We start from the raw sequence: 72,089 nt of genomic DNA on the forward strand, positions 1-72,089 counted from the left end.
TTACGAGATTTGGGCTACATTTCTGACCTTGCCTAATAATCCCTGAAGAACTTAAGTAACTATTTTAATCAATCTATGCCTCAGTTTTCTTACTGTAGAATGAAAGTGTGAGGCTACATCATTTGGAACATTTCACTTTTTTTTCTTTCCTTTTTTTTTTTTTGGTGAGGTAGGAGGATTCAAATGTTCTTTGTGCTATTTTGAGTCTTTTGAGGAACATTCTTAATATTCTCCTAGCAATGAGGATGTAACTTGCATGTCTTCTGGAATTGATGAGTACATGTAGCTCTCCCGAAAGAATAGCCATTTGTGAAATGGCTATTCTTCATTTACTCTGGAGATTCACCAGTCTTCTGAAAACCTTCAAGGTTAATCTAGGTTATTTTATGAGATGCTTTAGACGAACTCATACTGTATTTTGATCACTATCTCTTCAGGCATTCTTGTCAAGCCACATTCAAAATGTCATACTTCTTATCCGCATTGCTAAATTGAAAGTATGTAACTGCTTATATACTACAGTACAGTATATATTGCATATTTACTACTATTTAAAAGTAGCATTTGAACTCTTATTAATGGCTGTACCTGTAGCGCACACACAGATTGGATTACCCATTTCATTTAAGATTAGAGAACTTTTAAGGAAAAGACATAAAGTCTTTTCTCTGGAGACGAATCAGACACAATTATCAAATCTAAAATAATTCTTCAAGCATATTTGGAAGTTTTAGCACATTCCTGGAATGCTCTTACAGTGAAGGATGATAATGAGAAACCCATCCTATGCTTTTGACTGTTTAGTCAATACTTGCTTTTCTGAGATCTAGTTAAACAATTGTCAGTATATAGGGAGCATCTGAGAAAGTGGTGGCCACTTTGGATTTGGTTAATACTTGAAGAATCTCCAGCTGTAGCAGTATTAAAGCAAATGCATCCAGACAGGCTAAACAAAACCCCAGACTGTTAGCGTATGGAAACTTAATATATAAAAGACTCTGCTCTGATACTTTACAGGCAGAATCTTATGTTTTTGTTAATCAGAAGTAGGACAGGTATATAAGCAACTGATTATACTGGCTCAACAGAGAAAAATCAGAGGCAGAATGATGTGTGGTTTCTCTTTTCATGTGAGAAAGATAATATTCTTTGGCCAAACTTTTAGATGGGATAGCAGAATTTACTTTAGATCTCTATGTCTTCATTGTTAAGACTGTTTTCAGACTGACAGACTGAAGATCAGCTTTTCACCAAAGGAATGAATGGAGTATCTACTAAATTTTTCATTTTATTTTCTGTATCAGCATCTTAAAATGTTTTCACGATCACAGTTATCTGATACTAAAAGCAATGGTACTTCAAGTGAAATGGTATCATTTGCGGTAGTGTGCTCCGCTTCTTTCAAACAATCTTTTGGTGTTTCCTATGAGCAGTAATACCCTAGAACATTTAGAACAGTTCGGATTCCTGAGCATCTGCATGAGTATCTAGGATTTCTAGAATACGTATCTATTATTTCTAGTGTAGCCCAAGTTTTCAAGGAAATCTGTACAAGTATTGTCATGATAAACGTACTATGGAATGATAGTTTTTTGTTTTAAGCTATTTAGTACCTCTAAAATTGCAGCATGTGAAGATGGTAGCCATGAAAACATAATGCTTTTTTTTAAGATTTAAAACTCCCAGCAAATTAACAACACAAAAGCCTTATTATGTTGCTGCCTCATCCCCTAAATCCCCTCTTTTGGCATGTCTTTAATCTTCCATGTCTGTCTCCCACTTCACAGCTTGGCAGAAGCAAGTGTAGGTGCGCACGCATTTGTACCTGACTACAAAAGGAGACGTAGTGATACCGGATGACAAATGGATCAGGCCTGCTAGGTGAACCAATGCTGTATGATTTGACTCCTACCTGAAGAAAAGGAGATTGGGATGGGGAGGAAAAAGAATCAGGAGGAAAGAGTCAGAATCCATGCTGACCCTTTGAAGGCATGGGCTTGCATAAAACTTTGAAATTATTATTAATTTTGCAAGACGTTCTTGTGCACTCAAAGCAATTTAAGTATCATAGAACCTGCTAAAAAAAGTAAACCAGGACTAAATAAATACAGATAAATACAGGCTTTTTCAAAGCGTTGCCAAAAAGCTGCTTCGCAGGATGGAGAAGCTCCATTGCACAACTGTGAGAGACCATAGTAGGTGAAATCAGAAAGGATAAGCAGGTAAAATAATGAGGTGTTTATGGTATGTAATGAGGTAATGGTGCTGGAAGGGTCGGTTTCGGCCTGGACATCACACAAGATGGAGAACTGCTGCGTTACCTCATCCCCCGGACACCCAGCAGCCTGTGTCTTGCCCTGTTTCCCTGACAAGGGTTATCACCACACGGCATGAGCCTGACAAAGGCCTTTCCAAACTTATTTCGGCTTAAACCGCCGAGATTTCGTACGGTTACCCTCTGGAATCACTTTAGCTCTTGGCCCATGGCGGGCGCGGTGCCTGCTGGGAAGTGTAGTCCGTGACCTCAGCGGGCGGCAGCCCGCGGAGGTCACGGACTACACTTCCCAGCAGGCACCGCGCCCGCCAAGGCGGGGCGAGGGCGGGCCTTCCGCGGCGAGGCCGACCAATGGGCGAGGGCGATGCTGGGAGGTGAGCGCCTGGGCGGGCGGGCCGCCTCAGGGCCCCTGGCAGTGCGGGAATTTCAGACGGGGCGGAAGGAGCGGCGGCCGGGCCTGGGCACGGAGGAGGTATTTGACAGCCGGCGTCTGCTTTTGGAGTGTAATTTTTATTATTTTTTTATTTAGGAGGAGATTTCTGGGGAGCTGTTTCACCTCCCCTTCGGCCTGCCTGGCGGCCCCGGACGGGTTTTCCCGCTTCCCTCGCTAAGGAGGTTGGTGGTACCGCCGGGGCCCTGTTCCTCCCTCTCGTCTGCTACCAGGGTGGGTAGGGAAGGCCGAAGGCATCTCCTTGTGCCGTCAGGGAGGCAGAGAATGGGGGCAGGTGGGTAAAAGCACAGTTTCACCCTTGGGGTCCGCTGCACCTCCCCCCCCCCCCCCCCGCCCCTTCCTCTAAAGCTGCCTTTGGTGGCAGCGGCCTAAGTTGCTTTCCTTCCTGGTTTTTGTGTTTTGTTTTGTTTTTTTTAGCGGTAAGGCGAGGTGGAATAAAAGCTATACTCGGTGCCACTTAAAGGTTTGTCACCTTCAGGAACATCCTGGTGTGGCTAACAAACAAAGTAGTACCTTGGTTGGGAGGCATTCCTGGGTTTTGCTTTAAGCTAAACATAGTATTTTATTTTTTTTTTTAACACAAGCCTACAAATCACAAATAAAAATCTCCAATTTTAGGATTGGGACAGAACTGGGATAAGCTGGTTTCTGTCTTGTCAGCGGTCATGTCTTTTCTTCACTTCCTATTTCTCGCCATTTACCTTCCTTGTTTAAGACTTGGGTGATTGTAGGCAGGGTGAACCAGCCTGGTTTCTTTGGTTTTCAATTTGTGCTTAAGGGAATCCATAGGCCCTTTTTATCATTAGCAAAAATATAAAAGCTATTGTGAAGCTTCCCGTAGCTACTACTGCGTCAAAAGTCTTCTGCCTTCCTCTGTAGGAATAAGCTCCCCACTTAATTCTTGGGGATAATCCTCAAATGAGGTAGGACTCCTAATGAATTTCACAGCTGATGATTTTTATACAGTATGCCAAACTATCATAAAGCTGTTAAATGTCTCACTTACATGCATAGGTACACTTGCTGTTGGCTTGGTGGTGAGGCGATTTGGAGTGACAGATGATTTGGTACCTTATAAAGATCACTGTGTTCTTTATTGCAATAACTGTCTGAGTGATGCTCAGGATTTTCAGGAGAACCTTAAATACTCTTCAGAAGATAAAAATGTATTCTTGAGAAGGCAGTTTAAAATTAGTTAGCAACGCAATAATTCCTCTTGTAAATGACTGTTTCTTATCTCTGAAGAAGCTGCATTCTATAAAAGACTGCCACGCAGCAGTGTGCTTGTTAAAAAAAAAAAATCAAAAAAAAGAAAAAAACCCAAAAACATTCTTTGTCCAGTATGGTACTATTGTGATTAAATGCTTCTCATTAATTGTTATCTACAAATGTACATTTAATCATTTTGTCTAAAATTACTTTTTCTTATTTTTGGGGGAAAGAACCCTGGTGCCTCTTCTTCCATAAGTACTATTAATTGTTAGATATCTTAATCACCAGGAAATGAGATTATAGTGCTACTCAAAAATGTAACACAATGATAGACCAGTCACAGAATGTCCAGCTTCTGCAAGATAGTCTTTGTTCACCATTTACATCACTTGGTATTACAAGTCAATGATACTTCAGGTACTTTTTTTTTTTTTTTTTGGTGGTCCCTCCTGTGAAACAGTTCTACAATATTTATAAGTCTTAAAGTGTCACATTCTTTCTCTCCCACTCCTTGAGCAAAAACTTGCTTTTGTTTTTTTGCTTGTCTTTTATTTCCTTCTTTGCAGACAGACTTAGATGTCTTGCTATGACTGATGAACTGTATTAACGATGCATAGATTTCAGGTCTTGCTGGGACTACCTATTCATGAAGAGAAGCACAGGTCACCAGCATGCCTTCTCTGTGTTGAGAATGAAAATAGGTCCTACTGAGATAAAGAACAATAAAAATGACAATTTCCATTGAATAAAAGAGGAGGATCAGGAAGAAACCAGCCTGACTTGCCACATAGCAGAAATACTTCCTTCAAAATAAATTTGATTTGTATTAATTTTGGAGTTTTATTGCGATTGGATGCCAGCACAAGTTGAGAAGTGGCTATTCATATTTATTCTAAGAGTTCAAGTATCGCTAGAGTAGCAACCATTGCAGACAACGTTTGTAAAGATAACACCACTAATAGCACTACTGATGCAAAATTGTCTGTATATCTCAAGTACAGTGTATTCAGTTTCTTACAAGATGTTTTATTTGGGAGAAGCAGGAGAAATAGCCTTTGTAGTACTAAGAGGCTTTTGGAGCGAGTTTAGACAAATAGACTTCTGTTATTCATACCTGTTAGTAGCAAAATCTTTGTTTTGAGCATATTGTAGCCACACAAAATGCTGCTGTTTACAATCATGCACCTTGAAAATTGTTCTTGTCGGGTACCCCAGCTAAGTAGGGTCAGGTCTGTTTGATACTTGAATGATAGTATAGTACTTGACATCTGTGGCACTCTGTTTCCAAGGACTTCAGCGTGGTTGCAGGCACTAATGAATTAAGCTTCACAATACCTGTGGGATACAAAATATTTCCATTTACTGATGGAGACAGGTAATTGAGATGTAGGCAAGTTAAAGGTGATTTCTTTTTTTTGTTTTCTGTGTGTGTGTGAATTTTAAAAGAATTTGCACTAAAATGTCATTATCTTTTTTCATTATTTTTGTCTTTTTTTTTTTCCCCAGTTCTATATTTTCATGTAGAAATTTTTTGCTGTCTCCAGGTGTTTTTAGTTTCAATCAATAGAAGATCCTTGAATGGTTTTGTCCAAATAAATGTGAAAGCATGTGCAGCCATTGCTTAAATATTTCCATGGATAACAGCTTTTTTGTAAAAAAGAGAGTGCTTAGTATTGTGCATGCTGCCCATTGAAAGCGATCAGTGTTTGGCACCTATGGCCTACTGATAGTTTGACCAACTTGTAAGTAGGCACAGTGCCATCTTAACAGATGGATATGAATATAGACAGCCAAGAAACCATGTATGTGTATCTAGTGTATTTGTTAAGGGCAGGGTTCCCAGCTGGGGACGTTCAGACTTATGTCCATTTTGAATTTTTGCTTTGATGGGTAAAGGGAAGTTGTCATTAATTTCTTTTTTTTTTTTTTTAACTGAATACCTTCAGGCATACAATTATTGACCATGTTAAACAAAAAAAAAAGTGTGGGGGAAGAGGGAAACACCATCTCCTTCTTTAATACTCTCGAGGACCTATTTTAAGTAAACTTAATTCCCTTTTAAGCAAGGCTACTATTAAGACGCTCCCTGTGAATGTCAAAGATGTGAAGCATATCAATAGTTTTATTTCACTGCCTTGCTAGCTTTATCGAAAAAGGGGCTACAAATTTTTCTTTTACTGGACAGCATTCAGGCACCTAAGTGCATGTGTCGCAAGTCTTGCTGACATTATTTATACTAGCTCAGAGGTCAAGGGATGCGGTCCTTCAAGCCCTGTTTATGTCTCTCGTATTGTTCTTAGCTTGAAGACAGTATGCTCACTTTGTATATGTTTTTGTACCTTTTAGATGACAGTGAGCGTGGTTTTTGTCCTGCATCTGAGTCATTAGGCAACACTGATGATTTTTGCGCTTTTTTTTTCCCCCTCCTTATCTGAGTCAGCCTTGGGGCTCAAGGCTTCTGCTTTATTTTCTCATTACCACTTCTGATGGTTTCAGTTTGTCCTTTGTGTCAGGCCTTTTCCTGATCTGGGTGTCCTGAGGAGCTGCTTAAAGGTCTGCTGTGATCTTTTTGGCCTGCTCTTGTAAGTGATATCAACATGTAGCCAGCCATTGCCGCTACTCTGTGTTCCTTCTGGTGCTTTGCCACCAGAAGGTGTTATGTTCTCATTGGTGTGGTCTTAGCCGAGATTGCTGGAATTGGATTTGGTGCTTGGAAGTCCCATTTTTCTCCTGGAGAAAATATGGAGGAAGAACCTTCCTCTAAGACAGTACTTGAACATAATTTAAAAAAAAAAAAAAAAAAAAGATGAAGAGTTGTAAAGAGAGGAGTTTCTTGAAGACAGGGTATGGAAAAAGCTGTGGGTAAAGTTAGTCTTAAAATTTAAGTGTAAAATGCCCAAACTATATCTTGAATACAGGGGAGAATGTTACTGTATAGAAGTAAGTGGGAATGTGGGAAAGAAATGCAGAATTAAAACATCCTGTTTTGTGATAATGAGTAAGTTTGTGCAATGTAGGTATTGATAAAAAACCAGTCTCTTCCTGTGATGTGGGTATTTCTTAATACTTTTTTGTTGAAGTTATTTGTTTAACTGCAGTAGGTATTCAGCCATGGTTCTATGACACAAAGTTACTTCTCAAATTCGTAAGGATGCTGAAAAAGCAGAACTTTTCTTTGGCATGGAATCATACACGTTCTCTTCTGCGTTTATTCCTATATTGAATGACTGTGGTGCCTGCAGACTGCTTGCTGACAGAGTTCAATACGCTCTGACCAGGTTCTTTTAGGTCTTCAATGCATGGAGGGCATAATATGTAATGTCAAATTTACATATTTGAAGATAGTCGATGTTATACAGGATTTCTGATTTAGGAGTGATTATAAAATATACTGAAAACAATACAAATGTAAATTACACTTTGCAACATACAGCAATTGCAATATGCAGTTCAGTCACAATACCGATGTGATTCCCATTACTTGTCTCTATAACATGCTTACTGTCATGATGCTGGTGTCCCCAGCCACCGGAAAGGAATACCTGGGTTGAAACCAGTTCAAGCCCATTGCTCTCTTCAAAATTCTTTTGATAGTTGTTTAGTTTTTATACTCTTATGTTGAGCTAAGCCTCATATTCACTCCCCCCACGCTGGCCTGACTAACTCGGGGAGACGTTTACACCGCTGTTTGATCCACTTAACAATTTTGATCTCCACTCAACTGTTGTTTAGCTGTTTACCTAAAACAAAGGCCACCCACCAGTTCCTTTTGTGTTTAGTGAGCTCCTTGGGCACATCCCATCCCCGTGGAGTATTCCAGCCATTGTCACATTCCACACCTAGGGATTTGGTCAATTGCAGCTGGGTATTTGCGGACAGAGTAACATTTTTGGGAAACTTGATAGTTATTCTTGCATTTAGTAATGGGAGAAATGTAGAGAAAAGAGTGGGCTGTTCTCTTCCGATGTTAGTTGGGTGACAGACGTTATTTGGGGAAGAAGATTTCCTGAAGGTATTACCCAGTCTGAAAAGAGATTTGTAGAGGTGGGAGCACTTTTGGAACAGCTGTCATAGTTACGTAATTTTCTACTTGGGAAATTAAAAAAAAGTCCTAGAGGAACATTAGAACTGAAAGAGGAAAACTGATGTTAAGTAACTGTATTTGGCTTAGGGTTATTGTATTGAGTATCTAGACTAATAGGAAAAAGATACTTTGCTATCCAGAAACTTCCTGAACTGTGTATTAATATTCCTTCCGCTTCCCCAAGTAAAATAAAAGTAATAAAACCCCACCAGTCAGAACGGTATCTTTTAGAAAATAACCGTGTCTCTGTTTGTATGCTTGTATCTTCATAGGATAAGAGGGAAAGATCAGTTCTTTGTAAAACGTATCACAAAGGCCTTTTGTTTAAAGAGATCTAGCGCACTCTTTGCCGAACTCAGTTCTTCCTGAATCAAAATCTGTCTCTGCTAAAAACTTAAAACATTTATTTGCTCAAAATGAGACCTGTTCTGCAGCAAGATGTGCGGGTTTGGTTCCAGTGGGCCGTTATGTTACTTCTGGAAATACTGCTTATCTGAGTCTTGAGGCTGTGAGAAGGCAACGGTAATACTTTACATTTATGATCTCAAAATAGGTAGTTATGTACTAGTTTGTTGATGGTCTACTAAAAGCTGCCCTGTGAACAATATGCAGGCTTTCATTTTTGTTGCTTGCAGTTATACAGGAGGAAAAAATAATTAACTGGCTTAATGGCTTAATTTTTTTTTTGTATTTTCATCAGGAAAACTGATGAGCTTTATTTCATTAGTTTACTTTTTTTAAGTTTAGATCTATGATTGGTTGTGATTGATTGAGTAAGACAGATTCTGGGTTTTTTCTAGCCTGTATTATACAAGGTCTTCTAATAGGTTTCTTTTGTGAAGATTTTTGCTGTCAAATTTTTTTGTGATGCCTGGAAAAATCAGTTGTTTTTCACTTAGAATTCATGCAAAGAAACTACTGTATTTCTTTTAGAGTACCTTTGTAGTAACAAATTAAAACTTAAACAATGCATACTTTTTCATGCTTCTAACAGATTTCTACATAAAATAAGACCGGTCAGCACGTAACCTATGCTTTTTATTATTTTTTCCTTCCCTTCCTTCCTCTCCCTCCAGGGAAAATGCCATATAATAAGAAGACTGCTGGGAAAAGAGCCCCTGCAAAAAGGAAACTTGCTGAAGTGTTTGCTGTGGGGGAGGTTCTAGCAGATACATCAAGAAAAGAATGGAAATTAGGTGTCCCTATAGGGCAAGGAGGCTTTGGACGCCTATACCTTGGTAAGTTAATTATCTTTGATAATGCTTCAAAATGTTTATCCTTCGTGTAAGATGTTTATCCTTATTCAAGGCAATTAAAAATTGACCCTAAGTTAGAAATGCAGAGTGTCTTCAAGTAGTCTTTTTTACTAGAACCTTAGCTTGGTTCGTGATGTTGGAAAAAAAGACAAGAGTGGACAAATGCTCATTGTAAGAACTGTGGTTGTTTGAGATTCCACTGGTAGTTCATTCATTTTCTTAAACCAAAATCTTTATTACTTTTCAGCAGTGAAAGGATAATGTAGTATTTATTTAAATTTTATTTTTGGTCTGGCTGAAAGAAGGGATTTTTTGAATGAGTGTCCTTATATCACATATTCTGAACTGAAACTGTTTAAGCATATTCTATGGAGGCTACTGATCAGCTGGTATTTTGGCTGGTTTTCACTTCGGTGCTGCTTTTGACTTTTTCATTGCCTTGTGAACTCCTGACATGTCATATACCTTTTTTTTTTTTTTATGTAACCAATGCTCAAAACAAATTGAAATCTTGGACTTTGCAGTTTAAAGCATCAGCACAGATCTTGTTTCTCAATGCTGTTTATTGACTTTGAGAAAAATTTTAGTGGATAGTGTTCCATACTTAGTATTTCTGTTATTTGAACAGATGAATGGATTAGAGAGATCTTGAGGATACCTCAGGGAATTAAAAACATTGATTGCCCCTAGTCATGTTCCAAACAATTTTGAAGGTATGAAAGTTAATGTGATCATGATAACAAGGTTTTCTTTTGCTATGCATTTATGGTCTTCCTCCTCTTGGTGAAAAAGTTGCACTGAATTCATACTGAGTTGAAAAAAAAATATTAATAAGCTGTCCTGCTTTCAAAATGAACAGACTGCAGCATAAGTGGATTAAGAAGAAAAACAGGACCAGTGGGTGGCTTCTTGCCAAAGAAGCTCTCTAGTACTTACTCAGCCTTGCTCAATGAGCTACTAAATTTACTGAGGCTGGAGTTCCAGCTCACTCAAATTGTGTAGTCCTTCATGTTAAGAATTCCTGCTTTGTTCAAGCCAAAGCTTGCTCCGCATTTGTTTCCCCATCATTTGCACAAAGCTGTGCCTCTGACTGTTCCTGTACTTCGTGCTTGCCTAACTTGATGCCCTTCATACCTGTATCTCCTTCTGTCACAAATAACAGCATAGTAGTAACAGAAAGCCACTTTTGGATATGTGACATGGCAAAATAGTAGAGAGAATGTGTTTTTCATCTTTATGTCCGCAACTGTGTATGTTCATCACAGTCCTAGAAAATGAAAGAAATGCTATTGACTAGGAAAAAGTTATTGAACTATAAAAAAGAACTCCTTTATTTAGTAAACTGCCTTTATTCCTGAAGTAGAAGCGACAATGCAAGACCATATCCATGTAGAGCAGTCTTGCCATATAGAGTAGTTCTCTTACCAAAGTCTAAGGTACTGAGATATGTCAGTATTTAATAGCTTTGTTGTTTGTTTGTCCATGCTGTATAGTAAATAAGTTTGTTTTGTGACAGTTTCCTCTCCTACTACTAACAAGCGCTTCCTTTTTAACAGCTGATGTTAATTCTTCAAAGTCGGTTGGCAGTGATGCACCTTATGTTGCAAAAGTGGTAAGAGAGTGCTTGAATCTTTACTTCACAACTTTAAAACGTTTGTTCTAGAATAGCATGTGTCATTTAAAACATCATCTGACTGAAAATAATGCAATCGCATAGTGCCGTTTAAAATAAAAGTAAGTGTGGTGATACAGAGGAACACTGCTGAGAATTGGGACGCCTATGTATGAGGGTGGAACACCAGCGAAGTTGATAAAGGTTCATGAAATAGATCAGATTCTGTTTCATTTGCTGCTTCCTGTAAACAGCCCAAATATCACAAAATTAATGAAATCTGGCTAGCTTTTGGAGAATTTCTGTGATTCAGCAGTGAATCTGCGTGAACTGTTGCTCACCACTGGATGTTGGTAAGCTGACAGATGGCTTGGGAGTACAAACAGCAAAACTTTGATTCCTGACGTCCCCACAGAAATAGTCCTTTAAATGTTGTATCATAAAACACATACGTATTCTAATTTCTACTAAATTAAAATGGCATTGATACATAATATTTTTAATCTAATGATTAGGGAGAAGAAAAAGCATTGATAGCTCATTTTTAGCCCATTGTAGCAAATCAGCAAATTCTTTTTATTAGTTGAAATTTTCTTATGTTTTTAATCATAAAATAAAAAATATTTATTTAACGTTATTTGGCTGTAATGTCCTCTTCCTAAGGTATAAAGTATTTTTTCTTAAATTTTGCTGGATTATCTTATATAGACCTTACTATTGTATATGATTCCCTGATTAAAGTCTTAGTAAAAAACGTGGGAATATGGGAATATCCATAGTAGATCCAAACCATTCATTCATTATCATGGTGGTACTTCTGGTCCTGTGACGAAAGCAAATACCAGAAAACTGTACAAGAAGTTCACATTGTAAAAAAAAAAAAAAAAAAAAAAAAAAAGTTCAGTTCAGAACTGCAATGTTTTAATCTTTTATTTTATTAAACTATATGGCGATACTGAAATGCTTTACCACAATAGATGGCCACTTATGTAAATGTGTTAATGCTTTTAACATTTGTTCATGAAAGTAGAATATCAGGTTAATTTAGAATAAAATACATTTTAGTTAGTGTGTGCCTTTGATCTTGGTATTTATATCTGCTGACTATAGGGAAATTCTAGAGTACTGGTTTTGATACTGTTTGGACACCCCAAGATACTGTTGATGACCCTCTTTCTGAAACGTGTCTGCTTGCTGAAAAGAGCATCACTTACGATAGAAATGCCAAACGACCACACTTTGAACATCACCATGCTGCTGCTGCCTTGGGTGTTTGTGGGCAGGAATTCCACACAGACCGGGAGTCCCAGCCTGCAGCTATTGCATGGTGGCGATCTGCTTTTGTATGACCAACCAGTACCATCAAGGGCAGCGGGTGTCCATCATGCAGGAGCTGTGGCCTGTTAGAGGTAGATAACAGACATTCAAGTTATCAGTGGTGGCTTGCCTTTGAGAGGCAATGGCTCCTAATTACTGGCTCCTGATGAGTTTGCACTGATCAGGAAGCAGAGCTCCATTTAACTTTTCATGGAAGAATCCAGTTTGACTTGCTTGGAAAATCATCAGACAGACATTATTTTATGCTGTGTGTAATTGCATCCTCCCTCTTCCCCTGAGTTTGAAACCTGTCCATCTGCTTCTCTTCCACTTTGGGCTCTGAATATAAGAAGAGTTGCCATAACTTCTGGGTTGCTTTTATGCTAGATTCACTTTGTTGCAGCAATTTGTAAATACCTCCATTGCTAATCTCCCAGATGACTACTCACTTTTAATTTGTCTTTTATAATTTTGTCTTTATGGCAATAAAAAGTAGCCCCAGTCTTTGTGCTGCCCTCACAAATGACCCATAACGTATTATGCCTCTACAGTCTAGTATAACACAACTACAGATAAGGGCCTGTTTTCTAAAGCCTGGGTGAATTCTAGTTGATCCATCAGCTGAAGCAAAGTGGTTAACAGCTTTGAACAATTATTAGTGTTTAACAAAATACGTGCTTCTATAGTAATGTTCTTGAAATTAAGCTATTAAAGCGGGATGGAAATTGGCTTAGTCTTTGACATATCCTCATAGTATTGATGTCTGAGCAGTACGAAATGAATCACAGTTTTTAGTAAAAAAGGAAATGCTTTTTAACATGTGGACCTTTCAGATGTCATTGTTCAGGAGTGGATGCAGAGTTTAATAACGCTTCATTAAATTGCTGACTGAAAAAGATCAGAATTCTTAAAATAACTACTTGAAGAAATTTGTTGGGTTTCGACACGTACTCCATAATCTCTTTCATTACGATATCTTTTCTAATTAGACTTTAATTTCAGTTTTGCAAATCATGTGTTTAGAATGACCCTGGGCGTAAAGTTGTAGAAATTTATGTTTGAAGTCTTTCTGGTTTTAGCATATTATAAGATGATGAGTATGGCAAATATTGGACATCATTATATGAGCCTTTTTAACATAGCGTATGCATTTATTTATCTGTATGTAGAATTAATGGTATTATGGGGAAACAGCTTCATAGTCAACACGAAGATCTGTTTTGTGGTTAAATCATTTATCCATCCCCTCAAGTATGAAATGATACCAGATTTTCAGCATTTGCTCCGACTTGAGAAAGATTTATCTTTTTTTCAGCACCGAGACATAATTTTTTGTGGAATAATTTATTTAAAGATAAATATTTTAAGACTTTTTAACACCTACAGTTTTTTGCTGTATTTCAGTAAGACGATAACATTTTTCAAACCTGTGTAAATTGAATCAAAATAATATGTATAATTTATATTCTAATTAAGTTAGAGTATTAATGGATTATGCTACACAGAAACAAGTGAATAGGTTAAGTAACATTTGTTCGAGATAACTGCAGTATAAGAATTCAGCTATTCAACCCTTCTCCTCTGTATATATAATCTAATTTGTTGTCCATATTGGATAAATAAGCTAACTGAATGTAAATATGCATGTACCAAAATTTATGTGTTTTGATCTCGTTGGGTTTTTTTTTCTGGTTCGTGGCTTGAGTCTGAACGTTGGTCCCACAAGGAGGGGCCAGAAAACCGATGTCTTGAATCCCTTGTTTGTCAGGGCAACGCTGCTGGAAAAAGGGTGGTGGAGATAGGCAGTAGCTTTGTAATCAAGTGTCCAGGCCCAGGAGCAGTGCCTAAGCTGGTGTCTGCTCTCCTTCTCACCCATCTTCACGCTCTGTCTCTGAGCCAATACATCAGATGCACATTAAAGCTCACGTTCATCAGTGTGTTCAACCTCTTTACGGTGCTTCATTAGTGTTGGACAGGAGTAAATCTCTATTAGCTGAGTGGTACAGTCTGGCCTTTAGCCGCTTTCTGGGTCATTACATCTGCATTTAAAAGTTACAATTAAAAGTATGCTAATATCACACGATTGTATTCTTTCTGGGTTTCTTGCCAGTAATCACATACTTTTTTTTTTTGATAGCTTTTTTAAAGCGTAGGATATTCCAAAATGGGTATTTTCACTGAGATAAAATGAATTTGGACATATATGAGTAACTAGACTAAAGTAAATTGCTTAAGCTTATCTCAAAATCAATCACTTAGAAATTGCAAGAGTTTAAATCACTTTTTTTTCTGTGCTAAGTTCTGGAAATGCAGAGTTAAGGTACTTGCCCATTTGCAATTCTTGCGGTATTTCAAAGCTTTGGTGTTTTCAAACAGACTTCTCTCTTGCACTTTACTTGGAATTCGTGGTTACCGTAGATTTGTCCCTAGAAAACGGAACTGAAATACCTTCTGTTAGCTTAAATACAACATAGACTCTGAGGTCAAAATAGGTGTAGTAGTCCTTATAATTTAGTTTAAGAGAAATTGTGAAATCCTCTGCAATTTTTATCTTGTAAATTTCACCTTGGTTACCTTGATTTTTACCTTAAGTTTAGCAAGAATTTAACTTTTGTTAAGATTTTTCCATCAAATCATTGCAGGTGTTATTTTAGGCTCGCTAATGGCTATTGCAATTGATGCAATCCAGCTATAATCTGGAAAATCTGAGATAATGTTGTACAATGTTCTCTGCTAAACTTTTGCTGCCAATTATTGGTAATATTTCTATACATTTCAGTTAATTTGTAATTCTTAATATTTTGTTATGGGAAAGAATTCTTTGATACCCTTAATGTTAAGAAATTTATAATAAAAATAACTTTTTAGAGCCAACCTTTGTTTGTGTTTATCAGCACTGCGTAGAGCATTTGAAGGAGAATATGTTTTTATAGGGTGAATGTTACGTTTTGTGAGCTTTTAATAATTATTAGGCACTAACACAGCAGTTTTTAACTAATTTTAAATTGTCTTAAAGGAACCCAGCCAGAATGGACCTCTTTTTACTGAGTTAAAGTTCTACATGCGAGCTGCTAAGCCAGATGAAAGTAAGCAGTCTATTAAAATGTTTTTAATGAACTACAAGCATTTAGGAAAAGAGAGCCTAGAGGTCGAACTTTAAGAGAATCTTTTAAGGTCATTTTCAAAATTATTTTTAAATGATTGAGATCTGATTCAGACATATAGTAAAATCAGGGGTGTTTGGTAAGATGTTCTTTGTAGTTGTTTTGACGGTATTGTCTAAATTGAAACTTTAGTTGCATCTCTGTCCCTACAACAGATACATCATTAACTTTCCAGTATACTTTGCATACAAGTTTCCGTGAAATAAGCAGCTCACATGTATGCAGAAACTGTAAGCGATGAGAGTACTCCCTTTTTATGTAATTCTGTACTGATGCAAATTCATTAACTTATCTTGATTTATATTTTCAGTTCAGAATTGGACTAAGTCCCATAAACTGAAATACTTAGGTGTACCAAGATATTGGGGTTCTGGCTTGCATGAAAAAAATGGAAACAGGTGAATATTCTTCTGTTGGCATATACTGGGATTTATTTCATCCATAACCACTGTCCCCTTTAACCTAATTTATAAGATGTATTTTCCACCTATCTTCATGTTCATTTCTGCTAGAGAGTTTCATGTTTGTAACAGGGTGTGTTTAAGGAATAGACGAATAGGTACATTTATCTGTACTCAGTTTGTTACTTGTATTTGTGCCTATTATATTCTTTGTGAATTAGTTTTCATTTGTTTTGAGCATTGCTGTAATGCAGTGATGCTATACATATGTGGTTTAGCAGCTATTCATATTTAAATTAAAATAAAGTTGACTTCTAATGTGTAAGTCCTTGAATAATATGACTACTTTTGAAGTTTTTCTTCTGGTGTGATGTGTGCTTAAAGAGTATTTTCACTCACACATATAAAGGACTTAGTGCTCTCTCTAAATTTATTTTATTTTCCCTAGGAATATTTTTTTTTTTTACTTAATCTATGAGCTAGAATAATTGCTAGTTAAATTTGTCTTCAGTCTAGGGATAGTTTTTAGTATTGTTCCATGTCGTGAAGGGGTTTTGTTGCTTGCTCTTGAATGTTATGTCTGTTTGTGTAAGAGTTCTTGTTTCCTAGTGTCTTTCTCTAAGCAGCTGTGCTGCAAAGGAGTTTTAGTAGTTCTCTGCTGCAAAACAGTTCTACTAGCTTATAGTAGGTCAGTGTACTTGTTATACTTGCATAACTAGCCAGGAATAAACAACAGTTCTTTTGATGGACAAACTTTTGACTAGCTGATGTAAAAAAGTTAGGAATTGATGTACAACATTAAAAAAAAAAAGAAAGTCAGGTATTTCCCACATATTTATTTTCTGTGTATCTGCAGTTTATCTTTTAAGAGATGTTTTCAATCAGCAATTTGTACAATTAACATATAGATAAAATACTTTGCTAAGTACAATTCAATAAGTTTGCTGTTTTGTTTTTGTTTGTTGGGTTTTTTTTCCCTTGAATTTAGATATCGATTTATGATAATGGACCGATTTGGCAAAGATCTTCAGAAAACATTTGAAGAGAATGCAAAGCGATTTCCCCATAAAACTGTGCTACAATTAGGCCTGAGAATAGTAAGTTTAAAAAATACATTTTTTAATCTGCTTTCCCCGTGTAAGTCTTTTGGTTAAATCACACTTTTGTGCTGAGTACAGGTCCTCTGCTGGGTGGAGCTGGGTACTGCATTTATATGACTGTATTTTGTTTTGTTAGCTTGATATTCTGGAATATGTCCACGAGCATGAATATGTGCACGGAGACATCAAGGCATCAAACCTTCTTATGAGTTACAAGAACCCTAATCAGGTATTTCTGATGCATTTTATTCCTTGTTTTAAACCTTCTATTTGACAACACAAGTGCTTTGAACCTGTGAAATCTAGCAGAAGCTCATTTTTAAGAATCTATATGGTAACATCATTTCTGCTTGACATTTGTATCTAGTTAATAATCGACAATTTTTTTATGCATTTTGCTGGACAGTTATCAAATTGACTATTTGGCCTAAATAATATTCTAGAGAAATTTTCAAGATTACAAAAAAAATGATTCACAAATAGGTATTTGCAGGTGGAAGCTTAAAATTATATAGTACGCTGGTAAATTATGTTTGCCTGTCTGCATTGTTACCTTATTCCTTTGTTCAGGAAACCCATCAGATAAATGTTCTGTTACTTGGAAAAATTGGTCTTTAAAATGTTGATTGTTCCACTTGATTTACGGAAGTCTTTCATTTTTCTGCATTTTTACTTCTCTTTACTATTCAAACAATGCATTACAGAGTTTCAGAATTATGTATGTCATCTTGCCCAAATGTTTTAGCTCATGAAATAAGTAAAATAGTCTCAGTTCTCTTAAAGTAACTGTGGTGTTAGTGAGAAGTCATAGTATGTAGTAATGTTCAAATGTGACAGCTGACTTTACAGAGGGTAGGACAGGAAATGTAGCTATAAGTCTATGAACATTATGTCTCTTTTCTTTTAATTTTTTTTCATTTAATCTTATTGGCAATACTGACTGTTTTACTGTACTTGCCCTCTGCATCAGCAAGATATTACTTCCAGATCAGACTGCTATATGGAAAACAACCAAACCTATCTGACACGTTGTTTTCAAATCATATGTAGTAATCTCAATAAAGCACTGAAAAAGGACCATTTAAAGTAAAAAAAACTTCACCATTCTTAATACTTTTTAAGTAGTTATGAGGATGGTTGGGAGTTACATTTATTATTTGCATATTTTTTGTATTTATTTACTCTTTGTGGAAATTACTAGGTGTACTTGGTGGATTATGGACTTGCCTACCGATACTGTCCTGAAGGAGCTCACAAAGAATATAAAGAAGATCCTAAAAGGTGTCATGATGGAACTATTGAATATACCAGTATTGATGCACACAAGGGTGTGGGTAAGGATGTAAAGCTGTTCTCAGCAATAGGCATTTGTGCATCCTTTTTATAAATAAAGAAGACTTTATTTGATGCATTGAGTTTGTAAACAACCAGGTTTCTGAATCTATAAAAATATTTCTTCTTCTTCTCTATGGACTATGCTGGCATTTTTTTTTTCCTCCATTTACTAACTTTGATATTAATTTGCTCTATTTTTAATGTAAATTTCCTAAATAGAGATCCTTAATTTGTAAAAACTGTTAAGATGCTTAGTGTATTGCTTTTTATTCACTGAGTAGAAATGGAATAGTGCTTATGAGATCTTGATAGAAAAACAGGCCCTGTTTTCAGGAGATAGTTTCTGTTATCAATGTGAGCATTATTCCAATGTGCACAATATTCTTTATCTTGTTTATAGCTTAATATTTAGAGGAGTTTTTAAAAAAATTTCATTTAATTATGAAATACTATTTCGCAACTATGCCTGTAGTCCTTGAACATCAAAAGACAAGAAGTGAGAAAAGGTTGAACGTGAAGAGGACAGGTCTATGTCTTATTAATCATAGAGAATTTATATTGAACACCAATTTTATTTTCTTCATTCTTAAATTTGGTTTTATTAGCATAAAAGTGTGTCCTACAAAAATATTAGTTGTTGAAAATTATTATTTTCTTCAGGATGAACTGCTGCACCTGTGCGTAAAACTGAATGTGAACAAAGATGTCTCGATTTGCCCACTTATAATGTAGTCTGTGGTCAATGTACGTGTAGGTTGTTGGGTTTTTTGGGGTGGGGATTTTTTTTGGCAGGGCTTAGGGATCTGATCTGTTATTGTCCTCAGTTCAGTTTTCAGGCCACACAAAATATTTCAGCATAGCAGAATATTTTTTTCAGGAGGTGGGGTTTCAGCACTATTGCCTTTTTATAGAAGAAGGGAAGCAAAAACTGTTTTGAACAGAAAGTCAATCGCTTCACTAACTTGCTCTATTTTTTTCCACAATCTGAGTACTTAAAGAGCTTCCCAAATTGGGATAACTGCAGCATGTCACATCCTTGAGTAGAAGAGAGAGATTGATAAAGGACTTGAAAATGAAGTTATCCTTCCAGATGTAGGAACAATATTTTTTCTCTTCCTTGCTTTTACACTAAAGTAAATAACAGATACACTAGTGTTACACTGTTAGCATTAGCTTTCTATTGTCTTAACATATTTACAAATTTTAACTGTTGTTAAATTGTGTGTGTTTTATTAGCTGCTCTTACGGATTTTTTTTTTATGTGTGCATATGTATTTAGCACCATCAAGACGTAGTGATTTGGAGATCTTGGGTTACTGTATGATTCATTGGCTAAGTGGCCATCTGCCATGGGAGGATAATTTGAAAGATCCAAATTTTGTCAGAGACTCAAAAATCAGGTGAGAAACTACTTGTTTTCTTTCTCTTTTGAAATTAAAAATAGGAATGAAAATGTCTTGGTGTAAAAATGCTTTGTACTTTTAGTATCTTCCCTTTTCGTGAGTAGGCTATTGTTTTGTATACCCCTCAGTTTCCCTTTCTCGTGTCTCATATATCCTTGGCTTGTAACTAAACTTTACCTGTACTTTACTACTGTCGTCTTTTGCATATGTGAGATGCTTATTTATCACCCACAGTATTGTAACTTTAGAATACTGCCATGGTTAAGCCAAATGGTAATGCACCAGTATGCATTACCACTAGTCCTGCTTTACAGAAAGAGAAGCATGGAGTATAAGTAGCCTTTATAACACCATGCTCTGAAGTTGGTGGCAGAGATGAGAGCAAAAGGTGGATCTTAAATGTCTTTGAGCATCATTCCAGCTAGAGGACTACTAATGTGGGATTTTTTTAATATTTTTTTTTTTTGTGTGTCCCTCTCCCTGTTACGTTCCTTTGTCTTTCCCCCCACCCGCTCAGCCCTCTCTTGTCAGATATTTAATATGAAGAAAGCTGTAACAGCACAGCAGTTTCTGTCTCATTACCAAGTATTTGTTATCTGGCTTCCTTATCTCTACTTTTAACACTTGGGCCTCCATCAGTGCTGGTGAAGGCCTCCTCCTTTCCCTCAGTTGTTATTTTGGCAGGGAATCTGCTCTGAGTAGTATCAGCTAAGATAAAGAGTCCTTTAGGAGGAAACGGTAAAAACGCATTGGTATGTGAGGGTTTAAAATGGACCAGTTCTTTTCCTCTAATCTTCTACGTACTTGGTTTTATAAGAATCAAAAATTATTGAACAAAAACTTACCATGTTTCAGATAGCCTGTCTGGCATTCATCAGGTTCTCAAATGTACTGCACCCCTAAAAAGGGCTGTACTAAGTCATATGAAAGGTTTATCTAGTAGTGTTTGCTGTCTCTGATAGTGGCCCAAGCTAGGTACGTAGGAAGTCTATCAGAACAGGGCAAGATTCAGACTTTGAAAGAAACAATAGTTTTGAATAATTTTATTTTTCAGATGTAGAGATAATATTTCAGTTTTGATGGACAAATGCTTTCCTGGGAAAAATAAACCAGGTAAGAGGAGCTAAATTAAAGTACTTTTGTTTGTACCATGTGGTAAGCATTCTCTAATACTTTGTTTTAATGTCATTTTTCTTTAAAATAATAAAATCCATCAATCTGTTGCTTCTTTAAGTCTTCCTTATTTACTTACATTTGTACCTATTTATCTTCTTACTTTTATCAGCAACAAAGTGGCATGAATTAGATTGCTGATTAAGAGAAGCTTAGACACTGTTTTGGCTGCAGTTATATGGACTGCAGACACTGGTGCTTCTGACTAAAGATAGTATTAAGTATTTGTAAACGTGAGATGTGTAAATTGGTTTGCACAACCGAACTTTAAATAATCAAAATACCAAGTAATGCAAACTTGAAGTAAAGATTATTTCTATTTGGCTTTGGTGATTTGCTGAGTGGATTATTTTTTTTTAAACCTGACTCTATTAGAAAACACTTTGTTGTGATCTTAAGCTTAAATATTTAGTTATTTCCAGCTACTCCTGGTGATTAGAAGAGAGTTTTCCCTGTCAAGTGTGACTTGTTTGTTTTTTTTCAGTGGTCAAATGTTTCATGTATTTTTTTTTTAATGTTATGTTTCTGTCTTGAACAGATGAAGTTGTGAGGTAACACTGAGTTTCTTTTTCAACATTTTAAAATATAGACATAAGAAATACCATGTAAACAAGCATTCATTGGTGAAGACTCGCCTATTATGTTTTTTACAACTGATTGTTTTCTTCATTGCAATGAACGTGTAAAAAAACAGTGATGCTGTCATCACTGGGTAGTGAACCTTGGTGTAATTTTTTTTCTAAACCATGTTGTAGTAAAGTCGTAATTATGAGTATATAAATAACCATTTCAAAAAACTTCATTAGTAGTGCATGCATAATTTCTGACTTTTTTGTGGTAAAAGTGAATGATTAAAATGTTTTCAAATAGAAATTAATTGGAGGTACCATTTATTTAGATGAAATAACCAAATACATGGAAAAGGTGAAGCTACTGAGCTATGAAGAGAAACCTGTTTATCAGCATTTCCGAGACATACTTCTGCAAGGTCTTAAGGCCATTGGGCAGAAAGATGATGGAGTACTTGACTTTGGCTTGTCAGCGAATGGAGACTTGCAAACAAATCCCATGCAAAAGGTTTTTAATCTAAAAATTTATGTCAGCTTTTAATGCATTTTGTTGAGCTAAATAAGAGTTAAAGTGGTATTGGAAGTAGGTGATATAACTGCATCCAGTAGGATATAAGCAAATAGTGAAATGTTTAAGTTTTATGCATTATTTCTCTAATTTAACTTCACTAATTGTTATTAAAACTTAATACAGAATGATGTTTATAGGTGTACTTTCATAATAGATAATACTTTGGATAACAGAATGTGTATATGTAGTTATAATGACATTTGAACAGATGGACGTTCAGTTAACTTATTTTCCTTAAATTGGTAAAAATCCAGATGGATCAAAATACACGTAAGGTAAAATAAGTCTAGTTTTTGTTTCATATTGGTTTCCTTTCCATGATTAGTTCAAAGCTTAGTTTTAAGTATACATCTTTATGCCAAGTATTTGATTCTGAAATTCACATATTGAATTCACTGTGATCTAATATGTTATTTATGACTCTTAACTATAGTGGTAGGCTAGGGGTATTTTATTCTTTGTATTTAAGAAGCCTTAAACTCTAGGTTTAGAATCCCATTTGAATACAGCGTAAGAACTTTTTAAGCCTTAGGGAAAGCGTATGTTAAAATGGTTTATAATAACAATAAAAAATGGTCAAATAATGGAACAATAAATATTATTCTATGCTTCAAACTGCATTTATTACTCGTTTACTTGCATTTGTTAATAACAGGTGGGCAGTGTATTGTTCCTTTAGCATGAACCAGGGAACTGGGTAATAGTACAAGAATTCTGCCTGCTTACTGACATGATCCAGCAGTGTGTTAAAGATGGGCAAAAATCACAAAAGAATAAAAGCTGTAGGGTTTTAAAGTCTTCTGAGGATGTATGTCCACCTTTTCTTACTTCATTTTGCGTAGTAAATACTACCTTGGCTAAAATCGTCCAGCCACGGTCTCTGTACTAATATTTTCTGCTGAACTGAGTGTAAAGATCTGTCCAAAAGAAGAGTTCATTAGCATAAATTCTTCTGTTCCCCCTGTGGATCGACATGGCTTGAGACCTGTGTTTTGGGGAAAAAAAATAAATCTGTTTTTAATGGTTGGCTGGTTTCTTTGCTGAGTAAGTTGGCCTGCTGCAGAGCCAACATCTGTGACCTTTAATGTCCTTGGCCAGCAGAGATGGCTGGTGCGCATTTCCAACGGAATATAACTTCAAAAATCTTATTTCGTTAGCCAATATCAGTCAAGACCATTCCCAAAGAGAACGGTTAATACTTTTCCAAAGGTTCTTACTTACTAGTGTCAATTAGGAGTTATTTTTTACATAGGGGTTTTGGTTGGTTTGGGGGTTTTCTTGGTTTTTTTGTTTTTGGGGTTTTTTTTTTTCCAGTTTGAGGAGCCATATGCATGGTCAGCTTGCTCAGTTGTCACAAATTTGTTCAACCCCTTACATAAAACACTGAGTGTTACTGGCCTGTTTGAGTAAGTGTTTTCAGCTGTCCGCTTCATATTGCAGTGGACTTCAGGCTAGCTACTTCGTGCCAGCTACTGCTAGAGTGTCCAGGCAGAAAAAGATTGATTGCTTGGAATCAAGTTGACATAATCTGCTTGCTTTTGACCACGTACCAGGACAGATGACTCTTCCATGTTGGATTTTCTAGGCTTTGTAACATCTGTGGTGTACTCTAGGGTAGAGGAATAGATTGTGTCAGTCCTCCTTCCAAGGGAATATTTTGCACTTTTCTTTAAGTGCAAGAATGAATAAAAGAGGTTATTCAGCAGGACATCTCCCCTTCCCAGAATATATGTTTGGGAATTCGTGCTACTGGGTTTTTCGTCCAGAGGGTATCAGACGTTAATGAGAGACTGAGAGAATAGTGCTAGTTAGGAATAGCAGGGCACTTCAATACACAGAGGAAGAAAGGAAGAACATAGAATGCTAATTAAAATTATATGTACTTTCAGCTGTGACAGGAAGCTCAACTTGATGACTGAGTGTTTTAATCTCCAAATTCCAAACTCCGTTAGAAATTGTTTTCCATAAAGATATTTCCCATTGATCAGTAGCATCTTGCCTCTGAAAGCCAGTGTCTTCTACCATGTGATGGAATTCTTTTGGCATGCTTAATATTTAATTTGGAAAAGAAAAATTCAGTCTGGCATCCACCCTTGAGAAGATGATGACCTCTAATATGAAGTATTTATGGCATTTTGGCTGTACTGATCTTCTAATCACAGCAGGTCTTAAGACACCTACTCTTCAATTCCTTTGGGGCAATCTACCGTAATACTTTCTTAAAATGGTATTATTTGGTGTTCTGAAGTTATGCTATTTCATAGCTTGGAGACAATATTTCTAGCTTCTGTGTAAATTAATTCTTAGAATGTAGGATTCTCTAGTGCTTTCAGCTTGTATAGCTAATTGAGCCATGATGTGCGCTATATGTTGCATATAAGCATGGTCGTTCTGGAATCTCAGTCACTCTCCAGTATTGGTATCTAGCTAAAACTCACAGATGTCTGCTATATTAAAAGTTAACATTTTATTTTCCATATTATGACTCAAGTTTCCCCAGATGTATAAGTAAATGAAACACAGTCCACAGTTCAGCTGGAGGTTTTGGTTTGTTTTGGTTTTTTTCTGTATAGTAAATGCATGTTGGTTTCTGTGTGTGGTATTTTGTAATAGTTCCAGCAAAACAAGAAGCTAACAGTACCATGTGTTGAAGGAAATATCTGGAGCTCTTGACTAAATTATTTAGGGTAAGGACCACATGTTACTTTTGTTTAGTGCTGAGGAGTTGCTGGGAAATACTGTGAGTAAACTAAACTGGAAAAATACAGATATTGGTGATTTGTGGTTCCTTCTAATGTTCAGCTCCAGATGCGCAGGTGTTGCTTTTGTCAGATGAATGCTGCCTGATTTCTACTGCTATGTAATTCACCTGCATCAAGATTAAGAAACCACTTTTTATTAAATAAGCTTGGAAACAAGATAAATGTGTTTTGCTTTTGTGTAGCATGTATTGGATATCTGTTTTTCTGATGAGCGTTTAAAATGTTTTCTAGTACAATTGGGAGGAATGCATTATCTCTCATATAAAAGCAGTACAGTGCTGAAATAGTCCTCCTTAATTTTGGTCAGAATGAACAAAAGTGTCTGTGTTTATTCCTGCCTAATGCATCACAAATCTGCTGACATGCTAACCTTGGAGTCTTGGCTGGCGGTAATCAGGCCTGTGCACCGGCAGGAAAGATGTACCTAATGCACTCCATCAGTGCAGTTTGCATATGGAAGTTCTCACAGGGGAGCTGCCCTGTGCCAGCTGAGGGTTACCTGCCCACTGCAGTTATTGTATGTAATTATCGAACCAATCTGTTCAGCCCAGCAGGGTTTAGATGGTAATCATGAAGCAACACTTTGGAAAGGAAAGATGTAATGCACTCTCCCCTTCTCTCATAAGCTATATGAAGTTGTAGCCACTTTTAAAGCTGTATTAGTAAAGCTCTGGTCTCACACAACTAGAAAAAAAAAATAAAAAAGGAAAAGATAAACTTTTCCAGTGTTCATCAAAGTTATCATCTGTTTCTGATACAGATACAGGTCAGCTCATCCTTTGCAAAAATCATATGGCTTTAAAAAAATAATCTTTCCATAACCACCTTAAGAATACTTTGCAATAGTAAGATCAATTGTAATACACAGATAATAACATTTCTATCCATTTAGAGGTTTTAAGATAATGTACCTTGAATAGAGTTCAGATTTCCCAAGTACCTCTCCTCGGAACAGAACCCGTAGTTGCTATTAGAAAAAAAAATAATAATGTACTGTCAGTGGGTGTTAGCTACTTTGAAGCTGTGCAAAGAAAGCCTTAAGAAGCAAGGATCCAGATAAACTTGAATTTAATGAAGTGTAATTGCTTTTAAAAAAGCAATTAACATCAACTTTGCGTAAAATGTTTTTCTGTGTTCTTTAAGATTTTTCAGATTGCTCCTTTTGTAACAGTTATTCAATGTAAATAAAAAAACCAAGTTTTGATCATAAAAACTTGTGTTTTCATACATTAAAATTTCAACTCCTAATGTGATCTGCAGATAGGGAAACTGAACTTTTAAATTGTCTACTGCCTAGTATTCTTTCATTAATATATGAATAAGTTTTCTGTACAACTGGAGACATTTTACAACATATGAAGAAATAATGCTTAAAATTGGGGAATACCTTGGGAGATAAGATATTTTCTACTTTGTGTGATCTTTTCTGCTCTTGAATTTAGTTGTGTTCCTCCCCCCACCCCCTTTTTTTTTTTTTCCTCAGAAAAAAAGAAAGGCAGCAGCTGCAACCCATGAGAGCAGTGAAGCAGAAATGGGAGATACAGGAAGTCCAGAACTAAAGAAACCTGCTTCTTCTAGTAAGTTAAAAGATCGTTCTCACAGTCACATGTACTGTTGTGGCAGGTTAACGCTAGCCAAGGGCCACATTCCTACCTAGCCACTCACCCCCCTCCTCAGTGGGACAGGAGGAGAAAACAGGATGAGAAAACTCATGGGTCGATACAGAGATGGGGAGATTGCTTACCACTTACTGTTGCAGGCAAAACAGACTAAACTTAGGAAAAACTAGTTTAATCTATTGCCAATTAAAATAAATTTGGGTAGTGACAAAGGTAAACATTAAACCAACATCTTTCCTTCCCCGTCTCCCAAGCTCAACTTAACTTCCTCACTGTAGACTCCTCTACCCCGCTCCCTGAGCGGTGCAGGATCATGGAGTGGAAGTGTGTTGTGGTCAGCACACAGCATTTTCTCTCTGCTGCTCCTTTCTCCTCACATTTCCCCTGGTCCAGTGTGGGCTCTCTCTCTTGGGCTGCAGTCCTTCAGGGGAAAAAAAAGCGCTCCAGTTCCTTCAGGAAATATCAGTCTGATCCAATGTGGGCTCTCCCACGAGTTGCAGGGGATATCTACTTCATCCTGTGTCCTCCATAAGCTACAGGGAATATCTGCTCCAGTGCTGTGGAGCACTGCCTCCTCCTCTGACCTTGGTGTTCCCTCTGCTGTTTTTCACTCTCCTTCCCACACCACCGCCTCTGCTTCTCCAGTGGTTTTTGCCGTCTCTTAAATGTTTTCATAGAGGTGCCACAAACAAGATGGGCTCAACTTTGGCCTATGGTGAGTTTGTTTTGGATCCAGCTGGAACGGGCCGTCTTCTCAAAGAGGCCACCCCTGTAGTTAACCCCAGCTTACCAAAACCCTGCCACATGGCCACATATACCCAGTGCAACCATTTACCTTTAGCAGTTCAGGTGCTTTTTATCTTTCATCATTTTTCTTTAGATTAAATTGAAACATTTAAACTTTCTATGTAAGAAAGGTATACTGTCCGATTTTATGCTCCATTCCCATTTTTGTCCTTCTGTCTTGTCCAATTCACTGTCAGAATATGCTGACTCCTCAGGACTTCTTCACAGTGTGTTAAGCCAGGGGCTAGCAGCAGCAGCTTCCAAAAGCGAGTGTATTTAAAGTCGAGGAAAGGATCACCTATAAGGATAGAAAATGCTGAAGCTGCATTTCAAATAACTTGGCATAGTTTCAGTGTTGTCTGTAAAAAGTCATGGACAGATAGATAAAGTAGGATTATTTTAAGTCCAAGATGAGTGTCCAGTCAAACTTTTCTGGATCTAACCTTCTAACTCCTTCATGTCAATGCGAACTGAATTCAAGTAATTACAAAGATGTTTTTCTTAAAAGAATTTTTGATTCAGACTTTTAAGTAAAAGACCAGGTGTTTCTGTGGTCAAGTAGTCTAAAAATAACAAAACAGTAGCACTGGAGTCTATTCCAAAACAAATCTGCTTTTTTAAAAAAAGGTTTGATGAAGGAGTATGGCAGGATGGGAAAATGTAGCATTTCAAAGACTGCAATATTATTGTTAAGTTTTAATTTAGCTAAGATTTACCCTAGTATATTTACTGCAACAGCATGGTACAAAGTACAAGTGATTAAGGTAATGTTCATAGAATCATAGAATGGTTTGGGTTGGAAGGGACCTTAAAGATCATCTAGTTCCAACCCCTCTGCCATGGGCAGGGACACCTCCCACCAGACCAGGTTGCTCAAAGCCCCACCCAGCCTGGCCTTGAACACTTCCAGGGATGGGGCAGCCACAACCTCCCTGGGCAACCTGTTCCAGTGCCTCACCACCCTCATTGTGAAAAATTTCTTTCTGATATCTAACCTAAATCTCCCCTCTTCCAGTTTAAAGCCATTACCCCCCGTCCTATCACTACATGCCCATTTAAAAAGTCCCTCTCCAGCTTTCTTGTAGGCCCTAAATGTTATTCCAGCAGGTGATACTGCTCTGTTCATTTTCATTTGTCCACATCATAGAATTCTGATCTTAAAATCAGTGATTATTTCTCTTACTTGAATGCCTTTTGAATTGTTGTCTTCAATTTATTATGAATTTTCTAGTCTGTCAGTGGCTGAAAGTGTTAATTAGATTATACTTTCTTTCGAGGAAGTACAGTTATCTGATATGATACTAATGTTTATTCATAGTTTTAGCATTTTAGATTTTATTTAAGACCTTCTAACAAAATATTTAATACAGCTGACTATTTTCTGGTTGTGATTTGATACACGAGCAGAACATACTTTCATTTTATATTATATATTATACTTCTTTTTTCCTGGGATTGTAGATTGAAATTCTCATAGGTAGAGGTGAAAAAGGAACCTGAGGAATTGCAATACAAGTGGTAGCATCAGCTTAAGTAAAGGTATTTGGGAGGCTATATATATTTTCAGCATCCAGTGGTTAAAATGAGTGATGGACGGACATAAGCTTAAATTTAAACCTCCTCTTGCCAAGTCAACAGAGTTCCAGGTGAAATGGTTCTAATGTAACTTCTTTATACTACACAATTTAATGAATATCAAGTGGGGGGAGTATATCAAATGATTTCAGGTGAAAAGTGATCCATGTACTTACTTATTTTCTTCTCTCCAAATTTGGAATTAAGAACTTTACCAATTATTACATGATTCATAAATCTGTGTTGAAGGAAAGGGCAACTGTTTCATAATCTTATGATTTTGATAAATTGAAAATAGCTGATTATTATAGAAATACTTAAAACTGTTTCCAAATCTGAATAGTTTTATGATACCCACGGATGTGTTTCTCCATTATGTGACTAGTCCTGCGACTAAAAAAAAAAAAATCCTAAAGTTTACTGTCCAGTAAAATGGGTAATTTCTTGATACCTCTTAATTGTAGAAATTGAACTTTCGTCATACAGGAACATTTTAAAAGTTCTCAAAATGCTATTTTATTGGTTTAAAAAGGGGATAAATATGGCCAGACAGTGGTTACTCTTCAGGTGTTCAAACAACATCCCATGAGTATTTGGATGTAATACAGTTGCAAGAAGATCCATGCAGCCTCTTGCTGTTCAGCTAATCAGCATTAACCGCATCTGACTATGCAGTTTGTCTAATCCAGTCCGAAAGATAAGTCATCCCAAAAAAGCTCCTGATCAGCTGGGCAGCACTTTGAGTACACCAGGGTGCTCGGTGGCTCCAGGGACGCTGCCAGTAATGAAATCTGCTGCTGCTGAGGCTGGGGAGCCCCCAGGCTTGGTGGAGGAGAAAGAACGAATGGCACTGGGAAGGGACGGGCATCTTGAAATTCTTGTTCTCGGCTCCGCTGCCCCTGGTTGTTCTCAGCATAAGAGTGGCCGCTTCAGATGAGTTCAGTAAAAGCCATCTCTTTCAGTCACATCAGTCCTCAGTGTTTCTGGAGCTGCCAAGCAAGAGTGTTAGACTCTTCTTTTTAGAAACAGAATTTCCGAAAGCCCTCAAGAAACAAGCTGTGCTGTGCTACCAAAATAAGATGCACAAAATTTTGTGGAGTTCTTAAATTGTCTTTTATTGAACTTAGCATGTTATCACTTTCTTCTTTTTTGCCTGTGATAACTGGAACCCATATGCTTTCCTGAAAGCTGGAATTTTAAGAAGTATCCTTCTCAAGGTAATATGGATGATGTTGAAGTATATTAGTCAGTGTCTCTCCACCAGCAAAAATGCTATCAGAAGGGATGATTTCTATTTAAATGAAAAGTGTTTTTTCACACTGTTACAGCTCCATTTTCAGTATTAGCTGCCTTCGTGTATGATAGTAAAATATACAGGCTTATAAGAGATGATACTGTTAAAGCAGAATACCAAATTTTGGTACGCTGTACGTATCCACCAACACTTCTGCAGGGGTGTGCTGTATAATATTAATAGGACTAATATGCTTATTTTTAATCAGTTTGAATGGAATGGGCATTCCATTCAGCTAGTATGGGCAACTTCAGTGAAAATGGCATAAATGCTGTAAAAATGTTTCATGAGAATTTGTAAATAATCCCAGGTTCAAAGCTACCAGTAGATATAAAGCCTCTGCCACCGGCAGTTTTCTTTAATCTTGAGGTTGATGAAGAATGGGTTATAGAAATACAGAATTTTTTTAGAATAGAATTTTTTTACACCAGCCTTTTTTATTTTGTTGTGAATTTTTTAAAAACAATTTTGGGGTTTATTAATTGGGACAGTATAGAGAGAAATACTAAAGGGGTTGTGACAATGAAAGTACTGTATTTTTTTAATGTGCTTTTTTAATAGTCAGTACTGCTAGGGGTAGGAATTGTGCATGTCTGTATTAGTGGATAGCATCTAGCACGACAAAGCCTTAACTGGGGTCTTTGGTTACTCTTGCAGTATAAAGAAAGAACTATGTGAACAGCTCCGATATGAAAACAGTCATACTGATGGATCGGTTAGAAGGCATTCCAAAATGGAGGTTTAATAGTATTTCTCAATTAATAAGTACTTAGCTTTATGTTTATTTACATTGCGTGGCTTTGCATAAATCAGTATCTGGGTTGTTGTCTTGGAAATCTTTTTTTTTCTTTATTCAAGCAAGATTTATTACTTAACGTTGGATTAAATCTACACTTAGGCTCATTTTTATATTTAGAGAATTATTGGCCTTGTCATCAAGCTTTAGGAGTGAGCAAATCATAGGGTTTTTTGAGCTTGTTTAAGGTGCCACTTGTTACTTTCTACTCTATAGCAATGCCCACATTATAGGGGATTTCTACCTCTTAATTTTATACCCTAAACCAAACATTTTCAGCAAAACCTGTACTGTACAATAGTTCTAATTGATTGTTATTTATGTGTTCCTTCTTGTGAAGAATTTGGCTGGTATTTGTAAGAGACTCCAGGAAGTAAGTGGGTATTAGTCTTAAAACTGTCTCTGCGCCCAGTAACCAAAAGATCCATCCCTTTCTGTGCCATTCTTAGCCTTCCCCTTCCTGTCTCATGAACGTTGCAAGTTAAATGTATGAGACTTACATGATCTGGTTTTAGAAGTTAAAAGCATGTGCTGCTATGTTGTATCTAGAAATTATCAGGAAGATTCAGGCTTTTAGAGCACAGAAATTTTGCTCTCAATTGTCAAAAATACTGATAAATTCGCTTCTGTATTTTGCATTAAGTTTATTCAAACACAATATGGCATTTTTTATGGCCTGCCACAAAATTGTTTGAGGATCTTCAAAAGCTATTTAAATTAGAGGAGGTGTGGTAGGAGGTGACTTTTAAATATGAAGATCCTTAAATATTATGGTAGGGAGGTTAAAATAAATTAGATATAAACTAAATATCTCTATGCAGTTCTTCCTGAGTAATGGTTTTCCTTGACAACTTGCAAGTGACAAATTCACTGAGAAGAACCTTGAACATGTGCTGCTTATAATAATAAAGAGACAAAATTAATGTCCAAGATGTAAAGTATGGAAGTGTTCCTGTTTACTCTTGTGTCTGCTTAGAACACAGTTTTCTACTTAGTCTTCCTTTATATTTTAAGCTTTTTTCTGTACAATCTCTTCAGAACACTTCTAGCACTTAAACACATTTAAAATGTAAATACATTTAAGTTCCTTTTTACACTTCATGAGACTTTCTTGTGTTTGCTGCTAATGAAAGCTATTAAGTTGAAACAGAACAAAAAACCTTCTGAGGAAAATTTTCCATGGGGTAGGGTTTTGTATAATGACTTTACAGGTAGAACAAAATCATTTAAGAATAAAAGTGATGTCAGCTTTTTTGTTGTTCTTCTATCACGTGAAGATGTATTGCAGTGTGCAGAACAAGTGTTGCAATTCAAACTCGGATAGAAAATTTGTAAGTGAAATTTTTCTACAGGAAACAAAAAAAAACCACCTCTGTACTTCAGTGACTCAGACTTTTACAGGGAACTAACCTTTTTCAAGATTGCAAGTAATATATTTGAATTAAACTTTATTCCTCCTGCACATCGCTGTGGCGGAGAGGAGGGCTATTTTTAAACACATGCTGCATGTCACTACTGATTTAAATGTGTATATACAATTGTGTTTTGGAATGTCTTCAGTAAAGCAATTTTTACAAATTGAAGTCAGTCAGTTTCAGTTTTATCTGGAACAATTTTATACTAAAGTTTTTAAAAGAACACTCGTAGATTTGATGACATCCTTAGGAAATACACAGGCATAAAGTCATCAAATAATACATTCTTCTGTCCTGATGTTTTTCCCAATTATTATATGGAAATGTATTGGCTTTTTTTCTTAAAGGAAACAGAGGACTTGGAAGAACAGAGTACCTAAGGCCAAACCCTATACATAACTCTACAAACTTTCTTTCTTCTCTTTCATCCCCTCATATATTTCCTGGAATTCAAGTCCGTATTTCCGTTCTTCATATTTCTGTTCATAGAGGAAAAACTGCGGAGAAAAAAGAACAAGCCAACTAACCAAAACTATTTGTTGCCCTTGCAGTTGCTTCAACAGCCTTCAAAGTACTGAAAAATTTTTGGTTAAGAAGTGTTACACTATAAGGTTTTATCAACTATGCAGGGTTCCAGGGCAGAGTGGGGAAAGGGCTTGTCAGAGGACTACGCACTCTGCCTTATTTCATCTTCTCAAAAGAAAAGTAGCTCTTCTTTGGCATCATATTCAAACTGCCCAGACTGGTTTGAGAATGGTAGACTAGTGTGATGCTTAACTCTCATTAAATGCTGCTCAGCCTGGCTTCGCTCCCCATTCGATATTTCCAGCTGGAGTCTTTCAGCTTCCAATGCTATTCTTTTTTCCTTATTCCTTCCATTTGTAAAAAGCAATTGTATGGGTTCCATTCTCTTGTTTTCCCTTTTCAGTTTGATGATTGTAGAAGCCTTTTAAGGAGCAGTTGAAGGGAAAAAAAAGTCTCCTAGGGAGCCATCCACCAAAATGACTTTGTTATTTAATGTGGTCAAAGACAAAAGTGATACTGCAGTCAGTGGAAGAATTTTGAAGAATTGACAGTCCTAAATTTGTCTCCTTTGGAAATTACAAGTCCACAATTGGTTACTTAAATTAGTAACAAAGCATATTCTTGAATTAATTTATTGCACTAAGATCTGATATAGTGGCATATGCAAGATCATATCTAGTTGACTATGGCGAGTGGTGTTAGGTCAGTGGCCCTCTCATTCCTACTTCATCACTTCCCAGCTTAACTGTGGCAATTCAGAACATGTGGCATGGAGTTGCCAGTATGAAAGATATGTCGGTTCTGTCATAAGAGTGTCCTCCAGTGGCACACTGGGTCTCCATACAGAACTGATGTAGTCTCCATCTATGTGGAGACTAGTCTGAGAGCATCTCTTCCAGAAGCCACTTGAGAACTCTCCAACACATGGTCCAGCACTACAGATTTATTGGCCTTTGTTTCTTAAAGAGATAAACATATAGCAAAGTGTGTGTGTTGGGGGGGGTTATGCACACATGCACACACATCTTAGATTATTTTTTTTAAGAAAAAACTGTGTCTGATTAATGTACTCGGCTGCGTGTGCTTCTTTTGAGGGCGAAAGATGTTAGCTGCATTATTTAATGATGATTACTACAAGTCTAGTTGAAGAGCTTGCATGGACTAGAATTGTTGGAACTCTTCAGAAATTATAGAGAAACGGGCATGTATTCAGTCTTTGTCAGGTGTAAATTCAGCATATACAAGTGATGCAGTTGCTAACCTCCAGCATGCCTGCTGCTAGATATTTTTCACTTATCTGATGTTTGCCTAGAGTCTAAAATCTGTATGTAGGGCTCTCTTCAAATATTCTAGCCTATGATGTAACTTACAAGTCACCATTAACACCTAAATCATACCTGTTGGTAGCTGTGTTTCCATGCTCAGAATCTCCCACTGTCCTTGTTCCCATCAAAGCAGGCAATTAAGTGGGAAACTTGGGACTCTGGAGTCTGCTTATTTTTACCAAAGGAACCTTTGTCATTTTATAGAAAGTGTCATTTTTTGACTCAAGTACAGTTTTATTTCTCTTACTCATAAGACTCATGTGTTTGTAGAACGGTGTATGTAGAATCAGAAAACAAGATGAGGAGGGACATCAAGAGGTGATCTGCTCTATACACCAGCCTAAGCACAGGTTTATCTATCTACATTTGTTAATCTTGATACATGCCAATATTTTCTCTTAAAACCCCTATGAATAAGATCCTAAAACATCCCTTGTCAACACCACTTGTAATATGTAACTATCCTTAGTACTAAAAAGGGTTTGATAAGGCGGAGTATTTTCTTTTGATATTTTTAGTGCCTAATATGAATTTCCCTTAAGCTTATTAGTTGTCCTGTCCACTGTGGACATGAAAATGGCTCTCATTTTATGCAGCAACCTTTTGCACATTTGATGAGTACAAAAGGCTGCACCATCACATCTCTTCCCCTTTTTTTTTTTCCTTTCTTCAGATAAACTGGTTAATTCAATTATTCAATTGCTGATTTGGTTTTTTTTTGGGGTTTTTTTTTTTTTTTTGGTTAGAGTGCCAGAAACCATGATCAACACTCCTGATTATTATTTTTTTTTTCCATCTTCTACAGAACTTTGCTGAAGGATAGAGCCCAAAACTATACACAGTACTGCTGGGTCTCTCTTGTAAAGTTGCTTTATAATACTATTTACATGGAGAGAATCAGATATCACAGTCAACTTGTCTAATAATTCCTCTAGAGCCTGTGGGACTCTTTATGCCTCTGCTGAACTTTGTTCCAGTCTCAAAACAAGCTGTGCAGTGACACCATCTGGTTTATTTTTGCCTATATAATTCTTCCTCATTTAAATTGCTGTTTCAACCTAATTCAGTTTAATCTGCCTTATGAAAACCCTCTCCTTTGCTTGTAATAGCTTTGTTTGTGTCCTGGTTTGGTGCTGCCCACACAGGACTTCTCTTGATTTCAGAAACAGAATTTCTGCCACAAGAGAAGTTTGTGGGGATGGGGCAATATACGTTATCAGGCTAACTAATTTTGAAAATGCAGACGAGCTCTTTGGTACAAAAGACCTTCATTTCTGAAATACCTGCAAACTTTGAAGCTAAACATGGGTTGAGAGCAGTCATTCTGAGTTTAACATAATTAACTTAATCAGATAGTTTAAGAGCATATTTCTGCTGCTTACGTTTGAAATTTTGAATGAAAGAACCATGGCAAGGATTTTATTTTTTTTCCTTTTTGTTATGATTCACTTAGAGGTTCTCCATGATCATGGTTTGTTTAGAAAAGCCTTGAAAAGAACTCATTAATGCAATAAAGGAAAAATCAGAGACAGGGCAGGTCTCTAATGTTTGGTGTTCCAGAATGGGCAACTAGAAATGGGTAAGCTCTTACTGAATTAGGAATTAGTAAGCTTCAATTACTTGTATTGTTTGTGAAGATTATGAAATGCTACAGTTCTGAAATAAAAACATGAAAATCTGATAACTCATTTCTTTTGTTTCTATAAACTAACAGCTGTAGTATTTTCCTACCTAAGGTCATCATTTTCATATTGACAGTCTTTCTGATAATACAACATGAATTTGACCTGTCGTTGCAGCATTTCGTTATACAGTCTAAGATTAGATGAGAAGAAAAATCACAGTTACCTCAGTCAAAACCAGTGAAGATTAGTGAAAGGGAAAAGGATCGGGTTACTGTTTTCTCTTGAAGAGAAAACTGGTCATTCTCTGCTTTCTGTTGCAACACAAGGATTCCAGAAAAAAATCCCAGGAAGGATAGAGAGAGGAAAACCGTTAAAGTTCATGCAGCTGGTAGGATAACTTGGCCTACCTACCACTAAGGCTACTTAATTTGAAAACTCAGAAGACACGTCTGTTGCTAGAATTCACAGTTACGGTAGCTGAAATATGCTGTGGCTTTGAAAAGTATAAACTAATTCTTGCAGATAAACCAGAATTTATCTGGCAGAAGGAATGATTTATGTAGTTAAGTTACTACTTTAGTTTCTGATACCTGCTTGTATAGTTTTTAGCTACCAGTTCTTGTAAGGTACAAGAATAGATTTGATTTTTACATAGCAGTTGGGGAGGTGGTGGTGTTTTGCCAGAACAGATCTTTCATTGATAAAGCTGCTCTATCGCCTGAGCTGTCCCTTGGGGTTTTTTTTTTTAAGCGATTTATTAATCAAAGATGTATTGTCTGACAAAATCTATTTGTAATTTTATGTTGAATGCAGCAAATGCTTTTGGACAAAAAGGGAACAAGAATATTTTTTCATTCTCCATTTCATTGTCAAGAATGGAAAAATTCTTCAAAGTTAATTTTGGTAGTTTTAGTTGCAAATCAACATTTCAAGAGCAAATTAAGTTACGTAAAATTAAAGAAGCATGAAAGCAAAACTGTCTGTAATAGTTTGTTGCTTTTCTTGGTGGGGTTTTGGTTTTGAGTAGATGTGAGAGTATTTTGGTTTGTTTTGCATTGTTCTCTGCCTCCTTGCTTTCCCCTAATTTTTACTCTCTGGGCTTGAACGATCCATGACTCCTACTGCTCAAAGGCTGTTGCCTTATGCACGCAGCTTCATTCTTAAGGAATTACATGAAACTCAATTTTTTCTTTGTCAGTAATGCAGATTTAAGAATTTGACAGGAACAGTAGAGTTATATATAGTTTTACAAGGAAGAACTTAAATACTTTGGTATACTGAGTTCAAGGAGGAAGTCAGGATTAAAAACAAAAATTAAAAAAGCACCCATGATTAGGAGGTGAGAAACATTTCGTTGTTACTGCGTTTGTGAAAATGGTAGCAGTTTTTATTATGTGTAATATTTTTTTCTCGAAGTGACTACAGTTGAATGTGATTGATGCAAATGAGCTGTGGTGGGTTTTTTTTTTCCTTTTTCCCTGCTAGTGGGCAGGAAAGAATCAAAGTGCACAGGGAGTTTTTTATTACTGCGTTTAAGTATGGTTTCATTGAACGGCCTGCCTGCCAGGTTTGTGAGGAATCTTATTTAGATGGCACTGTTCGTTACCTTTGTTAATAAAATATTGTGAAATAATAACTTGAAATCTGTAGGTAAAGTGCCCGGGTAGCTGAGCTGATTGAACAGCTTGACGCTGCCAAACAAAAATCTTCCTCATTTCTACCTGTGTGCCTTCCACCTCCCTTGTATAAGCTCCATTTGGAACGCCTTAAGATGCTGCAACTCATTGAACTGTGAGAACACTAGACCCAAAAAAAGATTTTGCTAGGTTATGGAGCTGGATCAGCTTAGCACAAGGTCCAAAGAGCACCAAAAATGGCTTAATATGGGAGAGGGATCATAGAACTGAAAGTTGGTGCATGGGGAGGAAGGAGGGGTTTAGGATTTGAAGAGGATCTCATTCTTCATCTTTTGGTGGAGATGAACTATTATATTGGCTCAACTCCACGTAATGCTTCTGTTTGAGAAGTGGAGCTGTACATCGCGTTTTTCCAGAGAAAATCGCTGCCCAGAAATTGTGGTAAATTCTTCTGAGTCCATGTCATGTGTCCTCTGTGCCCCCAGTCAAAACTAAATGAATGAGTTGACTTGATCTATCCTTTTAAAGATTACAAATATTTTCTTGTGATCTATTTCTGTTATTTTATTTTATAGACGTTCTTGTCTCTTTTTCGTTTGAATTGCAGATGCAGTAGCCACCAGAACCCGGAAGATGACCTCACCAGAGTCCAAGAAAGGCAGAGCAACCAGAAGGAGAGTCCAAAAATAAATAATAAACAGAGCAACAAATTAACTTGCTCTTTGGCTCATCTCTGGGGTTTTTTCAGTTACTGTAGCACTGGAATCTTCTTCTTTCCTTTTTAAATGATGAATCCTGTAAAAACATGAACTGCTGTTTGTACCTGTTTTTGAAGAATAAGTGTTTTATTAAAATATTTGCATAATTTATGTATACTTTAATACTGATGCAAGATTTTGCCATCTGAAGTGAGGATGCATTTTTATTCTTGATATACAAAAATTCATGTCTTAAAGGCAGACTGAAAGAAAGTGCTTTCTTTCTGCTTTATAATGTAGAAATAAAGCCTTATTTAGTTTCGTTATGGGTACTTTATAAGGAACAGCAGTGTTGCATCTAATTTCTTTTAACTTTTAGTAAAGTCTTATTGGAGGTGACTGTAGATGTACACTGAGATGAAGTCTGAAATATAGAGAGAAATTAAATATTTCACAAGTGTTTGAATTAAAAAAAGAGACCATTAAGACAAAATTCCCATCCTTCCGTTTTAGTTTGTTATAAAATACGTTTAAACAATTCTTTGGAGGAAAGGTAGTGAATTTGAGTTATTTTTTTTGCCTAGTATTCGTGTTTGTATTATTTTTCCAATTATTCAGAGTTTCTCTGGAAAGAAAGAGAGCAGGATTTCAGACATAGAGCCCGGGGCAAAAGAAAAGAACCAAAACCCAATGCCTATTCTCAGCACTCCCACCCCCGTCAGGTTTTCTTTTTCTATTAGTGAAAAGGCTAGAAAAGTTATAATTATGAACAACTGTAAAGTATCTAGTTCCAGTGAAAGCTTGACTCACATGTGCTCTTTGTAACAAAATGGTTTGCCTTTTTTCATAGGTAAGAAGCATGTAACGTTTCTTAAAAGTACTTCCTTTCCTTGCTTGGCTTTGAGTCTTCTCTTCGGAGTTGTAAGTCAGAAATAAAACTGGAATAACATATTTAAAAGATCTAGTGCTTTCTCATTTCTGTTCTGCCTGCTATACAGACTCATTTTCCTGGGTATTAGCAAAGTGGGGCTGACGACTTTAAGCACAGTGTTCTGTTTCAGATGTAAAAATAGGTCTGCTAAAGCCTCTCTCATATTTAAAACTCCTCGAATCAGACTATCATTTTAATGACTTCATTTAATCATTTTGTTCAAAAAGTATGTTACGCTATTCTGAAGAACTATTGTCAGGAAAGCATATTGTGTTCTCTTGCTTGTCTTGCATACTCAGAGTTAATGTCATTCTTTTGTACTTTAGTTGTTTGACATTTTAATTTTTTTAGTAACTTATTTACTGGTAAACTTCCTTTCTTTGCTTTCCAAGTTTTCAAGGAGTGTTTTCTTTTGACACTACCAAAGCCAGACGCAGACATTTCCATATATTTGAAAAGAATGTTTTGAGGTGCGGATTTCATAAGCCACCCTTACCTCTTTCCACCCCAAAAATGGCCAAGAAGAAGTTTGTACTGGCCAAGTGTTCTGTGAAAAGAAAGGGTGCTTTCCATTCTAGGTGAATCTTACGTTGGGGCTTGTCTCTGCTCACAAGAGACACTGCAAAACTACGGTCCTCACAGACAGGAATGTTTCTGTCTCCCTGTAAACTGTGAATATGTTTAAAGCATGGGATGGTCAGGATAAGCCAAGGGGAAAGCTGTGATAATACCTGCAGTACTACTGTATGTATTGCATCCAATGTCTGCTTGCACACCTGTGTTTTCGCTGTTTCGCACAGCAATGGGGAAATAACAGCACTTCATAAGAGGCGGAGGGTGCAGCAGGATTTTGTTGACATCCCCATTTGAAAGTAAAGCCCCTAACACAAAAGAAGCAAGCTGCCTTTAGACTGCATTTACTGCTCTTGATGACTCCAGTTGTGTGTAAATATTAGAAAACAGCAGGGTCCTGCATTCCAAGAATCACTTGAGCAGTGCCATGAAGACAAGTGTCCTTACTGGTATTGTAGTCATACTCCCAAGCTCTCCTGCTGTTTCTAATCTGTGCGCACAGCCGTGAAAAAACTGGACTGACATTTACAGGCACAGCAGGGAGACACTTGAGTAGGGAATGTTAAAGACTCCACTACCTATGTTTCAAAGTGGCCACCATACATGATAAATCTTCACAGGAGAACTAGTCGGCACTTCAGCTGATGGTGTAATGAGGATATTGATAATGAAGCACAGAATGCTTCTTTTAGTGCTTGAGCGTTTTGCAGCAAAGTGTTTATATTTTTTTCCCCTAATCTAAAATATCTGGAGAGAGAATCAAATTCGGGATGGGTATGCGATATTTTTTAGATTATGCTGATTTGATAATTTTTACAGGAATATTTCCCCATAAGTTCATATAAAATAACAACCTAATTCGCCATGTCTGTTGCAGCTAGCATTAAGAAGGGGGTCAGTTGCTTTCCTGAGTAGTTTGACAGACTTTACTCACTGTTTTGTCCCAGTGAGCTGCCAGATTTGGGATGCCATAATACCAGTAATGCAATTAGGTTTTCTGCACGTTGTCTGGTTGACTTCTCAGTTAAGAGTTTCTTTCCCTTTGGGAATAAGACTAGACAGACTGTCATTTGCTATTACTAATTCTGCTTAGCATTATCACTGGAGCTTTTTTGTAATTAGCTATCTTAGTTGGCTCTTAAATTTTAATAGCCAATTGAAGCTACATTTTAGCCAAGTTCCATATCTAAATTGCATTCAGTCCATTAACAAAGTTGGTTAAAAGGCTATTAAAACAAAAGCCAATATATGGTGGTTAGCACTTACATGTTTGCAGCAGTAGCAGTACCAGCCTCCAATGAATATTCCCAAGAAATGGCACTTCCTTCTAGCAAAGGAAGTGCACAAAGAATGACCAAAGTTTGTTTTGAGAACAAAGGCTGATTATGCAGAATACTTGTAGAAAAGAAATAAAATTGAAGTGTGTCTTTTCTGGAAGAAGGTGGGAGAGACAGGGGGGGAGACGCGGAAGGGGGCAATTAATGGTTCTGCTCAGATTTGACAGGTTCTGGAAAAGCCAAATAAACAAAGTGATGTTTTTCTCAATTTCAGCTGATCAAAATTATTAGCAAAACCATCTGAAGCACCTTCTGGTGGAATTGTCATCTTGCTGAGTTTAGTTTGTAAAACATCCTGCCAGACATTAAAAAAACTGTAAGCATGCCAGCACATCGGCTCAGAGCACTGCTTCTCTAATTGATAGACCCTATAATTTTCTTTTTTACTGAAGACCATGGCTGGATACCTCAGCCTCCCAAGTAATTTAACGTTGCATCAGTCTGAATTTTTTATCCCTAGTAGCACTTGTTTAAATTAGATTTTTCTCCTCTTTTCTTTCTTAAGGTGTAGACAGGAGATTAACAGCCTTTGGATCATCCTGTGAGACAAATAATGGCTTTTTCAGACTTTCCTGCTTTAAAAAAAATAATATCTTTACTGTTGTGAAGGCATCAGATATTAATACTGCTACAGTTTTAATCGAGAGTCTACCAGTGGCTGATGAGTTGTTTCAAGGATGGTTTGCAGTGCCCTGTCTAGGTGATGATAGATAAGTACCAGTAGCTTCATTGTAGGAGGTGTGAGGCAAACCCCAGGTTATGTCTGAATAAGCAGTATGTATATGCTTTTACCAGCATATGTAGCGGGACATCTAAATTAGAGTTTCCATAGTGCACCATTTCCACTGTTAAACAAGACATAGAACTGGTGCTCACTGAACGAGTTGCATCCTGTTGTTTGTAGCTGCACTGCAACATCGAGCTGATTGGAAAAGCTCTGTGGCAATGAGTGCCGATTCCTTCACCACCCATGCTGTTTTGGAGGTGCTGGGCTCTCTGCAATGCTGCGGTACTCAAAGGCAGAAGGAATCTGTTTTAGCTGTCTGAGGACTGATTTTCATGATGTCCTTTCTCGTAGGCAGCGAGGAAGCAGATGTGGGGGGATCAACAGCTTTGGCAATTCCTAGAGTCCTAATTGGGATCTCATGGATAGCTTTATGCAACCGCATGCTAACTCACATGCATTTTGGTTTTCTTCCCTGATGTTTTCAAGATTGAGCAGCTGAAGATTTAGAAAGTTGATTCCATGAATTCTTTGCTTTATCTCTGCAGATGATACCTCTATAGCAACAGTTTGGGCTTGTTTTTTTTTCCTTTTCTCCTGGAGGGATATATAGAAAAGGGAATATACTGCTTCTGTGAACTGAGTTTTGCCTGGATGCAGAGTGAGACAGACAGCTCAGAAAAATGCAGCAGCTCTAAGTGGATGCTGCAGACTAGTTTTCTCTACACTGACGTGCCATGTTTTTAAACATGAAGTCACCAGCAATATTGCACTTGTACTTCTTTCTAGTGGCCTGTGTTTCATCTTATCCCAGCTAAAACCTGTCGTCTTTCAGACTGGAGCATATCCTGCCCATCTAGGCTCCCATGCCAGATTTTAACGCCCTTGCATTTAGGTCTACTGCATACAAACACCTGAAGCATTTTCAAATGGACCTCAAGTTCCACACCTGCCTAAGCTGCTGACAAGTGGATCCTGACAGCTTTTTCTTCACCAATATGAACACTGCAACAAGCCAAAATTGAGGTTCTGCATTTTCTCAGGATACCCCGAAGGGTAAAAGAGTTATGGAGGAACTGTCATTTGATGGGAGAAAGATTGCCTCCCATATTTCTACCCCTTGTCTTGGAAGGTCAGTCCTCCAACCCTGCAGACCGTAGCTGCTGTGATGGGTTTTTCATAAGTATACTCCAAAGAAAAGTGACGAGAACACAATGAGACAGCTGTGAAGTACTATAGAAGTGAAAAAGAAAATACACATTTTTATGAACTTTCCTGAACTAATTCCTTTTGCCAGACCACTCCAGACAGGAAGAAGCTGGCACAGTGGTAATCTGCATCTGCAGCTTCTGAGAGAAGAAACATTCTGCCTTGGCAAATGGAGCAAGAAACCTAGAAAATTAAGGATTAATATGTTCATTTATACAGAAGCAGCGAGAACACAATAACATGAAATACAACCAAGGAGGATGCATTTAGAAGACAAAAGAGCCCTGGAAGGGAAGGTACTTAGCTTTGTTCAGAATGCAAACTATAACATGCAGTTCTGGGAATTGGTGAATTGCACAGCTGAATGTTAAAAGAAATTACTTCATACCACAAGAAATACGCGATCTGTGCCTTGAAAACCTGAAGGTACTTTCCTTTCCCTGTCTGCCAGGAGAGGAGTGGAACACTGGATCTACTTGAAAGTAAGTAACCCTCCAGCTAATTTTGTCTATCTGCTGCTAAACCTGAACAAAAATAGTTGTACTAATAAACTGAATTCCTTTCTGAAAACAGATATATCTATAAAAAATAAAAATGCCTTTATTCTTACATTCTCACTAATGTCTCCTTATGGAGCTGTTTCCTTTGGAATGGTGAGGCTGGATCTGCACTAGCAAATGTGCAATCCCTGACTCACTTCTAATAATGCTTGGCGATAGCCATAGCGGAAGGTCTACAGTAAACAGCACCATATTTAGAAGACAATATGGTTCTGAAAATATCTGGACATGGTCTAAGAACTAGTTCCTTCTGTCAGTGACAGAGCTGATCATCAGTAATTTATAGGCTGGTTTTTTTTTAATCGGCATTGTCAAACCTGAAAGGAGGTGGAATTTAAAACTCATCTTTTAGTCAGACCAGGTGTCACTTGATATACCCCTTTAGAGACTGGCAACATTTTTGGCCTCTGTTATTTTCGTACCTTAGCTGATTCCATGTGTGGCAGTCAGCTGTCTCACTGGTTGCTTGTTTCCTTTCCTCAAGTCAAAGTTGTCCTTAAAACAATTTTGAAACTCATTGTCCATTTTCTGGTATAAGCACAGCACAAGGTTTTCTCTAAATCTGACCAGAATACTTTCTTCTCTGTGTGGCAACTATTCTGTTTTGGGGTGAATTGCAGTTGTTTATCTGGAAAGCCTGACTTTTCTGAGGTGGTAGTGCCCAAAGTATCATTTGAAGCCAATAAGAGCTGTAGGTATTCAGTATCTCTGAAAATCAAGTTTATGTTCCTCTAAAGATTACCCCTTGCCTGCAAGAATGACGATGATATTTTTCGCTGTAGCACACTGCTGAGTTATCCTTTAAGAGCAGTGATAGAAGCAAAATTGCAAGAGAGGCCCTAACAAGGAATGAGTAATTCGTAAGTGAAATTGCATGCTGCAACACAATAACTGTTAAGCTAACCCACAGAACTTGTGCTTGAACTTGACATTCCTTGATTAGCTAAGGGTACTGTGACCGAGGTAATGAGGAACTGCAGGAGTGAGAAACAAATGTATTGAAATGTGTTTGTGTTTTTGCTGTGTTCTTTGCAGTTTTTGCGTGTTGGCTTTGTTTTAAGCTCTTTCAAGAGGCAGTTGTCTTCTTGCCCATCTGCATAGCACCTGGTGTACTAGAATGTGAGATGTTGAGTTCCTATGGTAAAATGAATTGTCTTTTATTAGTTACTTTGCTTACTTCACATCAATATGCTTCTTGCTTTTGCCTTCCAAGGGAATTTTTGGGTTATTCTAACAAGTAGTTTAGCTTCATTAGACTAATTATTTAGCCTCATTAGGCTAATTATTAGCCTTATTGAAATTTACGTTGCCCTGAGGAGCATTGAAAATGAGGAAAGCCAGAACAGACCTGAGGCACTGACAGGCATTGGACCAGGCCAGGGCACGACAGACCATTGCACTTACAGCTGAGGAAATAGGATTGCTGTTCTGGACAGGCTCTCTGCTTCTTGCTGAGGTTGAAGCTTCGAGGTGTAGGCAGTTCCTACAAAAATGGTTGCTGTGCTGCTTCTCCTTCATCATATCCGCCTGGAAACCTGGAAACAGCAAAACAACCATCCACCTTGGGTCTTTCCTTCATCAGTCTCTTTCAGTCCTGTTCAATCTGATTTCTTCCCCCTTTCAGTGCAGGCAACATTAATTGCTGTTTGCTGCACTGTTCTAATTGGAGTCATGCATGCAATGTTCAAAGCCCTAGGACTAGAAGTGTGAGTCCTGCACGGGTACTGGGGGACCCACTAGATCACTGGGGGCCAACTGGGTTTCACAGCTTGGCAGGGGCTGTGTTATTACAGAGAGCCTTCAAGGGGACACAAACAGTGGAGAAGGCTTTGCTTTCCATTCTCCCCTAATCTCTCTCCTTTTAGTCCTCTCTTCCACAGTAGCTTCTCCTCAGATCTTTACAGGATCTACGGACATTGGTTTTTGCCTTCCATCCCTTTTCCCTCTACTTCTCCCCAAAGACACATCTGAAGACTCATCAGAGAAGCCCACATTTCAGAGTGTTTCCGCATTACAGGGTTGCCTTCCACAATACTATTAGTTTCTCGGAAAGACCATCAAGCTGGGAATGAAAAAATTGTACCAAAGAAGTGATTTCTTCTGGAAAACAATTGTGTCTAGATGTATGATGTTCAACCACCAGAGTATTCCTTTACTTCATAGGCATGATAGTTTTCTGTCTATATGTATTGTCTTGGTATGGTTTCTTGGGAGCGTTTGAGTTTCTTAATGTATTAAGGGTCCCCCAGGGAGAGACAGCATAGATTATAAGCCCCTAATTATCCAATGAGTTCTCAAGTATCTAGATTGGAAGACGGACAAAGACTTTTGTATATCATATCACATTCCACTGGGAGCTTGTTTACTGTGGAAACCTGCCTGAATGTCTGGATAGCCCATGTAGGTCAGCAGCAAGCAATGGAGAGTGTCCAACATCTTAAAACGGCAAGTTTTATTTTGAACTGCAAGTCTTCTTTAAAGAAGTGCCAGAGGATATTATGTGCCCAACAGTTATCAGTCTAGTAGAACACCAGCCAAACAGGGATCTGAATCTGTGGTGGTAAAGGGACTTGCATCATTTTCTGTCTTAAGAAACCTGTTCATAAAGTGGAGAAACAATATTCATTAAATAGGTTGTTCATAAAGAAAAAAAGTGAATGTCTACTAAGATATTTTCATTCTTTTGTTGTCTTTGTCACAACCTGAAGAAGATACCTTTGTCTGAGCCAGCAAATTTCAAACCCGGCCCTAATAGGTGCATTCCAGTTATGGGCAAGAACATACCTGCTGTTGTAACACAAGCAGTGACGGGTTTCTAGTATATGATCTGCTGGCAAGTTATTTAAGCCATCAGCCCACAAAAGACTATCAGACTTGCATACCTACATACCTTACAGCAGAATTTACAGGCATTGCCAATTACTTATATTTGTACCAGCTATGGTGCAGATGTGGTCTGTTGTTCCCCACTTCCTGGTGACATCCCCATGTCTGAAGAAGACAAGAGAAAGGGTAGGGAACATCTGGTAGATGGATGAGAAAGAGTGATTTCCAATACCTGTCTCCAGGATGTCACAACTCCCAACAATTCTATGTGGGCTTGCTAATTATCATCTCTGCCTTTGATTCTAGCCCGCTACTCACTTTACTGTCACCAGCACTGTTGTAGAATGAAGCAGAAAATTTTTCAATCCTGTCATGAGTTCTTCTGGTCTTATTACAAGATCTGGATTTCTTGCTTGGTGTTTCTCTGGAGGAATCAGTGAAATATGAAATATACATGATCACTGCCGAATTTTCTGCATTAGATTTTAGTCGTAGATGAATCCTGATAATTAATGAAGCACTATCAAATGTAGTAAGATAGACTTTTCTAAAGTTTCCAATAGGAAGGTTGGAAAGAATTAGTGAATTTCTGAATGGAGCATTTCCTTCTTTGCCAGAAGCCTGTGGGTTTTTTGGTCTTTGTGGAGTATCAGCCCAGTCTGAGCACAGAAACAAGGTGGGGGAATAAAACTTCGATTTATCTTTGATCATTCAGAGTCTGCAGAAACTCAGGGCAAATCAATGCTGCTTTTTTTCTGTTTTCAGAACAAGGTTTTTGAGAGCAGTCAAGTTCAGCAATAACTATTTTGGAAATCTAAATGGATCACTAAAATACATTCATCTTTTTGCTTCCTTCTCATCAAAGTATTTGATTACCATTTGATGGTTGGAGGACATCACAGCCAGAAACCCTTTGCCTCTCACTGTTGTATCCTTTGCAAAGAAGAAGCTGAGTTCAAGACCTGCCCCAGAATTCATGCCTACTTTCTACCTCCTTTTGAGAGGTTGAGGGGTGTTAAGACTTGTACATAGCTTACAGAGGGCATACACATAAGTGACACCAAATAGAATTGAACTATTTCTGAAATGTCTAAGAGTCCCTCTGATGCGGAGCACAGTTCTTTTAAGAATTAGGGCAATGCTATTCTTCTACAGTTCTTTGCTGTGGCAAAAATGGACAAGTCAGTGGATTAATTATGTGAAACTTGTACTTGGTTTTGCTTCACATTAACGATGAGGATAACATGCGTAGAAATTTATTTTTACGTTTTCAGGACTTCTTACAGTTGGCCTATTTTACCAAAGTTAAGATTCAGTCCATTCTTCATCTGTCTTTTGTGTCCTTATCAACAATCCTGACATTTTATTGATGAGATATAAGTATGAAAGGGAAGACTCTACAAGCTCAAATTCAGAAAAACAGCTTTTTATTAAGGCTTTTTTCCCCACTTAAGCTGTTCTGTCCTCCCTACCCTACAAAACATAAGCAATCACTAGGAGAGAAGAATTAATCAACAGCAAACCAAATGATATAAAGAGAGACATTATTTTTCACCTGTCCTTTTTAGAAGGGTAATTGAAAGAGACAGAAGTCAACTAAATTTAGTACACTAAAACAATGTACAGTACTGTGAGTTCCTCAACCTAATGGATCAAATATAGTTCTTTAAATCCTTCCCGTTGCAAATCCAAGGAGACAGAATAAAAAGAAGCTTTATTTTCGGAGATGTTATTCAGTTAACTGTAAAATAATTTCCAAAGATAAAAAGACATCCTTAATGCTTTGCACAGTGTGGATTCTGGTTGGAATTTTTTTGTTCTGCAAAAAGTTTTCATCACCGGAATCTCTTTCCTTCCTTGTTCAGGCATTTAAAACCCACATTCAGACCTGTCAACTCTTATACTTGGAGAATGAGACTCATTTGGTTGATTCCTGTCTCTCACGTTTCTATAGATAGGCTGGATATCAGTCAGAGAGTAGATTCACATTACGGCTAAGCCGCTCTAATGGGTACATGGGGTCAGTAGCACAGTCCTGTTTCCTTTCCTGCTCCGTAATTTTGCGTTCCTGCCCCCTTTGCTGTGCCAGTATCGTTGCTCATTTGAGCCTGTGGTGAGCTTGCTTAACCCGGTGAGTGTACAACCCTTTTGTTAAAACAGAGGTTGATTTTTTTGTTTGTTTGTTTGTTTGTTCTCATAAGGAAATTTTAAAGCCCCTTTTTACCTAAGAAATAATTATTTTTCCATGGCCCTTGATAACTTAATGTCATCTCTTACTGGGCCGGATGTAAATCATTCAGGCACTGGCCAAAATTGGTTGTTGGGCAGCTCTGAATACCTGTCCTGACCTAAGAGTCCTACAATCCTTTCTCAGAAATTCCCTTCTTCCTTCAAACAGTGGAGAATTAGCCAAGTATCTGATCAAGCTGCATCATTGTGCCTCATCACTAATATTTTCCTAGCATATGAAAGTCAATTATGGAAAGCAAACTTCTGCAGGCCAAAAGAAGAAATGGAAAACCTACAATTACCTAAGTTTTCCAGCACCGCTTCTAGCAGTGGGGCCTCCAGCATCACTAGGCATTGTCACTCTCAGCCTGGTGCTTGTGCCACACTCTGCTGCTCTTCTTGTCCCCGATTAAGCAGGTCACAGGGTTAATTCTAGAATGTCCATTTCAAGCTATTAACTTTGTAATCAGAAGAAGTGTTGGGTTTCAATACGATGAACTGATTTAGAATAATTTCCAGGGCCAAGATGCACGTGCTGGCCCTATGACTGTGAGAGACATGCAGTGGAAGTTGAATGATTGGAAGGGACAAGTTGGAACCAGTTTTCTCCTAGGCCACCCTGTATGGGTTCTTGTATTATGATAAAGCTACGCTTATACAATAGGTGGATTTGATTGTTCGTGAAATGGATTACCAGTAAGTCTATGAGGTGGTCATGACATTGTCTTTAATTGTAACATTGAAAGGAAGCAAAATACACAACTTTTCATGCAAAAGCAGGAGTCCCCAGGAAAGTCTCTTTGTGTTGGAAGGATAGTGAGAGCCTTCAAAAGTTTAGGCCTTCACCTGAAATGTGCATGTCTGAAGCTTTGTGTGTTGTAATTATGAAGGGAAGGCATTCTTCCCACAAGTATACTACCTGTTTGAAAGAAAGAGAAATTACAAAGAATGTGGAGTGTAAAATCAGTCTTGATGTTTTAAATAGTATTGACTAGGGACTCTAAAGATTTCCATGGGCTGCTTGATAAAGTAGAAAGAGACAATAGAGAATTTTCTACATGCTGGCTTTGCAGAAACATGTTCTATATTTGATTGTTTTATTGAGTGCAGCAACAGAGTATACAAAACATTTGGGATCAATAATAATTTCGTACATCTTTCTTCCAAAGATCCCAAGCTATTCTACAAACATTGAGCCTTTCAGCCTCAGTAGGAGGAGCTCATATCTAAGAACTAGGTACCCTCTTTCTTTTAAAGACAGGGAAAACAGGGGACCAGAAACACTGTTCAGCTTGCTCAGCATCACATGCTAAGTCAGGTGCTAAACTGCATATAAAATCCCCAGCCAGCACATGTCACTTCCTCTCCTCATCCTTCATACAAGTCCTGAAAAGCATTTGTTCTTGATTCACTGTCCAGCTAAATTATTTAGGTACAACGTTAATGTCCTGTGGAGGCCTTGTGGAATAAAACAGCCTCAGCCCATTCAGCCAAATCTAAGGAGCCATCTGTAGTGGAAGTTACATAGGTTCTTCTCTGAACTCTATTTATCTGTCACAAATGAAGAGGAGCGTGGGTATGTCCCCAAATATTTCTCTTGGTCAGTTGCTTTTAAATACCAGGGGTTGCACTGAACTCATCATCTGGCCTCACCTGGGCTGGGAATTACATTAATCACCTTACGATGACAAATGCATGTGCTGCACCAACCAAGCATTCATGTGGCCGCCAATTTCCCAAAGCCCTTTAACAGTTAAAATATAATTACCCGAGCAGACATGAGATGGTTGACTGACTAGGTTTTGTTGTCAGCTTAATCACAATGCTGGGACTCTGCTGGTGTTATGGAGGGCAGAAGTTAGCACATTTCTGCGTCTTTATCTGAGGGAAACTTCCTAATGCTTACAGCAGGGTGCTGGGAGTCAGCATACTGCTGGCTTCAGCGTGTTTCTGTAGCTGAGAGCGGATTCATTTTGGAGCCTTTCTTACCTCTCTTTAAGAAACAGGGAAAACTCATAACCTGCTTCTGAGAAGTTCTTTGCACTTTATAAATGAGGAACCCTATGCAAAAGCAAATTCTGATTGCTTAAGTATTTGCAACAATTAGCACAATCTCTCCCATTACATACCTGAAATCTTCCACTTTGTACAAGTGGGGAAAGTGAACTGGTATATATTTTCTTTGCATTTTGAGGATCTGGTCTTTTTAAAAGGATACCTATTATTTTATAGGAAGCTGCTAGTACGTCATTAATAAAAGACCAGGTATATTTACCTTTTGAAATAATTATTTACAATTTGTCAGTTTTCTAGTAATTCTATGCTTGCAATCAGCTCATCAATTTGTGGGATGAATTCAAACTATATATTCAATAGTGAGGGTTGTCTCAAAAAGGGAAATAGCAATGCTCAGCATAATGTATAAAAGCAGCAAGTGTCTTCCATTGTTTATACAAGTTTTGGTTAAATGGAAGGTGTTTTGTAATGCTAGTAAAAATAGCTGTGCTTCAGTTTCTGAGGGTAGTGAGGGGAGACAAAACTGGTGCCTGCATCTTCTGAAATTTCAAGGGGGAAATTAGATTGTCAGGAAATGGTTTGAAACAGATGCTCAGGTATTGTAAGGAATGCAAACTACAGTGTCCAGCATTCCTAGATCCATCACTGTTGAATACAGCCTCTCTGAGTAGACATCCCACGCTCTTTTGTATTAAGTGTAATTAGCTCATTACAGAAATGGGTTCTGTCTTTATCTTCTCACTGCTTGCTATAGCAGCAAGGAAAGTAGTTGACCCTTCATGTTTCCTTGTGTTTTAATGGCTTTATATGCAAAATCTCCACTGCTTGTTGGATTGCCTGCTTGAAGGCAGTTATGGCCTACCGTCAAAAGCTATTTATCAGGTTTCAAGAGCGTGTCTTAGTGGGGTGGTAAAACCAGTAGGGCCATGTATGTGGTAGCCTATATAAGGACTAGTGTACAATCATGCAAAGTGAGTTTTTTTCCAAAATGGACTTCTAAGATCCAATTGCCGGATATTCACAGTAGGGTGTATCACCACGTATGGCTTTGCTCTAGGACAGAGCCAAGGTGGGAGCAAGAAGACCCACTGAGAAGGAGCCCAGGGAAGTTTGGCGGTGAGATATGGGACTAAAGACTGAGACTAAAGATAAGTTCTGCATCCAAGAGTAGACGAACGCTTGCTGACGCAACCTTCTCCCACTCCCCAGTGTGTTCTGCCACAATTCAGGCACAGCAAGGCCTGGACTAAGTCATGCAAAGAGCTCTCCTGCCTGACAAAGGAAGACCGTGACCATGGCACAGGAGGCATGCTGGAGGCTGGGACAGACCTAAAGGTCAGGCTTGTCGTCGTTTGCAAAGAGGTGTGGGCTGCAGAGGGGGCTTGTGAGACGTGGGGTGGCACTGGGAAATGACATCTTGTGTGTCTATTCAGACAGCTGTGTGGCTCTGCAGGGGGGACTGCACTGCCTGGGATCTGGTGATTTAAGTGATTACAGTGAGGCTCAATCAGGAATTTGTTGTTCTAGGAAAACTTCATTTTTTACACACAGAAGAAATCCTCCTCACTTGGTTTACAGCTTCTGCTTAGCTCCACCTACAAGTCCATAAAGGCGCTTGAAACTTCCCAGTATTTTGGTACTCAGCTCAGGCCCCATAAACACACACTAGACCTACATCACAGCTCTGGCGGAGAGACTGCCAAAGCTTTTAAAACTTTATAAAGTTATAAACATATATAAACTATATATGTACACTGGAAACAATCCAGATGTGAGAAGCATCTGAGAAGACACGTGGTAAACACAGAGTCAGTTACTTTTTTATTATATAAAAGCTACAGGTTGGCCTCAGAACTGCAGAGCTCTGAATTTGGGAAGTGGCTTGGCGTGGCTTAAGACAGATCTATTTCTGTGCTGGAGAAATGATTTCACAGGTACTTGAGGGACAAGCTGAAGAGTGTTCCCTGTTAGCTAAAAGTGGCTCCATGTATCTGAGTGCCTTCTGCAACCAGCTTCACTAAGTGCAAAAAATAGGTGGTTATCATCCAGGGCACTGACTGGATCTGAGCGGAGTCCACGGATTTCCATTTTTCCTGCCGTGCTAAATCTCTTCTATTAATAATTTCTTTTCCCTTATACATCTATCTTCTGCAGCTGCTTGTAAACCCATGAGGTGTACCCAGTTCAATTGTTCTTCTCCACAAAGAGCATTGACAAAAATGTAGCCATTGGCCTTTGTTCACATAAAGTAGTTTCAGATGTGGGCAGCTCTGCAGTTGCTGAACTACTTGCTGACTGTTAGCCTTCTGTGCCATATTTCGGATAAACCAAGTGGTGTATTAATTTAATAAATTAATTTAAACACGTATTCAGGACTTAAAGCCAGGTCCCACCAATAAACAAGAGGTCTTGGCTGATGTGGATGGGGACTGGTGGTGTACTGGAAAGACGTTTTAGTAAGCTGAGGAAACCCCAAAGGGGGCCATGAGGGCTGAGTGTTCTACTGAAGGGAGTCCACAGAAAGCTGTGGAGATGTGCTGTGAGCAGGGTCTGCAGAGACAACACCACAGCCACTTGCAGCCACTCCGTGGCAACAAAGAGGAGGAACTTTGTCAGCAAGTAGGTAAGAAAGGAGCTAGGAACTGTTTTAAAGAGAATTAGGTCTTGCTCTTCCCTCAGAAGTACTGGGTTGGCCTAAGGAGCCAGGCTGGGCTGCGGTCCCCCTGGACGGTGCAGTAAGATTCTAGTCAGGAGCTCCTGATGGATCTGGCCTTGTCATGATTTGAAGGGTTTTTTTTAAAAGAATATTCTTCTCATCTTCTTGCTTCTCTGTTGCATTACCTCTGAAAGGGTTTAACAGGGGAATGAGCTACACAGCCAGGAGACTTCAGAGGGAAACAGGGCAGGGCTGTGGCCCAGTTCATGGGCCCGGGCAGAGTGTGGGGCTCTGCCAGCTGCATCAGCCATCTGGGAATATGTTTCAGAGGCCCCAAGCCAGAAAGAGTAACCAATTGATCATGGCGTACCCCCGCCTTTTGCCTTCTGGGTGGCATTTGGGGCCTGTTGAAATATTTGAGACCATGGGGTGTCAGCACAGAAGTGAGTGGGATGAGCGACATGCCATAGGAGGGCAGCATTGCTCACACACAAAGCCGGACGCCTTTCAGCCTTTTCCTGTACACATCCATGGATGCGCACTTTCTCTGAGGACCTCTGTGGGGTCCCTGTCTCATGGGGCCCACCAGCCTGCGACACTATGCAGGAGAGCCAGGCTCATGAGGGTTAGCGCTGAGCCCATGGCCTGTGTTACTGCTCACCGGTCCCTCGGCAAACTCTGCTGTCCTTGAGCTAGTTTGGGTTTTTTTTTTCTTTTGTCTTCGAGTGTCTTCAAAAGATAATTACGAAGAGTTGAGGCCATTTGCTCAAGTTACTTTTAATCCCCATGGCGGTTGTAATGAAGTGTGTACTGCACATCTATTTTGCTAAAGTAGTGTATAAGGACACACTTGACTTGCTTTCTCTCTGCAGATGAGAAAGGACAGATCATTAAGAAAACAGATTCGTTACCTTATTGGAGCCTTCAAACGGATCCCCCCAGCCTGACTCCGTTGGAAGAGCTGCAAACCGAGTCTTGAGACCTATTGAGATCTTTTGTAAAGGGCTTTAAAACACTTCCTTTCCCCCCAGTTTTGTGCTGTCCTCAGCGTCATTGCAGGTTTTATCTCAAAGCAGACTGCCTGCTTTGGTTACATCCACGAGAACACCAGAGAAAGAGTGCTAGTGAATGGGAGAAGCGTCCATTAGAGGAAATGAGGTAGAAACACCCCTTACCAACGAAAACACATTGCTGAAGATTTCCACTTTGTAACGCTGGCAGGTGCCGTTCCCTTGTGGTTCCGTCAGGGACTGGGGATTTGGGTGCTTACATGCCGGCTGGCCTGCCTCATGCTGAGTGCCCGAGGTACTGGTAGAGGAAAGAGGTTTTCATGTTCAAATCCTCCTTTCCCTGTTCTCAACTGCACAGAAGTTGCAGCACATACGCAGATGCATGTTCGTTTATTATTTCCTGAAATGCTGTGTCTCTGTGGAAGCGCTGTCGTCTGGTCTCTCACAGAGGAACTGACGACAGGGATTTAAATTAAGCCCTTCCCGTGTGTCAGAAGAGTACATAACTCCCCAGCAAGAGTGCATTTTGAAGCGGGGTTTACATGGAGCTTTCAAGCTAGATATATTTTATATAAAGTAATTATGCAGTCTTGTATTTAAGATATCTACTCAAGTTTCAGTCTTTGATCTAGGAAATGCTTATTTCCCAAAGTGGAACAGTGTCAATAGGAGAGATTCATACCTCAAATAGCTTTATTGCTTTAGGGCTGGGGTGCTGTCCTGGGAGACTGAAAACAGGGCTGTTCCGTTCCAAGTGATCTACCTAAGCATTGCAATTTGTGAATAAAAGTCAGAGGTGAAAATGGGGAAAGTTGGCATCAGCAGTTTTGTAACAATTTAGACTTGCATTTTCTCTGCCTTTTTTTTTTAAAAAAAAAAAAAAAGTTACCAAAATGATTTGTTTCAATCCAAACAAAATGCAGGGGTTTTATCTTTGTCACAGAAAACACAAAAATATATTTGGTCTGGATCAATTTGATTTTTTTTCCCTTTCTTCTTTTATTTTCATTCCTCTGGTAAATAATATTCACAAATGTGATTAGAGGGGTCTATGCAGAGATTCATTGCGCAGAAACCTGTTCATACTTTTACAAAACTTTGATCACTGGAGTTGGCATTGGCTGTCAAAGCTTTGATTGAAATGACAACATTATGATGCGTTTTTGTCCATGGTGACTGACCCAACATCCTTTGCTAGGAGGGAAGGGAATTACATTGCTTTTTCAAATCTACAGAGGGATACAGACACCAGGAAGGGATAGGGATAATTCCTAATATTTGTTAATCATTTGCCTTTGCGTTATCCTTCCGTCCTTTGTTTCTTCCCCTGAGTTTCTTAATGTCAGGACTCACTAGGTTGAAAGTATTAGGTTAAAGGTAACTGGGGACTGAAGCCCTTGCTTATAAGATGAGGAGCATCACCTTTAAATGAAAGCACCCCACCATTGATAAGGTTATGCTTCTAGGGAACTTTGAAGTCCACATATGTAAATGACCAGCGTAAACTCCGAATGATCCAAATAAACCCATTTGCTATTGATTATTTTATAGCACTGCTGAATATGCTAATTACTCCAGAGATGTGAAAAGAGAAGACCTTTAGTTGTCTCTGCAGAGCATTTGCAGACAAAGGACTCAGCATGCACTGGTACAATACATGTTATAATCATACCACAACACTACTACCTTTTCATAGTAAGGACAAGATATTCTCCTTTAGGAATTACTGGGTTCAATCCTTTGCCCTGTGTTAAACAGATAGATAGTAGCTCAGACTAAATTATTTTAGTTGTCCTTCATCCCTTAAAAGACGTTAACTGAATCTACTACTATGAGTTTAAAAAATGCCATTGCTGTATTAAAGCATTGGGGTGTTTCACAAAAAAACTTTTGAAGTCTTGATTATACCAAAAAGCTCATTCAGAAAAGGGCAAAATAGTTAATTTTGCAGTGAGAGTAAAACACATTTTCTGAATTCCCCAAAGAAGGTTTTCCCTGTGGTAAACTCAGCCAGGTGAGATCTCAGGAGGAACAGTAAGCAGAAAGTGATTCCTGTGATGTTTAGACTTGTGGTTTGCTGCTTTGCAAAGTGCCACATAAACCGACTGACAAAAATGTTTATTTTCAATTAGGTGTCACCGATGAAGCATCTGTACTTCTTTGAGACCTTGCAGTGCACTCCAATGCTGCATTGTTATGTTCTGCCATCGTTATTTCAGAAGTCAGTGCTGATTTCTTCTCCACATTCCCCTATGGCAGCCTTAAATGCCTTTAATTTGCCATGACGCAAGATAGGTATCAGTCTATTTTCTTTCCTTTCTCGCTGTGTCTCAACTTGAACTGAGCTTTTGGTCGGCTCACCCCATGCTTCCCTTAGTATCACATTTAAGGCGTCCAGATGGGGTGACAGAATGGAATAAGGCACCAGCCCTCCATCTGTTAAAAAAAAAAAAAAAAGAAAGAAAAAAAAAGAAATGAAATACAAGGTTTTATTGTTCTTTAAGTAAGAACAGATACAGTCTGTATGTCAAGGCCAAACTATATGCTATTAAATCTATCCTTTGAAGTCTTCCATTGGGCTGACCAAGGACAGATGGTAAACTGTTATCATTTGATATGGGATTAAGTCAAGTCGAAGTTCAAGTTTGAAGGTAACAGTGAGAGTCTCAGTTCAGCTGTCAAATGTATTAGTTTATATAATGAATAGCACATAGTCAGCATCTTTGCTACTGTTCTGCTAGTTTAAAAATCAGGAGATTTATTTAGCCACAGATCTCCACACTCTTCAGAAGTCTAAACTGGCAACGTGTATCTGTTCTAACTTAGAAGCTGAATAGCAATACAATCTTTATTCTTTTGGAGAAGAAAAGAGTTTAGGTCTAGGATGTACTGGCCTAAAATATAATGCAGGGTTTTTTTTGTATCTGGCTTATATATTTTTATCATTTGCCTTTGTATTTCTGTTTTCTTTGCATATGTACCAAACGCATAATATTTTCATTGGAGGAACTGATTACTAGTATCAGATGTAGGGAAGGCTGTAGCAGCATTTCATTTCTTACACTTTATTTTCACACCCAAATAATGAATGAAGACCATTGACCGTGAAGCTGAAATGCTGCATACATGTCAGGCTGTCTATTCTTTAAATTTGGCAGAGGAAATGAACTTGCCTTAAAAAAAATATCTAACCAAACATGTTTAGAAACAGCTTTTGCAGAACTGGCTGATGTTTGCCATATGACACATGCAATGGACATTAGGCATAATTTGAAAACGAGCAAAGCAGTTAAGCGTATGCCAGTTGAAAAGCTGAGACAAAACGAACTTTCAAGATCTGGTCATAATCTTACACAATAATCCTGTGGCAGCCTCATGGCTTAATAATGTGCACTGCTTATATGAGTTAAGGTCTGATGAGATGAGCCTTTGCTGGCAAAGTTAGAGCTAAAGATGCTCAAAATAACTTCGTAGAGAACAGCTCTTCTTTATAGCTCTATCTCTTTTTTTTTTATATAAACTCCTCTAGAAGAAATTCAGTGAAAAGGAAACTCTTCTCTATTAGGTGTGTTGAGGCAGAAAAGAGGAGCAATAGCCATGAACCCTGACAGTGTGAGGTGCTGTACAGTCACGGAAGAAAAAAGTGCTATTGCAGATTAGGGATTGTATTTCAGGTAGATGAGTCAAGAAACTAAAACAATCTAAGGCTTTTCTGATACTGTTCACTATATTATGGGTACGCATTGACTTGTCTTCTCCATATGACATTTGTTCTTTTATGTACTTATTACATATGTTAATGTGTCATGTGAATAAGTAAATATTGCCAGAAAAACAGGACTTTTGAAGTTGTGACACTTAGTGCTTCATCACTTGACATTCAACAGCTCTTTTTAATTTTTACAGTTGGGATGATGTGTAGCTGACTGTAGCGTTATACTGTGTTAGTAACACATCCAAACTAAAAAAAGAGACAACCCTAGAACGGTTTCTGGTTTACTCTCAGCTCAAAGAGGTTTCTGTCTAAAGGCTCAGGACTCCATTCCCATTTGAACAGATTTTTAAGCTTGGCTAGAGGTGGTGGGAAAGTCACTTCATACCATTTTTCCTGTCCCCTGGACTTGGTCTGGCTGAAGCCACTGTTATAAAAAGCCTGCAGGCTTCCTCCTGTCACAAGAAATGCCATAGCTCCCTGAGTATTGCTGAACTTCGAGGCTCAAACGTGGCACTGTCTAGTCTGCTGCATCCTTTGCTATGCTGCTTTTTCTCCTTGCTGCCTGCATCGCAGTGCTGAGCTGGCAAACACTGGGCAGAGTGACGGGTGAGACCTGGCAGGCAGACAGGTACTGCACAGGTGATGGACAAGGCATAACATGGCCCTGCTTGCTTGCTGCTTCTTCAGAGATCCACCATGTACTGCACTCTATTTGACCAATCTCCTCCCTTTTACAACACAAATTTTTTAACTTTCGACATTCAGTTTCAAGACTTAAATCTCCTGGAAACATCGTCTATGCAGACTGGCCTTTTCCTTACCCACCCCTCCCAGGTAGCTGTATCTATGTCTGGGTATGGGAATGGAGCAAATGCAGCAGTATCACTTGGAGAAATATTCCTTGGAGAAGAGGCTTTAGGAACTTGTTGAGCATTTCTGTGAGCTTTTTCTCACCTCAGTATAAGCTTTATACAATTGCCGTGGACTGTAAAAATGGAAGACTGACATCAAGTGGAAAGAGGCTAAGATCTACTTTCTGGCCATCTTTTAAAGTCACTCAGCAAAAGCAAAACATTTTCATTTCAGAATGTTGGTCTTTTCCACCTTCTTTTTGTTTAACTGTTTATAATACTTACCTTAACTAAGACCTGTCCCTGTGTTCCCTCCTCAAAGAGGAAGAAAGCTTCCATTATACTTGGCAACGTAAAGAAATGTCCAATAATCAAAACCAAAACGCATTTTTTCAGTATATTTTGGTACCCAAATGTATCCAAAATATGCTAATCTATACACACTTTGAGGCCCTCCGTGCACATTCCTGTGGTCCTTTTGGTTTGCATTTTTCCTCGCACTTTCCACTCTGCTCATTCCTTTGAGAAGGGATCCACAGCTACCTCAGTTTCAAAATTCTCTGGCTACTGCAACTTCATGTATTTGAGTCCAGTTTGCTCCCTGAGGCTTTAATTAGTATTCTTGGGCTTTGAGATAAATGACTGAACAAGCACTTGGCCTCCCACACCCAGTGTTACTGTTTCTCTTTGGGGATCCACCAGGTCCTACACTCTTGAAGCTGGAAAATTCTGGGGAGATCCTGAACTTGCCTTCACTTCATTTTTGGGCCCAAGCTGACCTGACCCCAGCAGATCTGCATATAAACAAATTTGGGCATGCTCCCTATATCCACTTCTGCTTACAACATTTCTCTTGGCCGTTCATGTGACTTCTCAAGAGACCTGGACAATCCCTAGAGGCTCATGTGCTCCCCATGACCCACAGGAAGGCATTGCCTCCTCAGGGTGCTTAGGTCAAGAGGGTAGGACACCCTGAAGCTTGGGAGTCTCCATGTGTCTTTGAGGCACGTCTCTGAACTCTGTTCCACGCAACATGGACTGCTCTTTGTATGTTTGCACCAGGAGAGGCATAATGCAAATAACAAAGACAATATACTAAAGCAGATTAGAGTTCCTGGGTGCAAATCCACAATTAGTCTCGTTGTCATATTTTTTCTCCATAAATAGCAGCAGCAAATGCATTGCTTTGTAGAAGGCTATGATATAATAAGTATAAATGGTACTATTGAAAAATAAAAAAATCCTGTTCTGCAATATCTGGGGGCCATGGCTGTCAAGGGCCAACACAGCCATCAAGAAAGTCTAAAATTAAAACAGACAAGTTGCCAATGCATAAAACTGCCATCATTGTGCTCACTTCCCAGTTTGTTTCAATGACCATCCCATCTGTGAAACATATTTCTGTGGGACAGTTAAGAGTTGCAAGCATAAACCAGCCCATTGGAGTGCATGCCACAACCCAGGTGTCGCCCTTGTTTGAAAAATGCCTGGGTGGCCCCACTGCCAAGGATATAACCGCAGATAATACAATCCAGAAATCCCTTTCCAAAGCAGTGAGTAATTGAAATTTATGTACTTGCATAACTCATTTATTGCTGGGAGAGCGACGAATCCAAGGTTGTCAGCTCCAGCCATAGGGGCTGTTCCCTGATCCAAGAGGCCTGTGAGTTTATTGTCTGAATGGGAGAGATGAGGCTGGTGATTGGCACCGCTGTTTAGAGGCTGGGATGTACGGCTGGGGACCTGCTGGATGAGAGGTAAGGGCACAAAACTGCTCTCCTTGGCAGGAAGAAAAATACCTCTGTGGGAGTCATTTACACCAGTAAGGGTTTGAATCCGAGGCCTCAGGCCAATCTGATAGGCGCTAATTATTTCCATAATGGAAAGTGTCTCTGATTTGCCCCATCCCTAGCAATGTGGTAGCACCCACTGATTCTTCTTTACTTCAAATCCAAACGGAAAGGCTTTCAAGATCAGTTCTGATTTTATGCATTATTGTGGTTGAGATTTGAGAAATAAGTTTGGGATATCCAGAAGAATATCATGCTGGAAAAATTCCTTACATCTGGGAGATCTGTTTTCCCTTTTTCTGCTCTGTCATGGACTGAGCTGAATGGCTTATGAAAACACGTCTGACAGCAAACTGGAAAGAGTTTTTTCTGTGAAGGGTCTGTGAAGCTCTTAAATGAGAGATGCTATAGAAATACGAAGTATTACTGTGACTAATAAAATAATTTGTGACTAAGGTTTGCTTTAACAAGCAGGTGCTCTCATGTCAGGCATCCAAGCAGGGACACAGTCTCAGCTTCTGGACTTTGGGGCTGTCTTTGTTTTCCTCTCTCTTCCAAAGCACCCATCCTTTCTTCCATTCACTGTGTGTCATCTTTCCCTCTTTCAGAGACATGAGGGAGTTCTGTTTAGGAGAAGATGCTCCTAATGCTCCACAGATTAGACAAAAGATATAACATACTATCACCTATTAGCTTTCTTCAATGGTAAAGTCTTCTGGGAATATCACTGCAGTTTGCTAAGTATTGGGACATCTGATGAATAGCCACAATGTTGATGGTTCCTCTTAATTTTTTAAAGCATAATGAAACAGTACATGTATTGAAGGGGAGAATGGGATGAGATTGTGGCTTTCACTGTTAGACAAAAATTATAAGTTTTTTTTTTCTCTTGAAGGGGAGAAAGACACCGACTGCTATCGCTTATGGTGGCAAACTTCTTATACCAAGAAGCTTTGCACTCTGAATTGGGACTATTCTTAGCCCCCACAGCTCTGTGTGCTCTACAGAGAAACTAGATTTCATGGCAGCCTTTCATAATCAAGGAAACTGAGGCATGGAAAGGTCAGTCAACCTGCTCCTGCTACTACCCACTTCTCTTTACACAATTTCAGGTTTTTCTGCGCACAAAAAACTGCCCTATATCTTGCCCAGAATCCTGAGTCACCTGGATCTATAGTATGAGGACTACAATAAACTCTGTAACAACATCTTCTCTTCTACCTTCCCTGGTGGTAAGAGACACTGGCTGAGCTGAAAATACGACTTCCTATGTCCCTTTAACCACAGGCCTGACCTTCTTCATAAAAGTCCCTATGTTATGATAGTCTTGTCAGGGTTTAGCGGTTGCACTTATAATTAATTAAGAGGCACTAAGTTTAAAAAGTCATTAGAAATCAAATCACAAAGGATAAGTTAAAAACCTTTCTGTAAACTTTGACATGCCCCTGTATTACCTCTAAACCCGCATCAACAAAAAGGGACATTAATAAAATCATTATATATTTGAAGAGTAACACCTTGCCCATGTAGAGTTTATGGCTACAAATGACTACGTGTCAGGGAACACCATCAAGTCCATTAGGCCAAAGATTTCACTGATGCTATTCATTTAGAGGGGATGGAACTTGTACGTTATCGTGATGGACAGTAGCATAAAAAATTTAGAAGTGGGATAAAAGACCCTTTCTCCTTTTTTGCCCCAGCCTTATAAGCCATATAAACTTCTAGGTAAGTATGAATAAAAATAAAACTTGCTGCCATGATTTACTCATTCATAAATCTTTTTTTTTTCCCTTTTAATCACTAGAAATCTATTCCAGTGCATGTAAAGTCTTAATGAGACCTAGCAACATTATGAGTGCTGGGAGCAATCGCCCTTCAGCCTCATGCCTGCAAACGCTCTCGAGGCATGCATATATCTCATTATGGCCAAACGCCCTGTCATGTGTTATTCCTTACTTAGTGACAATTTGTCACTGTCACCCTTGACATGTCACTCTGCTGCAGAAGGATTTGACTTCAGCGCAAAATGTGACAATCAGATGAGAGAATTTTGTAATCTGAACTGAAATATGGGGCTGAGAGAGACTAATTTCATTCAAACACAATCCTAATATAACATAAAGGGGAAGAAATGTTTGCATTTAAGGATTTTTGTTAAGGTTTCCTTCTTTTGCCTTTTCCCAGCCCCCGCTCCCTCACTTCAATTATTCCTTAGGATAATGCTTTTATTTTTGAAGGATGGAGTCTTACATTTTAATACCATGCATTTTCAATTAAGTGCACTAAGATCCATGGATATAACTATTACTTAAACTATAAGTAATGGTTACATGTAAAAATTAGGGAAACATATTGTGCTTTAGATAAATTACATTCAGATTACTTCTTATTATAAATGGGGTAGAAAATGGATTTTTAGCTCTGGCTGGCCAAAGAGCCAACATTTGTATCTACTTCATTTGTTTAAATATATTTCAAGCCAGATTGAAATCCATATTGCCTGACATTAATTGAGTACTGAAGCATCAGTGTACTCGAGTTTCATAAACCACTGATGAGTGAGTTTCTACAGGCTTGATTTAAAAATATACCATCCCTTTTATATGAAAATTATATTCTGTTTATAGTGTAATTCTTAAAGCCCAACATTAAATGGTATAAATCTTAATAAGATGAATGTAAATATGACATTTGTACTGTCGAGTTGACATCTTGTTTGCTAAGAAAATTATATTTCTCTACTTGGTATTTATTAAAATATTCTCCTGTCTGATATTCTAGGCAAACGTGTTTTTTCCGTTGCAAAGCAGGATGGGGGTGAGAGCAGGGTGGGCTGTGAGATGGACTGTTCCTGAAGGTCACTTGTAGGGTTCTCCTTAGATACCTCATCCCAGGCAGGATATTCCACTCTTGGGCATCTTCTGACAATCAATCCTATCAGGTTGCCTAGTAATTTATTGGCTTTGTGGCACTGACAAATAGTCAATCATTTCACTGGTAACCTATAGGAAGTCAGGTTTGAGCTCATGTTTCCAGAGGTGAAAGTCTAGGGCATTTTAACCCATTTTTCACACTTGCAATTCCCAGAGAAGCAGACATTATTTGAACCAGATTCTGGATTCTGGATCGCACAAAGAAGGTGCAAGGCTATGATTTTTCCTTCAAGTTTCATCAAATTTTCCTGCATAAAATGAATGAATGAGTAAGTTACTAACTAACTAAATAAAGACACTCTCATCAAGCAGCTTTTACTGGCTGAACCAAGTGTCCTATGGCCTTCATCAAGCTGCGCTCTCTCTGAGGTAGAGAATGACTGCTTTTAAGTGAACACATTATGAAGTACCATCTGCAATGTGCCGTCCTCCTGGATATTTTTAACAGGACTAACATAGCTGTCAGGATGTCATGCAATGAATGTCGGATAATTTGTACACTTGATTTTTTTTTTTATAAAGCTCTTCTATGCTATTATTATAATGATAAAGGCAGCTTTCTGCTTTAAGTGCATTTGCTGCTTTCTCAATGTACTTACTGTAGTTTCTTTATCTAAAATCTTTAACAATACAAATTTTGTTCAATAATACAAACATTGTGAAGGAAGACAGTACGTATTGAATAATCAAGGCTTCTGTGAGGCGTGTGGTAAGGGTGGATTTTTGATGTAAGTTCTATCATTTGTCTCCTTCATTCATTGCCTTCGTTGGGGCCTTCAGAACCAGGAGCAACTTGTCTTTCTTTGTGAACACCAGAGAACTTGGTAAATCTTGGGTTCAGATTCTAGGCAGATCCTTATTTTCTCTGAGACTTAATGTGAATTATTTGAGCATTCTTTGTTTCGATTCTCCATCTGCAAGATATAGGTAACCTTAGCTACCTCACCAAGAAGTTAATGGAAATGCTGCAGGCATTCAGATAAGAAGTGGGTGAACATGCAAAGCACCAGGTGAAGTTGTAAACTATGACCAGCAACATTTGCCTTTTTTATCCCCTGTTCTTTTCATACTGAGCTGTGCACTTTGGTCCTCTCCTGTGAACTAGCTTGGGAATTATTGAATACTTTGTTGGACTGAGTCATCCCTTTAGGACAGTTAAAAACATTTATTTTTTTCCCATCATTTGTTTCCTGTTGATTCATCAAGTTAGTTGGCTTAGTGGGACCTCCTTCTTTTGGTAATGGTGAGCTGTAACTTCATCAAAATTTTCTCTGGGATTAACTTTGAGTCATTTCAGTTTGCTGTGTCCCAAGGCATTTTTCCAGGACCATCTGAGCCAATGTACCATATCATCACTGTCAAGGAGTGGAGCTTCACTCTTCTATACCTTGAGTCCTGGCCAGTCCCAGCTCTGCACATCTGTTGTTTACCTTGTGATGGGTCTGGCTCCTGTTGGGTGCTTCAGTTAGGCAATTTAACTCACTTATCTACAGAAACCAGACCAGGAAAGAACAAAAAAAGAGAAAAAAGTAGATATTTCTCTGCTGAGTTATAATTGACTCATACTGACAGCAGAGCCATTGACCCAAAAGGGGGAGCAAGCCAACCTCCTTTCAATAGGAGCGAGTTGTTAGGTGTAGTTTTGTGTGTCATTGTAGGCTAAACTAACAGTTTGCCATGGCTGACACTTGGAGATCCCTTCCCCGCTCCTGGCTACACGCCTCTGCTCTTCACCTTACTTGATTATATGGGAAGGAGATTCAATAAGTGAAACATCAGAAAAATAAAAACTTTTCAGCAAAAAGAGGTAGATATCTCCTTGCCAGGTTAATGAATTGGATCAGCAAGCTGTAAACAGATAAAAAAATGTTAAATGAGTTATGAGTTGTAGCAGAAGGAGGGGCAAAAGAGGAAAGAAAGAGGGCGGTGGAGGCAAATGGGGTGAGAACAGAGCAGAAACATACTCCCCCGATTCCCTGATGTTCTCTGGGGAGACACCACCAGTGATCCATATGCCTTCCCCTCTTTCTTGACTCCTGAATATTAGTGATGTTCCTTTTTTAACATTTTTATTTGGGGGGGGGAATGACTCAAAGAACAGTTTAGGAGCCAGATCAAAGCATTCTTGAGATCCTAGAGATATCCTAGGAAATTTCTCTGATAACTTTTACCTGGACTCCCCTTCTTATTAAGAGGCACTTTCTAGCCATCAGTGATGAGTAACTTCCCATTCCCTATGGCCAGCCTAGGTCTTTCCTTCTCTAGAACAAATTATACCTCTTTGTGCTCAGCTGGACCTTATTTATGGGAAAGGACCTCACATTAGCCTTATCATTTGTTAAAGCTTTGGGATGATGAATCAGAACTCCAAAGCCATTGGCTGGAAGGAATTATTTAGGGGAGTAAATTTAGAGTTAATCTATTCATAGGAATGTACCAGATCACAGCTCAGAACTAATGTCATTTCTGCTCCCTCTCACTCCCCAATATCTGCTTCCCTTAGCATACATCTTCAAGCTCATGCTTTACTAACAAGAGCTAAATTTATATTTTTAAGGAAATCAAAGATTCTCATCCTCATGTTCTTCTAGCAGCTGGTGTTTCTGGCACTGCGCTCACACAAGAAATCTATGGCTCTGAACTGGGATCTCTAGAGACTTATTAAAGTGCCCTGGCCACAAGGCCTGTCTCTCCCTTGACAGAGTACTTAGTAGTTATTGTTTTTCTTTTGCAAAAAACCTTCTTTCTGAAAACTAATTGTATTCCCGCAGGATAATTTTTGGGGGGTGGGGGGGTGTTTGTTTTGGTTTTACTAAAACTTTCAGTTTTTAAACTTTTGCTTTGATCTTTGAAAGCTCAGAGAAAGTTTTTCAGCAGTGGGTAGAAAGAGAAATCCCAGGTGCCAGTGAATGATGGGGTTGTGGGTGAAGCATGGATGCCCTGTTGTTTGCTTTCATGTCTTTGGTTTGTCTTTGCGGGTTTTTTTCCCCTCCCATAACATTGCAAACATTGCTCTCTACTGCTTTTTACAGGGAACAAGATTTTTCTTCCCACTGATACATTTTTCCGATTGAAATGGGACAGCCTGGAGAATCAGCCAGCAAGGAAGGCATTCCAGGAGCATGCTAGGAGCCTAAAACTTAGAAATTCAGGTAAGCAACACGGGAAAGCTTTCGATTTCCTCTACTAGCCACATGCAAATATGTATCTGGTCCTGAGACATTTTCTTTGGTCCTGTGCAGACCTTAGGCATTTTCTCTCTACCCACTTGAGTAAATTCAGAGGATCAGCAACTAAATGCACTTCTTTCTGGCTATGTCACCAGCCCTTTTTGAAACTGAGGGTGGAGCAAATGTATTAGGAAGATCAGAAAATCTCTTTTTTTTTTGAGCATCTAAAAATAATAACAGTTTGCATAAGTTTCCTTACTTGAAACCTGATTTTACCTTGGCAAGTTGACTTTGTAGTATAGTTATCTGTATATTTTTGCAGTTAAATAATTGTTCTTTTTTAAGATGTGGCTTGTCACAGGTGTTTCAGAAAGGTGGTGGAATTCACTTTCCTGAGCATGGAAACATGTCAGTACCGTCTTTCCACACTGCTGATGAGATTAGTGAACTTATCATCTTCTTTTTTCATATCCACCCTCCTGATCTCACAGAAAGAGCTATGACATATTATTCCTGCAGTGGCTTAAACTTCATAGGAACTCATTGTGCTTACTCTTTAAACTTGCAGATACTGTGAACTCTGAGATACAATCAAGGTTAATTTCAGTATCCTAATGCCTTGAAACTGATACTTATGGGTAGAGAAATCTGTTAGCCTGGTCACAGCAGAGCATGAAGTCAACTATTAGCGTCACATGCAAGCTGGTCTTTGCATATGGACAGAACTGCATTAGGGGACAATTAAATGATATCAGTTTAGACCAGGGACTTTTCTAAGCCGATAGCCTTTAGAGCTATTGTGGTTTTTAAACATCAGGTTAATTGAGAACTGCTGTATATTTAATAGGGGGGCCTTTGGGATATGACTACAAGGACTCTTTGTTGTTCAGCAGTACATTAGGCAGAAACTGCAATTCTGAAATGGTCATATAAATCCCAGGAGGCACAATCATTAATGGGACACTAAGCTCCAATTAAGGGCATGGCCCAAAAGACCACGGTGAAAAATATGGTCCTTTAGCACGCGTCCCAGAGGATCCCTCTGATCCAGCTGCTTGATTTCAGCTACAGAAACAAAATTGCAAATAACAAAATATTTACTCTGAAAAAAACATACTCCTTGTTGTCTGGAATGTAAATAAGTAAACAAGCCCAAACCAAAGGATCTTTCAAATTAAGCTGACTGACTCCAGACTAGAAAGACAAGATAGCTGCATATCATAGCTGCAAGTCCCGATCCCTTTCACCTTTTCAAGAGGAAGGATTTCATAGCACTTGCAGTCCAGCCCTCTGAACTTCATTAAACAGACTTAGAAGTCTGTTTAATGTTAAATCAAGCCTCTCCACAAGTTTATATTTAGAAAGTATGAAGGCCTGTCCCCTGTGACACCTTTTAAGTTTTGTTCCTGTTTTTTGGATTCTCTGAGTTCCACGAGACACAACTACCCAGTTTAGCCAGTGTGCTAGTTACTTTCTAAATGAATTACTGGGTCTTACTGGTCGAATACTGCAATTCTGCATAAGATAGACCCAGATTTTCTGGAATGCTGTAGATATACATTTGCTGAGAACACTAGGTCCTGAGAGTCCAGCTGAGAATCCAACATGACTGATGTCTTTTGGAAATTTTAGCCTTGATAACTTCAAAGACTCTTTGCAGACTACTTAACTTAGTAAGTAAATAATTTGTGGCTACATGTGAATACTTTCCATTGTCTTAATCTCCTTTAATAGAACCCTTTCCCTGAACGCACCCAGAAATCACCTAGTTGTTTGTCAGCTACACAGACCATCTGAGTGGGATGTTAATTAATATGACACTATGGAATTCAGTTTAGTGGAGTACCAGAAAACAGGAAATTAATTTCAATCATTGACAAGCTTGTCAATTTAGTTGTATTGATTTTTTGATACCTCTACAGCACATGGCAAAGTTCATACATTGTAAAATACATCATTATTATTGGCTCAGTCTGCTGGATGCAAGTGGACTGTTATTTTTTTCAATAAATTGACATTCTTTAAGTGTATGAAAATGCAAAATTATGTAAGTGGCTTTTATTACTATTTTTAATACAATATCAATTTACCATCTTTAATGGTGATTCTCAATCAGGGAGTTATTTCCCAATGCCTAAAAGCCAGCTGGTCTCAGAGCGACCTGAAAACCACAGTTTCTTTAGTTGGCAAAGTTTAGCAGGAGAAAAGCAGGTGAAGCTGGCCATTAGCAGACATTGGCCTTGAGCTTGCTAGCGGGAGGTGGTATTCTTTAGAGGCTCCGGGGCCCCCTGAGGTTGGTGTGATTGCTGGCCCCTGGGATGAGAGAGGCTTCTAGAGCAGGGAGTGTGGATCCCTCTCCAGTCTTCTCCTTCAGGGCTGTGGTGTCAAGCTGAACAACGAAGCAAAGCCCTCTCTTACAGAGCACAGATCAATCGTTGAATGCTCAGTCTCTACAGTGTTGTAGAAGTCAGTGTCCAACGCCGTATTTTGCTTTTGTTAGACTTCCGTGATGGAAAATCAAAAAGCAATTGTTGTTTTGCTGAGTCCAGCTCTAGCAAAATAAATTGAAGGTGTTCTGATTAAGTTTCTGCTTTTGGTCTGTCTCTTCAGAGCATATAGAACAGCAGAAAACCTACATTTGGCTTCTGTCTGTAAGTTTTCTGCTTTTTAAATGCAATACTCTCATATTCCCACCTGAGGTCATTAGCCACAAGGTAGGTTTAAAAAAAAAAGTTTGAAGGATGGATGTAGCTGCATACAAACCCCGGCAATCTGCACTCATGTTTATGCTGATGCTTCTGAAATTCATCATGTTACTCTGTTAAATCTCAGGACTACAGAATGTAGTGCTTGTCTAAAGTTTCAAATAGAATTTTTATACTGAGGAGTGCCTGTAATAGAGGAAGGGAAAGCATGTTATTTCTGATGAAATGCAATCGCTTTGCATTTCAGGATATGAGACAGCTAGTAACACCTGAGTTTTGTGTTTGGTTGTGGTTTGGTTTTTTTTTTTTTTTCCTTTGGAGCATCCCTAAACATTGTTTCAAAGTCAGTAAAATACATATCAACCTCTGGGAAGCAGTAATTTGGGGGTAGGAGAGGGAAATAATTAAAAAAAACAAATCCTAAACCCTTGAGGTTGAAAAGAATTTTTTCCAACATTAAATGTGTAATAATGAAACCAATATTCCCTACAGGAGAATGCATTTAGTTATTGATAAGAACTATTTGGTGAATTTTAGTCCTTCAAGCAATTGCAATCTTTCTATATATGACACAATAATTCAACAAAATCAAAACACATATTTCTGTCGAATTCAATTTCAGAGTATTCTCTTTTGCTTAAAATTTAAATTTGCCTACATTTGCCATGGAAATATTACAGCTTTTCCATTGAAAAAATAGATCTCTCTGGTCAAAAATATCAGCAAAGAAGTAAACTCTGACAGAATCTCTAAATTACAATCCAGTTATCTCAGCTGAAATCATTTAGACCAGCTCTAGCAGTAATAAGTCTCAAGTGTGACAGTGGTGCTTCCCTTTTTTTCCCAAAGAATTTACTGACTTCAAGACTAGCATTTCAAAGCTGCTCTGCGTGATCAGACAGAGTTCAGTCCACCAACCCAGGATGGAGTAAAACAGTCAATTGCTCATCAGACTCCTGTCCTAACAGTTGCTTCACAATGTTGAAGACAAAATTTAAGTGTATGAATTAGGGGAAGTCTGGACTTTATCAAGAGCAAATATAAAGAGAGAAACTGAGGCAGGAATGCGCAGTGACTTGTTCCATCTTCTTGTATATTCTGAAGGTAAGATATTATCCATGTTCAGTCCTGGGTTTACAGTGTTTTTCCAAGATAATGTGCAATGCTCTATTTTATCCCTGTTAAGAGAGAATATTTGCTGTCTCATTCCTGAGTAGGGGTGTTCAGATTTAGCTGTGACAGGAGTACAGGCAGCAGTTTCTTTAGTTGCCACAGCTAAATTTGACAGGGATCATGAATCAGAGCCCTGGGGTGACGTAATTTTCCAAGAGGGAAGGACTGCTGGGGGGTGCGTGATCATTTCTTTGCCATGGCGTGAATTGTTGCTTTTGTGTGTTAATACAATTAGGTGCCTACAATTAGTCAGTCCAAGGACATAATCTATCTATTGACCTGGACAGCAGATTGGGCTCCAGGTCATCAGACTTTACTTCATTACAAGGCTCTAATTATCTCCTTTAGATTTCCCTTCAGGACAATAGGGGTAGGGATACCTCTCAGGAATGTTTTGAGGATTAATTAACATTTGCAGGGAGCCTCGAAGACAGAATGCTGGGTGAGTACCTGGGCCTGGATGGCTGGTAACTTCTAGTGCCTGGCTCCCGCTGAAGCAACTGCGGAGCACGTGTGTGTCTCTGGGACTCTCAGCATTAGTATTACTCACCAGCTAAGGATGAAAAAAAAAAAGAGAAGTGATTCAGTCTGCTCCTGTGGATCTCTTATGTCAGACCTTCAGGTACGATGCAGCTTTCTGGAGCGGCAAAAAGACTAACGCTTTGTTCCTTTTCTTCATGAACAATGGAGGGAGGAGGAGAAGGACAGCCAGTTGAGTTCTCTTGTGTGATTGCTGACGCAAGACCAGGACAGAGTTTGGCCTGTAAGATTTAGATACTGCTTTTAAATTCTGCCCAACAATTTCATTAGCTAGTCCTGGGGCCATCGTGCTGCAGTGGATACAAGCTCTGAGAAGGCACCCTGGCAAGCTCTGCAGCTGAAGTCCTTGCTGCTGCATGAGGGAGTCATGCAGAGGCAGGGTGAAGTTTGCTGGCAGGATCAGGGCCAAGGCAGTTTAAAAAACCAAGAAACAGGAGTGTGTGGAAGGGTACAGTCAGCTATTCGTGACTGAAACGTGTGTGTATGTGAAACCATACTCAGTAACTAAGACATATTGAAAGCGAATGCCAGCTACTGCATTTGGCCTGCCGGCTATTAAACATTGCCACAAAACAGTCAGCAGAGCAATGTCATCTAGACCACTTTGACACAATTGCCTTGTACAATTAACAGGCAATGAAGGACTTCCTAAAAGCACATGTTCGACACCCTGCTTTGTCATGGGTTTTTGTACTGTTGCAGGGATTAAAAAAAATTAAATTAACTTTGTGCCAGTGCATATTATATTTGGACAAGGGACTAGATGAAATGATTAGAATAATAGCCTTAGAAAAGATCACATTTCCCTACTGTGCCAATGTATTTGACTGCATACAGCAACCCTTTTAGGCCACTGTTCACAGTGAATTGTAACAACTTCCTGCAAAGATCTAAGTTCTGCATCTTTTGAATGGCAAATTATTAGAACTAGGTCAGGTCTAAGAAGAAATAATCATCTTTATTAACCAGAAATAACCAGCTTTATTAATGTGAACTACCACTTTTAGGGTAGTTCACATTAATAAAGCTCTGCAACCAACATACAAATTCACCTGATCCTAATCACCATCCCTCAACAAAGAAGGAATGCATCCTGGGTGCTTGCTAAACACTACAGGTAAACTGCCACCTGGTTGAAGGGAAGCTCTTGGGGATTTT

General features: G+C 38.4%; 1 protein-coding gene across 7 annotated transcripts; it reads left to right on the forward strand.

The window, feature by feature from the left end:
- Window positions 1-2,644: 2,644 nt before the first annotated feature.
- VRK1 (VRK serine/threonine kinase 1) lies at window positions 2,645-38,938 on the forward strand. Of its 7 annotated transcripts, none has more exons than XM_054201049.1 (13): window positions 2,645-2,747; window positions 9,099-9,260; window positions 10,835-10,890; window positions 15,224-15,293; window positions 15,682-15,769; window positions 16,761-16,869; window positions 17,009-17,101; window positions 18,074-18,206; window positions 19,487-19,607; window positions 20,665-20,723; window positions 21,682-21,860; window positions 26,169-26,262; window positions 37,890-38,938. In XM_054201049.1, exons 2-13 carry the CDS (start codon window positions 9,104-9,106, stop codon window positions 37,970-37,972), a joined length of 1,242 nt encoding a protein of 413 aa, XP_054057024.1. In that variant the 5' UTR covers window positions 2,645-2,747; window positions 9,099-9,103; the 3' UTR covers window positions 37,973-38,938. The 7 variants fall into 7 exon arrangements, with proteins under 7 accessions (XP_054057024.1, XP_054057025.1, XP_054057026.1 ...); XM_054201050.1 differs by having other exon boundaries at window positions 2,701-2,778; XM_054201051.1 differs by lacking the exon at window positions 2,645-2,747 and adding an exon at window positions 2,774-2,890.
- The last annotated feature ends 33,151 nt before the right edge of the window (window positions 38,939-72,089 follow it).

The sequence above is a fragment of the Rissa tridactyla genome, chromosome 4, assembly GCF_028500815.1.
Source record: "Rissa tridactyla isolate bRisTri1 chromosome 4, bRisTri1.patW.cur.20221130, whole genome shotgun sequence".
Taxonomy (NCBI): domain Eukaryota; kingdom Metazoa; phylum Chordata; class Aves; order Charadriiformes; family Laridae; genus Rissa; species Rissa tridactyla.

What these genes read in the sequence shown, in the direction of transcription:
- VRK1 (XM_054201048.1), top strand. An exon ending in GTTACAAGAACCCTAATCAG is followed by an intron (nt 17,102 to 18,073) that starts GTATTTCTGATG and finishes GGAAATTACTAG; the next exon opens with GTGTACTTGGTGGATTATGG. An exon ending in TCCTGGGAAAAATAAACCAG is followed by an intron (nt 20,724 to 21,681) that starts GTAAGAGGAGCT and finishes CCATTTATTTAG; the next exon opens with ATGAAATAACCAAATACATG.